The following is a 57,968-nucleotide window of genomic DNA, read 5'->3' on the forward strand; positions in this document are numbered from 1 at the left end:
TATCAACTATATGAATTTATGTGGACTTTGTTTGATGAACTGCTCAAAATGTTACATCATTACGGATCATTTGCATAGTATACACCGGTATGGGACAGTGGGATACGAAGGGACGGATTAGATCAAAACGTTAATTCCTACCCATTCATACATTTGGAATGGATTAACTAAAATAGTTAAATCCTACATGGTTTCATGTTCTGTCAACTAAAACAGTTGAACGACATACTGGATGGTTGTTTATATTTCTGCGTTAGGATGGATAGGGTTTTAACTGAAACGTTTAAATACTGATTATATGTAGTGTCTTGAGCAATGAACTACTAACTGGCACAACATTGTATTTGGAAGGAACTTATATATATAATTGGAGTAGGGATTTAATTAAAACATTTAAATCCTAATTTTATGTCGTGTCATGGCAATAAATCAGTTGAGCGGCACTACATTGGTTTGGATGGGTATTTATATATATAAATTATGGTACCGCGATTTGAGCTTGAGTCTCATAGTCGACAGTTAGGGTGCGTATATGCAGTAGGATGCGTAGTTAGCTATGTTGGTTGAGGTATACCCTGTTAGGCTTAGGTAGTCATGCTCACTCAGGTGCGTATTGCATGTTACCTTCTATTCAGGTTGAGACCCTCAGCATAGTTAGTGAGAGTCCTGTAGTGTGGATATATATTTATCTATTACGCACTATATAGATATAGTTAAGGCGTCTAGGATGTATCTGCGTATCGGGTCTCTGTTTGGATTGTAGTTAGGATAGAACTTGTTCGTGGGCCTGACCCACTATTATTTTTCAGGTAACGGACGGTTCCAGGTCTTAGAACTTGTTCGTGCTGAGCAGAGACGACTACTCATTCTACCGACGATGTAGGAGGTTCTTCATGGTTTAGCAGTAGACTTCTTTTTAGTTGTTCGCTTTCCAGTATTGGCTTTTGATTAGGGGTCCACCAGATGGATTCCCGAGTTGTATTATAGTTGGAAAAGTTGGATATAACAGACTAGTTCTTATTTATAAGCTTTATTCTGAAGTTTTCAATAAAGGATTTTCATTTAGTTTCTTTCCAGCGAATTTTAGTTATTCATGTTTATCTTAATTATATTCTGTGTTCGATTATTGCTAATTGGTTTAATATCCTTGGGTAATCCGGCGTGGGCCTGGCCAACCCGCATATGGGAATCCAGGGGTATCATAATAACGGTATAAATATAAGCTTTAATTAAAACCTAATTCAACCCCAATTATAAGTTGGCGACTACATAAAAATATAAAACCCTAAAACTACATTATATTTTTATAATAAACACTAACCCTAATTTAATCATTAATAATTAAATGAACCCTATATACATATATACCTATTCATATATGTATAACTATCCATGGGTATTAACTGTACCCACCTCCACAAATCCAAGTAATCCATGTGACCCCAAACGGTTGGTCCATTACTATTGTCCTTGTCCATCCTTAAATAAAATTTAAATCAAAATACAATAATTAAACAATTACACGTAGAAATAAAATTAAATTAAGTCAAATAAGTCAAATAAGACAATAACCCAATTAATCAAATAGTTAAATTAAATAACAATTAAACAATTAATTTAAAACACATAAACAATTATAATTAAACACACAACTAGATAATCACATTTAAATGCACATAAAATAAATAATCAATTAAAATGCACATAAAACAAATAATTAAATTCCAATTATATCCTTTTGAGAATTAGGGGTATTACATTCTTCCCCCTTAACAAAAGGAATTCCATCCTCGGAATTCACAAAATTCTGAATTCTTTTATTTTAAATTCATTTCCATTCCATTGTGGACTCTGCCTCTGCTCATGGGCTCCACGGAATTCCAAACCCTCATAGTAACGTTATGGTTCCGATAATTAAAAAACACAAAAACCACACGTAGGTTGTATTTCACAACCACACCTCCTTACCCAATATCTATACCAGGGTACAAATCCACAGTCCTCTAAGTGCCATAGAATATACGCACAAAATACCTATGCATGCAGCGCTTAACAAGTTGGTAACGCTAAACTATAGGCTACTGCCTAAATAGACAAACAAAATCCGTGAAAAGTCAATTGAATATTTAAAACTGACCTTCCTCCAAAAAAACATTGCCTCCAATATGAAAAACATCTCATCCACCATTTCCTAAGAAAAACTCTAATGTACAAGTTCAACTATGTACAAAATCTGACTGCCGCCTTCAAACCGTGCGCAATCCTCTACAAAAGAGAATATTTATCTCTGATGTATCCTGAAATAAAGGCAATGTCTTATTACAACCTTGCTTCTATGGTAAATCAACAAGTGAAAGATCTGCACTACATAATATCCAAAACCTCAACCGTTGGCACACTAACCTCCTTGTGCCAACAATAACACAGATAATAATTGAAAAGCGAAATAATGCTTTCAATTACCCTTGCAAACCTAGGATATATATCCTAAGTGTAATACCCCTCGGATCCGAGACACGAGTTGATCAGGCCCAGGCCCAAACCTGAGGGAATATCAAACAATTAATATTTTAAAAAATGAACACAGATCACAAAATGAAATAAGAATCAATATTAAAAGCTGAAAGAAACTAAAATAAAATCCTTTAAAGATAAATACTTAAATCCCAATAATCCAAAACCTCCGATAGATTAAACAACTCGGGAATCCATTTCTAGTGGACCCCTAATAATAATCTAAACTGTAATAAAAATAACTGATAGAACATCCAGAAATAAGATATGGAGAGAAGTCCTACATCGTTGGTAGAGTGAGTAGAAACCTTTACTCAGCACGAACACGTCTAAGTTTGAAACTATTATGTACTTGAAAAATAGAAGTGGGTCAGGCCCACGCGCAAGTTCTATACTACTACAATCCAAATAGAGGCCCGATACGCATGTACATCCTAAATAATTCCACAATAGCTAATAGTCCGTAAGTATATATATATAATCACACTAAAGGACTCTCACTGGACTACAGGCCGGTCTCAACCTGAATAGAGGTAACATGCTAAAACACACACGAAGTGGGTAAGTGTACCTAAGCCTAAATAGGGTACACCTCCAACCATCGTAGCCAGCTACGCATCCCCATGCATATACGCTCCCTAAACGTTGATCCTGAGACTCAAGCTCATATCGAGGTACCATAACGATATATTTAAAATCCATCATGTATCCTAGTAATACCGCTCAACAGTCGTTGCCATGACACTACAATCAATAGGACTTAACTTTTAGTTAATCCAATTCTCAATCCAGAGTAGGTAGGTTTTGGTATTTTGAAACCAAACCATCCCTAGTATACCACCGTCCCATACCGGTGTATACTATCTAACCATCCAGCAGTTGATAACACAGACACTTAAAGTAAATATCAACTAAGTCCATATTTCCAACAATTGATACTAACAATGATAATGAAAGCATCAAAACAGAATTACAGTATATACATAAACATACTCAATTTATAATGTTTCATAAAATCCGGTATAGTGCTAAATTTAAATCTTAATAGCATTCATCATCCAGCAGTTGATATTTAAGCAATTAAGGTAAATATCAACAAAGTCCATACCTCCAGCAATTGATACTAGCAGTGATAATGTAAGCATCAAAACAAAACCACAATATATACATAAACATGTTTAGTTTAGGTTGTTTCACAAAATCCAGTTAGTACTAAGTTTACAATTTAATATCATTCAACACTAACACACCCTAGACAAGTATAATTCATATACATGCTCATGATATAGGGTGATACAAGTTCCAATTATATTATTCGTCTCAGAAAAATTGCTAACATAACAGATTAAGCAATTTAAATCTTCTAGCTCTAAACAGTGTATTAATTTGTTTAAACCACCTACTGTCCAAGCTACCCAGGTATTTAGTTTATTAACACACCTCCTGGAACCTTAACACAGTCATAAGCCTCATTTAAACCTTCCACATTCGGTCCTAAACTCATCAGAAAATTCCAGAAATCAATCCACTGCATGAAAAACTTACAGAAAACGAAATAAAAAGAAAAATTGGAGCAAGAGCCTGCTCCAACAAGTGTGGAGCCAGCTCCTTTGCCCTTGGAGCCAGCTCCCACACCTTGGGAGTCGCCTCCCATCAAAAGGGAGCCGGCTCTCTCCAAGGGAGAGCCGGCTCTTTCCCTCTCTGCCTCGTCTCTTCTTCTCCAACGTCTTCTACAGCCTTTAACCCTCACTGCTATGGATTCCAGACACTGTAACCACACCCCAGTGTGTTCCCAGTTCATGTTTAAGTTCAGTTTAAATTACATACATACATTTAAATAGAGATTTATGCAAGCAACCATCATGTTTTAACAGTTTTACAAAGCATAAAAACATACTGCTATCTTTCAATGTTTAGCACAACAGAAAACGGTTTTAATTGATTCAGTCAATCCTAGAACTGTTTAAGAATGCAAAGAACACAAAGCCTAAGGGAGAGAATAAGGATAGAACTTGCCTTACACCGACGTCCATCTCAATTCTCCAGCGAATCTTTTATTTGTTCTCTGTTTTCTTCCCAACCGTCTCCAAAATTTCTCTCAACCTTACTGTGTCGTAATTTTATTCTACAACCCTAAGCAGACAACTTAGGTGAATATTTATAGGCCACACTAATCCTAGGCTCTCTTAAACCCTAATTGGATTTACTCGGCCCATAGAGAAATCTAGGTTAATATCAATGTCGATTGTAAACCTAATGTACAACTATATAACAGTCACGTTGAAAACATAATTACATTTAATTAAATCAAGTCCATTTAAACAATTCAATTAAACAGTTAAACCATTAAATTTAAGTAAATTAATTCAATTAAAACAACCAAATAATTAACTATAATTAAATCAATTAAATTACAACAATTAAATAAGTAAATTCAATTAAATCACAACAATAAAAACAATTAACTAATTAACCACAATTAAAACAATAAAATTAACACATATGCATGTCAACAATTAAAAATGCAATTGAAATAATAAAATAAATACCAAGACTATCCTTTCTAAAATTAGGGGTATTACACTAAGCATATCCGCCATAATCAAATATAATGTCTCGACCCAATCTCCGGCCTAGAGATGCGAAGCATAGTTGTTGCTCCAACACCTGCAGAAAATTCCTTTGATATAGCACCTTGTATCCTCCACTCTTAATCCATATGGAATTAAAATTCCAACCAATGTTGGTAATTTCTACTAACCATCCACTCCGAATTATTTCGACTCCCATTTTGATATAGGAAGTGGTTAAAACCGCCAATGATATCCAAGTATCAATTTTCCACCGTGCTAACTAGTGATACCCTTAGAGACCGTTATGTACATGTCCCTATCCGTACCAGCTCACCAAAATGAACCTGGTATGTCGTGATGCAACTCATAACTATTTGACTGTACCGTAAAATTTATAAATTTTACAGCTCAGTCACTTCAACCTTCCTAGCATCATAAAGACCAACTATTCATCCTCCTTCAGTACCCTAAGCACATCTAAGTAAGGTACTACCTCCTCCAAGGTCAGCTCCAATATTCTAAGTTGACCTCCTCAATTACATTGATAATAGCAAGTGTCATTTTTTTTTTACACATGCTAAAACTCAACTAATTTCGCAATAACCACCAAAGGTTCACTTACCATATCAGTTGTTAAGATCATCCTCCTCCCTACTACTTCCACTGAACAAAACTTAATGCAAAATGTGAATCACCACATCTATCCATCTAAGCCATCTCGTGATCCGTGGTATTCGTATGAACTGATATCTTATCAATTCCCAAAATAGACAAAGTGAACCTGATTTTATTTTATCAATCAAGCAATATCCCAACCAGAATCCTGACCCTTGTGTTGAATCAGAAATTTCTCAACTAGGTCCGTGGGAACTACTCTATCATTCCCGCTATAGTATGAGAAATGGCTGCAAGGCTCTAACGACCTCTGATGGTCCATCTGGATTATCTAATAGATATCCGACTTTGAGACAAAATCACTGTGTCTCTCCTCCTGCCTGTCTTCCAAACATCTGCTTCCTTCAGTGAAGCATCATGTTTCTTCCAAGATAAATAAAAACCAAGAGTTGTGAACCTCAGTCCTTATATCCTCCTTCCAACTTGTCTAACGAAAGTATCGTTAGTCTGGTAGCACCAGCTTCTATATTTAGATGTTCAGTCTCACCTTCAAGTCTTTAACATCCTACTTCTCTAACACAAGTGTCTATTAGACTTCCTGTCTAACTTCAAGAGAATATGGAATCTTTCCATCCTCCAAATAGTCAACAAATTTCCTAGCAACAACTATTTGTTACGAACTGTGACCTAAATATATATATATATATATATATATATATATATATATATTGGAGTTAATTGCTTAGTATTACTTTATCAGTTTAAAGGACTGAAATAGGATTTCTAAATCTTATATTGGATGCATAATTTAGTTATACACATGTTAGACTGTATTTATGCTTATTTTAGGATGTGATTGATGAATATTTATACTGTTTTGTCAATTATGTTAGCTGGAGGAGGGTATGCACCGGTATGGGACGATAGCGTACTAGGTATGGATTAGTTCAAACAATAAATCCTATCTAATCTGGACTGAGGTATGGATTAACCATAAAGGTTAAGTCTGACTCATATTGGTGTTAAGTCAGTAAATAACTGAATGATATAACTTGGTTTCCTGGATGGATTGTTTTACATATATATCAGGCCACTAGACTAGATAAGTGATATTTTGTAATATGAGGACACGGACTTTATATATTTATGATATGGCATCATGGTATGAGCTTGAGTCTCAGGACCATAATTAGGGTGCATATATCGCCTAGGATGGATAATTGGATAGAGGTGTTGTTCCCTGGTAGGTTTAGGTACACATGACCACATTATTTGCAATTTGCATGGTATCTCTACTCAGACTGAGTCAGACCTACTGGACTAGTGAGCGTCTTATAGTGTATACTTATACATATATGGACTACTCTAGATATTGTTGAGCTATCTAGGATGTATCTGCGTATTGAGTTTCTGTATGGATCGTAGTAGAATAGGACTTGCATGTGGGCCTGACCCACTTCCTTATTTTTCAGGTGCTCGTCAGTTCCAGGGATAGAGCTTGGTCGTGCAGAGCAGATACAGACATTCATTCCTCTGATTACGTAGGACTACCTTCTATATTTAGCTTTATTTTTCTGTTTCAGTTTAGAATTTAAATAGGGATCCACAAGGATGGATTCTCGAGTTGTAAAATTAATATAGGTTTTGGATTATTGGATTTAAACAATTATATTTTTGAAGATTTTTCAATTAGAATTCTTTTCCACTTTATTATTTATTTCTTAGTATTCTCTTTGTATTCTGTGTTTGTTAAATATTAATTGTTTGATATTTGCAATTCGTTTAAACTGTTTAAACGAAGTGCAAATACCCTGTATAGTCCAAATAGTCCCTAAAAACCAACATTGTTGCAATTTAAGGCGAGAGCAGGCTCTCACAAATTGAGAGCCTGCTCTTTTGAAGTGAGAGCCGGCTCCCCACCTTTGGGAGCCGGCTCTTGGGTGTTGGGAGCCGGCTCTTGCTTTGTGAAAGCTGGCTCCCTCCTTTTGGGAGCCTGCTCTTTCACCCATAAAAGTCGTAGTCCATCTCTACTTTCTCTTCCTCGCCTCCGGCGATTCCCAGAGCCACTATAATGTTTTATTTACTAATTCTAATGTCCATTCAGTGTCCCAGATTATTTTAAAGACATCGACATACATCATTAACCTCAACCCAACAAAGCTCAAAAACATACACAGAAGGATATAACTAAACACTTTCAGAATTTTTCAAACAATTTCATTCAACGAGGCAAAATACAATTTAAACATGCATCATAGATAAGTTTTAGCATTAATTAAACCCTTGGAGTCTACCTAGGCATGCACAGAATACAGGTTTAGGGGAAAGAGTGAGAACAGAGGCTTTCCTTTGGGTTTCGGTTTGAAACCTTCCAACGTCGTCTCTAAATTCCGGCGAATCCCAAGACTTTTCTCCACCTCTATTCACTGTTCTCTCTCCTCTGTTGCCTTTTGGTTCCACCCAAGAGCAACTCCCTTTAAAAATTCCTTGAGCCTCTCTGTTTATCTCTTAAGACCCTCTCTGTTTTGCCCCTCAAACCACTACTACGTGAATGGGGTTTTCTAACCCTATCAGACGTATACAAGAAAACATATATAGACGTCTCCCCCTTCAGTCTAATAATAACGGTATATATATAAGCTTTAATTAAAACCTAATTCAATCCCAATTATAAGTCGGCGACTACATAAAAATATAAAACCCTAAAACTGCATTATATTTTTATAATGAACACTAACCCTAATTTAATCATTAATAATAATTAATAATTAAATGAACCATATATACATATATACCTATTCACCACGGGTATTAACTGTACCCACCTCAATAAATCCAACCCTAGCAGACGTATACAAGAAAACATATATAGACGTCTCCCCCTTCAGTCTGATAATAACGGTATATATATAACCTTTAATTAAAACCTAATTCAACCCCAATTATAAGTCGGCGACTACATAAAAATATAAAACCCTAAAACTACATTATATTTTTATAATAAACATTAACCCCAATTTAATCATTAATAATAATTAATAATTAAATGAACCCTATATACATATATACCTATTCATATATGTATAACTATCCATAGGTATTAACTGTACCAACCTCCACAAATCCAAGTAATCCATGTGACTCCAAACGGTTGGTCCATTACTACTGTCCTTGTCCATCCTTAAATAAAATTTAAATCAAAATACAATAATTAAATAATTACTCATAAAAATAAAATTAAATTAAGTCAAATAAGACAATAACCCAATTAATCAAATAGTTAAATTAAATAACAATTAAACAATTAATTTAAAACACATAAACAATTACAATTAAACACACAGCCAGATAATCACATTTAAATGCACATAAGACAAATAATCAATTAATCAATTAAAATGCAAATAAAACAAATAATTAAATTCCAATTATATCCTTTTGAGAATTAGGGGTATTACAGACATCCCTCTGCTGCAACTTTGCAAGTCTTGTCAAAAACTATCCTAGAAGTTCTTTTTGATCCAACACATTTTTGTGATGTTTTCCCTTTGGCAAAACAGACACGTTTTCCTTTTTCAATAAGTTATATTTCTTCTGTTGCATCTTTTGATTTAATCCATTGTGATATTTGGGGACCTCATATAATTAATTCTCTTTCCGGTGCACATTGTTTCTCGACTATTGTGGGTGATTTTTCACGTTAAACATGGATTCGTCTTATGCGTTTTAAATCCGAAACACAAGATTTGTTAAAATCTTTTTTTCTTTTGTCAAGACAATTTAATCACCAAATAAAAGCGGTATGTACTAACAATGGTGTTGAATTTATTTCTATGCGTCCATTTTTTGATACACATTGCATTCTTTTCTAGCATTCTTGCCCATCAACGCCTCAACAAAATGGCGTTGTTGAGCGGAAGCATCGGCATCTTTTAAATGTTAGTCGTGCATTAAGATTTCAAGCTCATCTTCCATTAAGTTTTTTGGGTCAAAGCTTACAAACAACTAGTTGTTTGATTAATAGATTGCCTACTCTCATTCTTTTTTAAAAAAATCACCTTATGAGATGTTACACAATGTCGTACCTCGCACCCACATATAATCATCTTAAGAGTTTTTGGTTGCTTATGCTATGCTACCAATATCAGGCCATCTCACAAATTTGATCAACTGCACGCAAATATATTTTTGTTGGTATAATACCTCTAATTTTCAAAATATTTAATTTATTTATTTTAATTACATTTTTAACGAATCTCTTTGCACTCACTTCAGTTAGTCCTTTCAAACTCCATCAATTTTAGTTAGTTTTTTTTTTTCCTCTTTATTATTACCATGCACATACATGGTGTCATTGTCTTTGATTAGACTTTTGAGCATGATTTGCTAATTAAAAACTTGAAAATGACAAATTGGATTGATCTAAAATCTGAATTTCAATATAATGTGGCTTTCTTGTGGATGCCACACTCCCCTAAATAAAATAACTGATAAATCTGCAATCCCATTTTTTTATAAAAATATAAAATGATATATATATATATATATATATATATATATATATATATATGATATTTCAACCAATATATATATACACAACACCAAATGCATGTATCTCAACTGGTTTTGAAATTTGTATGTAATAGTGCTGCCAAATGGTCAATGACAAAATGAATCTTGCTATTTTATAATTATTTAGCTGGTAGGTTTGATCCAAAAGAAACAATTCACTGGTTCAGGGTGTTGCATCATCATGCATGATAGTTAAATTTTCCTATTTTCATTATTAAATCCCAGCCATCGATGTGGTAAAAACTTCTATCTTTTGTACTAATCTCTTTGCACACACTTCAGTTAGTCCCTTCAAACTCCATCAATTTTAGTTAGTTTTTTTTTCCTCTTTATTATAACCATACACATACATGCTGTCATTGTCTTTGCTTAGACTTTTGAGCATGATTTGCTAATTATAAACTTGAAAATGACAAATATTGGATTGATCTGAAATACATTATATTAATATAATGTGGCTTTCTTGTGGATGCCACACTCCCTAAGTAAAATAACTGATAAATCTCCGATCCCATTTTTTTATACAAATATAAAATTATATATATATATATATATATGATATTTCAACCAATATATATACAACACCAAATGCATGTATCTGGTTTTGAAATTTGTATGCAGCAGTAGTTTTATCCCTATTTTAAAAAGTATGCAAAAAAACATCCCTAGTATTTTCACATTGTTCAAAAATACACCATCTGACATAAATTAGTATTATAATACATGTTTTACCTTTTTCATTCTTCCTAAAATACCCAAGGAGGTATATATGTTACTAATCTCATAGTATAGAGGTGTTATGCGCACATTACCTTATATATATATTTTTTTTTTTGAAATTTTTTTTTCTATATATATCTCTAAACATTTTTTTTAAAACTTTGAGAATTTGTGAAACAAGGATTTGAATTTTTTGAGATTTTAGTTTTTTTTACTAATTTTTTTTCTTTATTTTATTTTTTTTCGTAACAACACTGTTTAAAAAAAATTTTAAAAAATCCCAATATCAGTGTGCACTGGTTTTCGGTATTCGAAAAAATTTAGTTTGCGCTTTATTTTTGTTTTTTATTTTCTATTTTTATCTTTACTTTTCTTTTATAGTTTTATTTTTATTTTATATTTTTATCTTTACTTATCTATTGCCGACGTCCTCCAATGGTATCATTTTCGGTCATTTTATAAAATTATTTATTTTTATATATTTTATAAAATGGTTCAATGAGGATAATTTAATCAACTTAGAGTTTAAATTTGTCAGATGAACCTATTTACACCAGATTGAAACTCAGTAAGGCCAGGTAATTTAGTCAACTTAAGGTTTAAATTTGTCAAATGACCTATTTGCACCAGATTAAAACTTTAGGGATGTTTTTTGCACGAGAAGGACATCCTTCTTCAATAGTGTCTTTTCGATCATTATACAAAATTATTTATTTGTATATATTTTATAAAATAGTTCAATAAGGGTAATTTAGTTAATTTAGAGGGACCTATTTGCACCAAATTAAAACTTTAAGGGTATTTTTTATACGTGAGGAGTGTGATATGCACTATAAGTAAACTTTAGGAATATTTTATGCACTTGACCCATAATATAATGATACATATTTTGTTTTAATTTATAGAATATTTATCTTTATTCGAGATTGGAAGCTTTCAAAAGGAGATAGGGCATGTGGGACAAGGATCCTCTCCAACGCTGGAGGGGTCCTGCAGTGTATCTCGTGATTGAGATTTAATTAATAAATGAGACCCACTAGTAATGATATAATATTCTCAACCACTGGATACAGTGCAGGACCCCTCCATCGCTGAAAATGATCCTTTTCCAGGATATGTGGCCCTACCATTGTAGGGTAATGGCGACAGCCGATCCCTCTCCTTGGGATTTCAGATTGAATATAAGTGCAAAAAGAAAAGATGAGTAATTTTTTTATATATATTTTAAATGAATATGTGCCATTTTATTATTGTGTCACACCAATTCTGTAGAGGAGGTTTTCTAATGTGTGAAACTAAATATTTTTTTTCAAAATAAAAATGGATAATATGGAAGGAGTGTTTTTTTAAATAAAAAACAAAAAAAATAGTGATACGCTCAGGGATGTAACTCGAGTATATTAGAATTTTGGATAAGTTGAGGGATAATTTGAGCATTACCTCAATCATTTGTACTCATTTGTGAGTTCAATTCGAGCCAATCTTAAACTTAACAATTTTTAAAATTTAGATTGATTGTGTAAAAATGGAATTATTAATGTTTTTAAGATTAAGTGCAAAAATCCTCCTCAGTATATACAAAAATGTGTAATTATCTCCCTTCTGTTCAATAAACTCTCCTACAATTTCGGATGGGTGCAAATAAGGACTTTTGAAGAAATTAAATCACGAATTGACTAATGTACCTTTATAATAAAATAAAATAACAAATAGTATAGGAAAATGTTTTCACGGGGTTGATGAAATTGTCTCCACCTTTTTCCGGACAAAAAAAAAAAAAAATCATTAAAACCTGCCACATCATAAAAAAAATGGACATATTAGTAATTTAAAAAACCTACCCTCCTCCCCCACCATCTCTCAATCACTGCCCATCATCAGAATCAGCCGGCTAGAGCATCACCTCAACCACCGCCCGCCACAGCACCACCAAAAACCAGCCCTTCTCTTGATCCCTGCTCTCTATGTTTACCCGTCACCACAACCACCGGCAGCCACCGATGCGCTCTCTATATATATTTTTGGTTTAATGATGGTAGATTTTGAGTTTTATATATATATATATATAATATTGAGTATAAGGGTTAAATGATTTTGGTAGAGCAAGTGATATGGGTCATCTGAAACTCACGGTACTGTGTGTGGTTAATTTGTGAAATGAATTAATTTTGTAAATGAAGATAGGTCTTGTAGATGAAGACAAATTTATGTAAGTATTATTTGTGAATTCTTGTATAATTCTATCTATGGTTGGTTAATTACATGGTGGGTTTGGCCATTGGACAACATTTAAAAAATGTGAAAGTTTAAGCATTTTTCTTTTTATTTTTATTTTTTTAAATGATAAATTCAATTGTATAAATAGAGCTCAAAAGGGGTAACATACAAGGCCTTTGGCCCAAGCAACTTACATAGAAGCCCATATAAGTAGCCCAAGAGAATGCAAATGTCTGTTCTAGCAGAAGAAACATAATTACAATTCCGGTGAAACCACCCTACATAGAAAGTTTAAGTATAGATTTAAGAAGAATAATTTCTTTTCTAGTGGCCACTGAATATTGAATTGTTACATTGTATATATTTAGTTCCTATAGAATTTGAAATAAGTCCATCAAGTTTTCAGATATATCAATGTATTTGTATCTAATACTTATATGTATACGTGTGTCTGTATAAATATATTTTGTATGTTTGGTCGCCATTCTAAAGCTCACAGGTTGGTGTTGGGTTCATTTTATATATACATATCCAAGAAATTTTGCATTACTTTTCGAGCAATTTGCTAACTATTGGAACTCATAATTTTTGGTAAAAGTAGTGAATTTTTGGCATAAATGATTACCGCCGGAGCCTCGTGAAAATGTTCGATGAGCTATGCGTAGAGACAGAATCTGAGGAGAGAGAAAGGAGAGAAACTAATTTTTTATTTCTTACATCAACACTTACGGTATTTTGAGATTTTTATAAAATATTTGGTCAAAATATGATTAGTGGGCAATTTGCTGAAAAGACGAATAATATAGGAAGTTATATACATTTTTGAATGATTCTTGCACATTTTTTGTATACTGAGGAATTATTTTTGCAGTTAACCCATGTTTTTATAATAACAAATTAGACCCTAATACCACAACATCTTTGTTAAGGCTTAAATTTGAACCTACAACAATTAAAATAAAAAATAATAATTTCAAACCAATCCAAATATCGAGTCGGACTCATGTTGGTGCCGCCGTTGGCTATCAAAATATCACATTTAGGTAAGAGAAATGGATATCTAACAGTTCAAAACAAGGTTCACAATCGTAGTCATGAACATAATATAATATAATCGAACTTGTATAGATACAACGTAACAGAATGGGTCCTTACGGTCATGGAATTTTTTTTTTTTCTAACTGATTCACAATTTTTTATACCATAGTTTAATAGAATTGAATTTTGGGCGAATTTTAGTGGGTTTTATTGAAATTTTGAAGACCATTGATTACAATTAATAAATTCATGAAATTTAAATCGCTATCCTTATAAAAAAAAAAAAATTATAAAAAAAAAAAAAAAAGGCTTAGTAATTATGCTTCAAAATGAGAATGTATTAATTTAATTGAGCGAGATCATGAAAAAAAAAAAAAAAAAAAAATAGTTAATTCAGGCAACTATAAAAGTATAATGTGAAAATGCAAATTTCAAAAATACTATAAAAAATTAAAAATTAAAAATTTTAAAAAGGTTAAAAAAAATGGTGAGTTGATAAATAGAAAAAACTACACTTACATAGAGTTAAGAGACATAAATAATAGAACGATTTATTTTAATAGCTCATTTTTCACTTTTGTTGAAATAAGTAAAATAATTACATATGTATCAATAACTATTATTGAGGTCCAAAATGCCCTCAAAACAATTATTCCAAAATACTAAAACTTATTCCTTTAAATCAAGTACTTTCTTTAAATAATTTTTAATTGAAAATTTTAGAAAAATAAGATTTTTCCTTTAACTTTGAACCGTATTGCTACAACTTTCACACACCCGCGCGCGCGAGAGCTTATACAAATAATAAAAAAGATTCAATATACTAAAAATGGGGCAATCAAATATCAGTTTTTTTTTTTCCTCTTTATTATTACCATACACATACATGGTGTCATTGTCTTTGCTTAGACTTTAGACCATGAATTGCTAATTAAAAACTTGAAATTGATGACAATATTGGATTGATCTGAAATCTGAATAATATAATATAATGTGGCTTTCTTGTGGATGCCACACTCCCCTAAGTAAAATAACTGATAAATCTGCAATCCCATTTTTTATACAAATATAAAATGATATATTTATATATATATATATATATATATATATATATATATATATATATGATATTTCAACCAATATATATACAACACCATATGCATGTATCTCAACTGGTTTTGAAATTTGTATGCAGTAGTGCTGCCATCTGGTCAATGACAAAATGAATCTATGTTATAATTATTTAGCTGGTAGATTTGGGCCAAAAGAAACAATTTATTTAAGAATTCACTGGTGGCCTATTTTCATTATTAAATTCTAGCCATTGATGTGGCAAAATCATCTTTCTTTTGTATAAATTTCATTTGTATATTTTTTTTTACTTGCATTCTGAAAATTAAAATTAAAGTGAACATGAAATATACTTTGCCATAGATTTATTTTAATACTATAAATATAGATCAATTTCTCACATAGAAAAATTGCTAATAACCTCAAAATACTACACTGCCTTCTACCAATTTAAGTTTTACTTGAAATAACACGGACATTAGTATGACGTTAAGTAAAAGTGTTCCCATGGATCATTTTCTAGCTGCACAGAACCACCAATTCCTTATTTGAAAAACCAGACAGAGACTAATAACAACTATATAATATTTAATAAGCTTGAAACTCCAACGTTCACAAGTTATTTATGTATTTGTGTGTGAAAAAAAATAAAATAAAATAAATTATATATATGGCATCAATGCCTAATGATACTCAATGCATGTAGATGTCCGCTGCGCCCCCTTTTTTTAACTTTTAAGAGGTACGGCTATGGTTGGTAGGGTCATAACCTCCTAATCTTCTCGGAAAAGCATATATATATACACACACACGTGATGCCAAAAGGCACCTCAAAATATGTATACATAGTCTCTCTTTTTTTCGATAATTAAAAGTGGAAGAGTTTTCCACCACAAGATATATATATATATATATATATATATATATATATATATTGCCGAATCATGGCTCAAAGAGGTAATTATTCTATGAAAAAAAACTTCCTAGTGAAGGTTAATTCATACTTTTTTTTTGAGGCGTGACTCATGATATATATTTTTATCATACCCGCAATATTGACTTGTAGCAAACGCAATTGAGATAGAATTTTTTTTTTTTTTGGTTAGGTACGTAAGTACTAACACACTCACAAATGCCTATCATGGGGCGCAATTGGAATACAATTTAATTTTTTTTTTTTTTTAATCTTATCAAAAAATACGCTCTCACACTCATTTAAGTAATTAATAATATTTGGGTTCAAAAGAATTGTTACAACTCCATAAATAAATTCATGGTTAAAATTTATGAGAATGATTGTGAAAATGAGAGAATGTATATTATGGAGAAAGCTAATATGCATTTTTTTCTTGTTCTTCTTTCTGATAATTTTTTTACACAATACCATACATTTGTGAATGTGTCAATTTTATTTAATTTTTTACATTATGATATAATACACAATAAAAGAAAATGACAGTCTGTACACTGTACCTTCGAGAACAAAACGGGGCACACCTTCCTAATTAGTGTGTGCACGTGTGAGAAAGCTCATATTGAAGATTAATAAAAAAGCAAAATTAACGTAATCTTGTTTAATTTCAATAACTTTTTTTGGCATCTCCAAAGCTCATAATGAAAATAAAAAATAAAAAAGGGATCAAAGTACGACAAAAAGAAAATTACAGAAATACCCACAAAAAGAAAAAAATAAAATAAAACCCTAACACATGATCACAAATATGTTACCAATAATACAGTCACATTCCAGTAGAACCAACCAATTTGGTTAAGCCAAAAGTGAGACCCATTGCAAGCCAACCCCCAACCAAAACCCTCAATGACGACTTCACCACAGGTGACCCTCCCATCACTGCACCCAACCCTCCAAACCCTAACAGTGCAAAACTCACGTTCCCTACCACCAACCCCAACCTCAGCTTATAGTCCTTCACGAACGCCGCCGCAAGCAGTGGCACCACCGCCCCCACCGCGAACGACAAGGAGGACGCGGCTGCCGCCCGGAGAGGGTCCGGCAAGCCCCTTTTCTTGTCCTCCAAGGCATTTCTACTCATAATATTGTTCTCTCTCTTCATTTGAGCCATTTCTATGTCATACTGCGAGTACACGGACACAAACTCTCCGATGGCCATACTACAAGCTCCGGCCACCAACCCGGCAATCCCGGTGAGGATCATGGTCTTTACATCATCCCGGACCGCCCCAACTCCCATCATAAGTGATGCCGTTGAGAGAAGACCATCGTTGGCGCCCAACACGGCGGCTCTAAGCCACTGTGCTCTTTTAGAGTAGTCAAAAACCTCCACCTCCACCTCCTCCACTCCATGCATGGTTGGGATTGAAAGTTTCATTTCATTTAAGGATGGTTGCGGTTCAGTAGTTTGGTTGGTATTTGCCATGAAAGAAGGAGAAGAAGCAGCAGCTAGGAATCAAAGAGAAGAATATGGGGGTGTGTCTCTGAGAGAGAGAGAGAGAGAGAGAGAGATTGTTTATGTGAAGAAGTGTGGAGGACACACGCCCCCAATATATAGGAGGAGGAGAAGATGGGCATTTGGCAAAGTGTGGCCACAGTATTGTTTCGACTTTCAAGGGATCTGATGCGTTCACACTTGTAAAAAGAAATAAAATAATTAAACTTTATTTTTGAATAGAAAATTGCTTTTCAAATGGGCTGATTTGGTATAAATTAAGATGGCTTGATTTGAATGTAAGTAATATAAACCAATCAAATTATTTATGAATTAAGTATAATTCAAAAAAAAATTGAGTTATTATGAAGATATATATATAGTAATATTATTATAACCTTCTACAAGGATAAATTCATTCGAAATTATTGTCCATCGAGATTGAGCAAGTCTAGGTTATAATATTGCATTCTTTATAGTTTAAAAAAGGAAATTAATGGAAGGTTTCATCGATTTGTACCGCACGCTTCTGAGACAACTGCTGTTTCTATTATTTGGTCATAACTCAAAATTATGATGAATGGATTATCTTCAAAAAAAAAAAATATATTATCTCCCAGTATTTCCAAATATATATCTAACTGATGCAAAAATACCAAATTACCATCTTGTTTGAATTAAGTTGGGTATGAAACCAAAACATTGCAGATACTTATAAAAAAAAATTTTTTTTTTTTTTTTAAATGTGTGACGCATTTTTTTATTATTGGATGAAAAATTGGAGATACTCGCACAGTGAGAATTGAAGAGGATCCAAATTAAACTACTTTTCATAGTAGTAAATAAACTTTTTTATTTTGTCCTCTTCTATTGATTGGTCGATAGCTCCTTTTAGGTGAAAAATTAAGCAATTTGGAAGAGGACCGGTTAAGTCAACTCAGAGGCAAAGCCCAAACTAGGCAGAGCCCAACAGAAGCAATTAGAAAACGACAGGCCCAAAGCTTTAGCCCCTCCAAAATAGCATGCGTCGTCGTTACTATACAGATAATAAGTTGTTTGTCTGTGGAGGAGTGGAACGAAATCATTTTGAATTGAAAAAAAAAAAAATGAATGTGTTTTTCATTCGTTTTATATTGTTATGAACAAAAGTAAGAAAAAGAACATTAATTAATTCTAATATCTTTATTTAATCAAGTGTTCCAGAATAACTGCTTGATTGAACCTCCTGCTTTTAATTTGTTAAAGTAAGCTAATCAAATTTCTGAGGGAAAAGAATAAAAAAAATGTAAGCTAATCAAGCTGTTCATCATGAAACTAAAAACATTGAAATATAATATTAATGAATGTTCAAAGGGAACAAATTTAAACCATACAGAAATCCACTTTTATTGACTTGAAAGTCTCAATAGTTCAAAATCTTCATGTAGCAAAGGAGAAGTACCATACAAGCATTTGGAAGTCTGTAATAAGGAGAAAGAGTCCATGACTGTCTGGTTGAATAACAACATAGCAAACGTGAAGTTACAAATATTTCACCATTACTTCAATGTTGTGAATAACTTGGGCGCCACCTGTGTTACAGTATAGTGGTTTCAGAAGCAAATCCGGAGCCGTAAATCGAATAAATTTGCCAAAATTGCAATTAAGAAAAGGAAAGAAAGACGGCTTACGCATTTGTCAACACAAGACCAATAATCAAAATATTGTCCAGTGCAGTGCTTGTTCCCAGTTGCATCGCCATGGATTCTTTCAATACATGCCTACAGGAAATTAGACATCATTACCCCGGGAATGTAGAGACAACTGGATATCATGAAAACAAAATAAAGGCAATAATCATAGACGACAATTGAATCAAGCTGCACATGAAAATTTCAGGCTTGAATTTTTGCAATTTTTTTAACTATTAAATAGGCAAAAGCTCAAGTTTATTTTTTATCTCGATTGATTAACAAGCCTAGAATAACACTGCATTTGGTTAAATTAGGGTTATGAATAGTCTAAATAGGTACAATGCAATAGTAATGATAATCCTTTTCACTGATTTATATATATTAAATAAACACTTCAGAAGTAATTACACAACTCCATCAAATACAATAAGCCTTGATATCGTACTACTGTGCAAATTCTATTACAAAGGAGGAATCTGCTCAAAACACTTTTTTGCTATGCAACAACTGCTTATATTGGATATCAGTTCCACAATGACTCAAGCAGTGCATGCTATTCAAAAATGTTTTGCACCATATAGCTGGCTTTCAATAAAACTCAGTTTTTTCACCATAAATTCATAAATAGATAGAGGCTTATCAATTATGACAACAGAATACGTTCCAGGGGAAATTTGTCAAGTTGCAATAGCTTATGTCAAATTTAATATCCATAATGGAGAGAGAACTCTTCTATGGTTTGATAATTGGTTCTCCAATGGACCTCTTGCACCTCAAAGCTGAAGCCAATCAATGGGTTAACTCTCCCACACACCAACTTATGATTGTCAGTTCTATTATTCAAGGAAGACACTGGAGTTCTGAGATTGTCTTTTTTCGTTTTACTGACTAGTGTATTGAGCTTGAGTTTCCGTCAGCCATTTCTGATTTATCTCCCTCTTCCCTCCCTCCAATTAACCCCGATAGAGAAGACATTGTTACATAGATAGTATCTCCTTCCTTGTCCTTCTCTGTTTCCACACTTTGGCTTTCCAGAACCCAACTTACCACACTACTGAATAATTCCACCTAGTTCCGAGCAGGCCTTATATCCCTAGACATAATATGATCCTTTGAATTGCTATCATGGTTGTCTACCCACCAAAGACCAAACTGCTAAGGCTTACCCGCATATTCCAAACTCTTGCTCCCTCTGTCTTCAAGCTGCAGAATCTCACACCCTCCTGTTGTTCCAGTGCCATTCTCCTGTGTCATCTGCGAACACTTCCAGCATCTTCATGGTTTCCATATTTAACAAACTAACTGGAGTTCCTTGATCTCTTGGACCTCTCTCAACTGGAGAAGTACATCCCAATCTTTCACAGATCATATGATTGCACTTGCAAGCTGCGTTTATACAATTTAGAAAGGGAGGAATCAAATAGTGTTCAAAATTTCTCCCTCTACTGCAGATTCTCTCATTCATCCTATCACAGATAAGTTGATGCCATCTCATGTCCTTGAGATAAAGGATAGCAAGCTTGCCAGAGATATTACCTCCTCTTGGATGCTTCCCAGCTCCTTTATCCGACACTACACCAGACCTCCAGATTGATGGATTCCCCACTTCCCTTGGCAATTCTTATGGGCTTTGCCTTTTTTGGTTCATCTTTTCTGGATGTTTGGGCCTCCTGGCCAAGTTTTCATATGGATTAAGACCTGATTGTTGCCTCTGTGACATGTTTGTACATTCCTCTCTCATTTATACTATTTATCTTACCTAAAAAAGAAAAAGATTTTGATTTGTTTAAATAAGCTCTGTTAGGTTTAAAAACAAGCTTAAGTTCTGTGTAAAATGAGTACCAGGCTTCATCAGGCGAGTTAGGCCCAAATTCAAATTGCACTAAGCTGAGGTTTAACTAGGGATGGCAATGGGGCGGGGTGGGGATCTCATTCCCCATCCCCATACCCAGTGAATTTTTTCATCCCCATCCCCACCCCCACCCCCATCCCCGTTTAAAATTTCAGCCCCATCCCCATCCTCATACCCGCCCACACCCCACCCTCATAACCGATTAACACACACTATAATTTTTTTTAGCACATAATTTTTCTTATTCTCAAATTCCAAGATTCAACACAACCAAGTTATAATTTTTCTTAAGTGTGTTTATCTATACTTAATCTAATTTAGTAATATATCATAATATATAAAGGTATTTTAGTAAATGTACACCCTAAACGGGGCAAGGCGGGTATCCCCACCCCGTTCAGGGTTTCAAAAATTACCCCCATCCCCATTTAAATCAAAGAGTCCCCAAACCCGCCCTAAACGGGGCGGGCGGGGCGGGGACCCGTCGGGTTTGGGGATTTTGCCATCCCTAGGTTGAACAGTCCAACACTTGGCTAGGCCAATACACACCCATAATAATGATGCAGCCAAACTTTATACTGATGTAACATACCACAGAATCAAAGCAACACAATATTTCAATCCCATGAACACAGAACAAATTCATTCCAGTTTACATATTTTCTAAAGTTTCTGTTAGGTTTAACTGAATATGAACGGCATGCTTCTTATTCTTTAACATTTATATAAACTATTCAGGCATTCTAGGATTCCAATTGACAACCTCGATAGTATATAATAGTATGCCCACCTATTGCACAACAACCTGCATCTTTAAAGCTAAACTGCAATGTAAAACACAATTCACAGGATGCTCAAACAACAACCGATTCCGTCACAAGTGATAACTGAGAACAAACACATTTTTTGACAAGGCACTACAAACATTGTAAGCAAGAATATATATATATGTGTGTGTGTGTGTGTGTGTGTGAGTGAACTTTTGGAAATGCAATAGAAATTTTAGTTGATAGTTTATCAAAAATCACCTTATAGTCGAGTAAAGGTCTCACACACTTCGGCTTGCAAGCCTCTTCAAGATACTTCTTTGTATCAACAGGTTCCTCATCCGCCCTGAATTAAAAAATAATAATAATTAAAATTAAGATACAATACAGCAGTACAAAAAATGTGCTACATTAGAAGTTAATTGTGGATCCATAGTTTATCAGTAGATCATTCAGATAGCTATCAGTAAAGTACCAATTTAACATAATAAGGAAGAAAAAAATGAGATGAACTGTTATTCTATGTATCAATTTATGCACTGCCAAGGTGCAAGTATGTATAAGCGGGATCACATATAGTGATTTGAGTCCAGTTGAAGGTGTATTCAAACTTATATTTTTGACTATTGAATTATATGTTTTAGCGAATGCATAGCCTCAAGATTCTTTGTAGCTCTGTGGGAAAAAGAGAGAGATCCTATTTCGATTTCTTTGTATTACGTGGTGATAGCCAGTGTTAGGGGTAAACTATGTCGAAGGTTTTTTAATAGAGCAGTTGGAGGTTCCATGATGTGCATCCCACATACCATATGTAGATGAGATTTGAAGCTGAGACAAGCAATGTGTCACATTCTTGTTCGTTGCTATGTTTTGAGGCAACATCTATTTCAAGAATGAAACGCATTCACCCAACTGGTGGGGTTAAGGGCAAAGCTAGTTTGGCAAATCCACATTATTGCATTCTTCGTTCAATACAAAGGCAGAGTCGGGGATTCCCTGAAGGAGTAATCCAGAGGAGGTTGTTCATGGTTATAAGATAGTTATCTATGTGTATTAGAGAATTACAACTGAAATTATGTAACCAATTTTCATGATTAAAGATACAAATTAAGGGGAAATCATGAAATCTAAAAATAAAAGAATAAAAAATAGCTTGTTCGGTTCAGTTCTCTGAAATAGTTTTCAATAATCTGAAAACCGAGAACTACAAAAGACTGTTATGTGGATATAGTCCTTTTTCTTTTAACTCAGTTTACAGTTAACTATTTCCAAAAAACCATAAATGAAATAAATTTTTGAACGGCATTCTCTTAATTGGTTCTCTAATAACAAAAAAAAACTGTTTTAGAAAAACTAAACCAAGCAAGTCAAGAGGATTTTAAGATTAAATTGAGATTCTAAAAAAAAATATTTGTTACCCACATAGCGATAAAAGGGAGAACACAAGCAACTAAGTGCAACTGAGCTTGCCGGAGTCACCTGCACACAACGCAGTTTGTCACTATTCAGATGGAACCCAAAAAAAAAAACACACACACACACAATAACAACTACTGAAACAATAATACATTTTGAAGTACAAAAGTTCAAATCTTTGCTGAAAACACGACGATAAGCACACAATAACAAACAATAATGCATTATAAAGATCAAAATTTCAAATCTTTGTCGAAAACATGACGTTCCTAAATATAAATTACACAGTTCAGAATGAAATACCGAAATCCGTGAGTCCTAGATTGAAATCGATAATCGAAAAATTAAAGCACAAAACTTGAAATATTCAATACAATATACATATATATATATATATATATATATATAACCCTAATTTACAGATCCAGGAAATGGGATACATTGAAAGACGGGTTGAGCAATAAAAATGTAAAATTTTAGTAATAATATGATGTTTAGATTATTGAAATAGATTAGAGAAGAGTATTGAGAGTACCTTTGGGGTTTCAGCCGCAGATTGAAGCTACAACAATGTCTCTGAGCAGAAAGGAACTGACTTCTATTAAAAAGCGCGATCCCAGTCTGAGTCAACCTGGCGCTTTTAACTAACATGCGCTAGATACAAGTGGTACGCTCTTGGCATAAATTCAGAAAATAAGTTTTTGAGGTCTCTTATTTAAATTACATTCTTAACTTGAATGATACATATATTATGGGGCTAATACACAAACTTTAAAAAAAAAAATTAGACTCATGAATTAACACGAAAGCACAGTGACGGACCCAGAAAATTTGGTGAGGGGAGGCGAATTTTTAATTTGTGAGTACAAAATTATATGATGGGTTTATTTTTGTAATTTTAGTAGGGTTTTTTTTATAAATTTTAAAAAAAATTAAGTATAAAATGAAAAAAAAAAATCAGTGGGGCAAATTATAATTATAGTGGGGCATCTTCATAAATTATCAAAATTTGAAGTATAAAATGCTAAAAAAAAAAAGAATACAGTGGGGGCGAATTGTAATTTTAGGGGGGGCATTTTCATAAATTTTAAAAATATTAGGGTATAAAATGAAAATATTAAAAATTCAGGGGGGGCATCTGCCCCCTCTAGTCCCCTGCTGGGTCCGTCCCTGCGAAAGCAGAAACTAAAAAAACTTGTTTAATAAATATTGACCGGATCAAACACCTTTCTGATCCAGTGGTATTTCCGCTAAGTCCTAAAGTGAATAATAAGGGTTTGAATCTCCAAAAGAGTAAAATGAGTGTGTGAGTGAGATGTGTGTGAGTTTCTTAATAATGATAAAAAATAAAAAATAATTAAAATAAAAATAAAGATTGACCGAAACTATATAATAACTTTTATTAATAAGTGAGTTTAATTTTATTAATCACATAATAAACTTTTATTAATCACGTGCATTTTCATTAAGTAGGCAATTGATGACTCACCCAATATGAAGTGTATATTCGGTGTGTTTAGGGCCTTTAGGTTGGTTCTGTTGTCCTTGGATTTAGTAGATTTCCATCACTAATGTCTTCTAAAACTATACAGTATATGTTTAAAAACTTCCATTTTAACCATGAAAGTATTCACTATTTTTTTATTTATTTATTTTTTAATATATAAATATATACATATATATAGAATCATAACTTATGAGTGCCTTTTTAAAAAATAATAATAATAATAATACAATTTGAATAACGCTAATTTGATTTTTGTATTTCATCAGTTTAAGGGTTGAAATGTAAAACGAATGCCTTAAGATTGAGATTAATTTTTTGTTTGGTTCATCAGATTTAAGGTAAATTATAGCATTATGAAAATTAAAAAGCACAATACAGTCTTCTCCTTGTGGATAAGACTGCAGTCCTTGACTACCTGTGGATATACTTTTTTTTTTTTTTTTGGAATTTAAAGCAACTAATATTAATAAAAATAAGAATTACAAGCGGGCCAATAGCCAAAACAGCCCAAGGAAAGGGAGACAAGCCCACACAGCAAAGAAAGGCCCAAACAACGATTCAATCTAATAACTGCAATTAACGGCTAATTAGCCATTAATGGCAATTGTAGATTTAATTATCAAATTAGTGATGGTACGTTATATACTCACTTACCAAATCAATAATGATAAGTTAATTTTCATTTCTAATTTAATAATTAAAATAAGACTATCTATTTTCTATTGGCCAAAAATTTCGATTTTTGGGCCTCTTTGATGTTGGACTTGTTGCTTTTGTTGGGCTGATTGCTTATAGCCTTGTCCCTTGAAGCCATGCTTGTGGGCCTTTTTTTTTTTTTTGGTTCGCCTTAATGTGCCATGTTGTAATATATAAATCACACACAATTGCTTAACCATTCCGGAAAATATATATTTATATTTATATTATTATTAAATATGCAAAGAGTTTCAGTATTTTAATATTTATTTTTTAGTATAAAAAAATAATTTTTATAAAAAAAAAATTACCTGAAAATTATTTAAAGAGTTTAATTCAAATTACAAATTACCTAATAAAATTTATAAAAATTAATTTAAAGAGTTTAATTCAAATTACAAATTACCTAATAAAATTCATTTTTCTTATTTCACAATGGTTTTGAGTCATAAAAGATTACATGGAAGTCTCTTATAAAACTATAGACCTAAAGAAATACTAATCACACCTTTCTTGACACTTTGGCTAACTTTTCTTGGCCCTTTGGCAAAGATCAAGTGTAGTAATAAATTTTTTTAGGTCAGCCTTTTGGCTAACTTTTCTCAACCTTTTGGCTAAGATCAAGTGTAGTACTAACTTTTTTTTGTATTATTAAATGTGCAAAAATTTTATAAAAATTAATTTAAGGAGTTTAATTCAAATTACAAATTACCTAATAAAATTCATATTTCCTGTCCCACATTGGTATTTAGTTATAAAGGATTACATGAAAACCTCTTATAAAACTATAGATCTAAAGAAATATTAATCATAAATTTCTCGACCTTTTTTAGAGTTTCAGTATTTATTTATTTATATAAAAAAATATTTATTAATTGATATAAAAAGAGTTTTTATCTATAAAATACATAAACTCTGCCAAAGAGTTTCAGTATTTATTTATTTATATAAAAAAATATTTTTTAATTGATATAAAAATATTTTTTCACAAATATTTCTATAAAACTCTATCACAAATTACCTATTTTATTTTTAATAAAACTTTATCACATTAGACAAAAATATATTTAAAGAGTTTCTATAAAATTCTACACAAATTACCTAATTATCTATTCATTTTGAGTTTTTTTAATAAAATGAAATCTAATTAGACAAGAATTACTAATATAAAAAATTATTTATTAATTGATATAAAAAGAGGTTTTAAAAGAGTTTATATAAAACTCTAACATAAATTGCCTATTTTTCTATTTATTATGAGTTTTTTAATAAAAAGAAATCTAATTAGACAAAAATTATAAATATAAAAAATATTTATTAATTGATATAAAAATAATTTCTATAAAACTCTAAAAATTACCTAATAAAATCATTCAAAATAAAATTTTATTATAACTATTGTGGTTTTGTGGAGTCTGATTAGGTGGAAGATTTTTCGGAAGATTTGATTATATGGAAACTTCAATAGTACTGAATTTTAGTAAAATTCAGTTTCCTAATCTGTTAAGGAAAATTCAGTTTCCTAATTTGTTAGGAAAATTTCAGTTTCCTAATCTGATTTGACTTCCTTATTGGTTTAAGGAAAATCCAGTTTCCTGATCTGATATAATTTCCTTATTGGTTTTGGATTCTACAAAAGGCAAGTTCTTGTAGGACAAGTTTGGGACTCTATAAATAGGGTGAGAAAGTTAGAGAAAAATGTGTGCCAATACAAGAGAAAGAAATTGAGAGGATTGAAAGAGAATTCTCCTTGTAATTCTTCATCTTTTTCATAGTGAATTTGTTCGGTGTGCTCCATGGACGTAGCCCTAAGATTTGGGTGAACCATATATATCGTGTGTTCTTATGTGTGATTTTTTTTATTCTTCGTGATTGCTTGTTTATTCCTTGAACAGTGTTGTTTATTTTGCGTTTCCGCCACAACAACTGGTATCAAATCTGGTTAATTGTGCAGTGCAACTCTAACAACTGGTATCAGAGCCTTTGGTTGAGAACCTAGGGCACAGAAGGTGTTTGACGAAATTCCGAAAGTCTTTCGATCAGATCTGTCCGTTCGAGTGGGAGTAATGGCATCAGAAGATAAGACATCTACATCCATGATCGAGAAGTTCGATGGCACAAACTTCAGTTTCTAGAAGATGCAAATTGAAGACATCTTGTTTCAGAAAAATCTGTATCACCCTTTGGGAGAGAAGCCAGAGGATACAAAGGATGCAGAATGGGAATTACTTTATAGGAATGCTCTTGGCACCGTCAGATTGATGTTGTCAAAGTCAGTTGCCTTCAATATCAAGAATGAGAAGACGACGATGTCTCTCATGGCAGCCCTTTCTAGTATGTATGAACAGCCTTCTCCAGCAAACAAGGTGCACTTGATCAAGAAGTTGTTCAACATGAAGATGGTCGAATGTGGTAAGTTCAACGAACATCTAAATGCATTCAACGAGATAGTTTAACAATTAGAGTCTGTTGATATCGACTTCAAATACGAGGTCCGAGCACTGCTAATTCTAGGGCAGTTACCCGAGAGTTGGTGTGGCACAATTACAGCGATCAGTAGCTCTGCAGGGAAGACTAAGTTGAAGTTTGATGAAGTTGTGAGCATGATTCTGACAGAAGAAATTAGAAAGCAAACAACAGGGGTTTCCACTAGTGGTTCGGCGTTCAATGTTAAAAGCAGAGACAATGGTTCAAACAAGAAGAAAGGCAACAGTAATAAAAACAGAGACAGATCCAAGTCAGGGAATAGAAGGACACAGTCTCAAAATTTCAAGAATTTCATAGATCTCAGTGACGTTGAGTGTTGGAAATGTGGAAAGAAAGGACATTACCGTGTTGATTGCAGACTTCCAAAGAAGGGAACTGAAAGAAAAACTGAAGCAAACTTTGTCTCAGAAGAATCAAATGATGCATTGATATGCTCTTTGGAGAGCAAGGCGGAGTCATGGGTTTTAGATTCTGGCGTATCGTTTCATGGCACCTCAAACAAAGAGCTATTTAATAGCTATGAACCGAGTAACCTTGGTAAGGTGTATCTTGGTGATAATCAGCCTTGCAATGTCGTTGGCAAGGGTGAAGTGCAAATCAAGTTGAATAGGTCAGCTTGGAAGTTAAAGGATGTGAGACACATCCCTGACTTGAGGAAGAATCTGATTTTGGTAGGACAATTGTCAGACGAAGATTTTGTTACAACCTTCAATGGAGACTCGTAGAAAATTTCCAGAGGCGATATGACCATTGCACGTGGTAAGAAATCTGGCACTCTCTACACAACTACCAGTGCTTGTGGGTCTATAGCAGTTGCAGAAAACAAAGAAGATCACAACCTTTGGCACCAGAGACTAGGTCACATGAGTGAAAGGAGGCTCAAGATTATGCACTCAAAGGGGAAACTACCAGGCATACGGGCAATTGATATTGACTTCTGTGAGAGTTGTGTGATAGGTAAGCAGAAGAGGGTCAGTTTCAAGAAGAGTGACAGAGATCTCAGAAAGGAGAAACTTGAGCTAGTTCACACAGATATTTGGGGGCCAACCACTGTTTCATCCATTGGCGGAAAATCCTACTTCGTGACTTTCATTGATGATCACACGAGGAAGGTATGGGTTTATTTTTTGAAGCACAAATCTGAGGTATTTGACGTGTTCAAAAAGTGGAAGATCATGGTGGAGAATGAAACAGGTTTGAAAATCAAAAGGTTGAGATCAGACAATGGTGGTGAGTATAAAGACATTGGGTTCAAGAAGTTCTGTTTTGATAATGGGATCAGATTAGAGAGGATTGTGCAAGGAACCCCACAGCAGAATGGGTGGCAGAACGGATGAACCGAACATTGACAGAAAGAACCAAAAACATGCGCATACATTCGGGTCTACCCAAACAGTTTTGGGCAGAAGCGGTCAATACAGCATCCTACCTAATAAATCGTGGACCATCGGTGCCTTTAGAGTATCGAATACCAGAAGAGGTATGGAGTGGCAAAGAGGTAAATCTTTCATGGTTAAAAGTTTTTGGTTGTATTGCATATGCGCATATTAGTGACCATGCTAGGGGAAAGCTTGACCCCAAGTCACTAAAATGCATCTTCGTTGGGTATGGCGGAGATGAGTTTGGTTATCGACTTTGGGATAATCAAAACAAGAAAATCATTAGAAGTAGAGATGTGATTTTCAACGAGAAGGTGATGTACAAGGATAGAGATGCAACACAGTTAACTAGTCCTGTACAGAGTAAGCCTGAGTTTGTTGAGTTGGATGATGATCCAAAAAGCATTGATGCAAAGCAGACAGATAAGGGTTCTTGGCCAGAACTCACAGAGTATAGTTCACCGCAGATTCCAACTCCTATGCCTGCACCCAAAAGGTCTACGCGACCTCATGTACCGAATAGGAAATATTTGGATTATATGTTGCTCACAGATGATGGTGAGCCTGAATGCTATGATGAAGCATGTCAAGTTGAAGATGCTAGCAAGTGGAAGCTTGCAATGGAAGATGAGATAAAGTCCCTTATCTCTAACAAAACATGGGAACTATCCAAGTTGCCCATGGGGAAGAAAGTTCTTCACAACAAATGGGTGTACATAGTGAAAGAGGAACATGATGGTTCCAAGAGATACAAGGCGAGAATGGTGGTCAAAGGCTTTCAGCAAAAGCAAGGCATTGACTACACAGACATTTTTTCCCCGATTATGAAACTGAGTACTCTTCGCTCAGTTCTTAGCATTGTTGCAGCAGAGGGGTTGCACATTGAGCAGTTAGATGTCAAAACTGCTTTCCTCCATGGTGACCTTAAGGAGGAGATTTACATGCAACAACCGGAGGGTTTCTCAGTCAAAGGGAAATAGAAACTAGTGTGCAAGTTAAAGAAAAGCTTATATGGTTTGAAGCAAGCCCCGAGGCAGTGGTACAAGAAGTTTGATGGTTTTATGAAGCGACATAGCTACAACAAGTGCATTGTTGACCATTGCTGCTTTTTCAAGAAGTTCAAGTCAAGTTTCATTATCCTTCTACTTTATGTTGATGACATGTTAGTGGCAGGTTCCGATTTCGAAGAAATTAGCAAATTGAAGAAGCAGTTGTCTAGTGAATTCGAGATAAAGGATCTTAGTGCAGCGAAACAGATTCTTGGGATGAGGATTAGCAGAGACAAACATAAAGGTATTTTGCAGTTGTCTCAGGCTGAGTATGTTGAACGGGTTCAGAAGAGGTTCAACATGAATAATGCTAAGGCAGTGAGTACTCCCTTAGCTAATCATTTCCGCTTATCTCAAGATTAGTGTCCGAAGACAGAAGATAAGAAAAACTTCATGGCTAAAATTCCATATGCCTCAGCCATTGGAAGTTTGATGTATGTCATGGTGTGCACAAGACCAGACATTGCATATGCAGTGGGAGCAGTAAGCAGGTTCATGAAGGATCCGGGCAAGCTACACTGGGAAGCAGTAAAGTGGATATTGAGATATCTACGGGGTACTACAGACAGATGTTTATGTTTCAGAAGGGGTGAAGTGAAGCTACATGGTTATGTAGATTCAGACTTTGCTGGTGAGGTGGACCACAGAAGAAGTACTACCGGGTATGTGTTCATGGTGGGTACAACTGCAGTTAGTTGGGTTTCGCAAATATAGCGGTTTGTAGCGTTATCTACTACAGAGACAGAGTATGTGGCGATGACAGAGGCCAGCAAGGAGATGATTTGGTTACAAGGTTTGTTAACAGAGTTGGGATTCGAAAAGGTGAAGAATGTTTTGCACAGTGATAGTCATAGTGAGATACATCTGGCAAAGAATTCAGCATTTCATTCAAGGACCAAGCATATAGGACTTCGGTACCACTTTATCAGATCTTTGTTAGTAGATGGGGTGTTAACACTTGAGAAAATACTTGGCACCAAGAATCCGGCTGGCATGTTAACTAAGACAGTGACCATGGAGAAACTGAAGTTGTGCGCAACTTCAGTTGGTCTTCTAGGTTGAAGACAGAAAGAAACGCACAGTCATGTATGGGACATACATGTGAAGAAGATGGAATGGGTTTACAAGTGCTCCAGACTCCAAGTGGGAGATTGTTGTGGTTTTGTGGAGTCTGATTAGGTGGAAGATTTTTAGGAAGATTTAATTATATGGAAATTTCAATAGTACTGAATTTTAGGGAAAATTCAGTTTCCTAATCTGTTAAGGAAAATTCAGTTTCCTAATTTGTTAGGAAAATTTCAGTTTCCTAATCTGATTTGACTTCCTTATTGGTTTAAGGAAAATTCAGTTTCCTGATCTGATTTAATTTCCTTATTGGTTTTGGATTCTACAAAAGGCAAGTTCTTGTAGGACAAGTTTGGGACTCTATAAATAGGGTGAGAAGTTAGAGAAAAATGTGTGCCAATACAAGAGAAAGAAATTGAGAGGATTGAAAGAGAATTCTCCTTGTAATTCTTCATCTTTTTCATAGTGAATTTGTTCGGTGTGCTCCATGGACGTAGCCCTAAGATTTGGGTGAACCATATATATCGTGTGTTCTTGTGTGTGATTTTTTTTATTCTTCGTGATTGCTTGTTTATTCCTTGAACAGTGTTGTTTATTTTGCGTTTCCGCCACAACAACTGGTATCAAATCCGGTTGATTGTGTAGTGCAACTCTAACCATAACAAGTCCTCCATGCTCGCCGCCACAAGCAGCCTCCATGAAACCAACGAACCGGTGACAAATCACGATCTGGTACAGACGGCTCGGATCCACCACCTGCTCGACTCATAACTCAAGAGCAAAATCGTCTTCAATGATAACTCGCTTTCGCTTCTCAGATTTTAGAGTCTCTGATTCGGAACTTCGTTTCTTTGCGCTTGATTTCACTGTCGACATTTTGAATCACGGAAATTATGTATCTAAATTTTAGAGTGAGCTTTTTGCAGATGAAACTCGAAATTTGAAAGAGAGAGAGAAAGAGAGAGGAGGGAAGGAGTAAAGAGAGATTCTATTACCTGGGGACGAGGAATAATCTGTTGATTGATTTTGGGTTTAGAATTGAGATTTTGGGTTTGGGTTTTGGTGACCGCCGTCAGCATCAACGATGCAGCGAAGGAAGAAGACCCAGAACAGAGCTTCAATCGTGGATCCTTTGGACGGCTGAGGATGAGATCGGGACAGTGTAATGTTTAAGGGGTATTTTTGTCCAAAACATAACCTTTTAAACAGATACCAGTTAAAATACCTTTAGATAGTAAGGGAAATTTCTTGCTAAAACAATTCATAAGGAACTCTTGCTAACAGGTGAAACTGGAGGAGGGTATTTTTTGCAATTCATAAATAAAAATAAAAATAATTACAAATCCGTTTAAGAAATATATTTTATTGATACGCCTCAGCGAAAAGTTTAGTAGTGATAGAAGATTATGATTCAATAAATTTTAGAAGCATATTTTTTAGGTGACATGAATTAGGATTTCGGTGACAAAATGAAAAGTCTAGAAATGTACTTATAAGATTGACAATTAATTTATGTATTTTACATATAAAGAAATATAAATATAAGAATCAGAAATTCTGAGCATGATCGTGATGTGATCCCCTCCGCATGGGAGCAGGGACGGACTGTCATCTATAATATACATGTGATAATATTTAAAAGAAATTCCATATATATGATAATTGGTATACATTCCCTATCCTAAATTTTTTAGTTTCTAAATTTATCTCTTTTAATGTTTTCTTTATTTTCATTTTTACTCTTCAAATTTCTTTTATTTCCTTAGTGAAAAAGTAAAAATTTCCTTCCTTAGTCAAAATTGTAACTTTATCCTTTCAAAATTCTCTCATTTTATCTTTCTTTTTTTCTTTTTCTACTTCTTAAAATTTTTCCTTTTTATTGTGTATATTTGAATAAATATTTTCTTTTACCTTTTATATTTTATATTTGTCATATTATGTATATATATTTTATACGGTGCCCAAACTTGAAATTCTTGATCCATCCCTGCATCAGAGGTTTCGTGTGGTTCTAAACATAGAGAGCAATTTTTAGATTAACTATAACGGTTTAGGAAATACACGTAAATTGTCAAGTTATTTAAAATTTGGAGACGTGGATCCCTTGTTTTTGTGAAAGCAAGTGGATGTAATGTTAAAAATGACTTTACATTGACATTTTACATGTTATTCGGATACATTTAATCAGAACACTTGGAATTTCAAAAAGATGCGAAGTACCACAAATATGAAGAATGAGGGATCAGGTGCTAGTAATTAAAAAACATGCAGCGGGGATCAGAACTTTCCTGATATAGATTTGGTAAATATTCCCACATTTGTATCCATAGAAAACAGTTGATTTAAGATCAGATTTACAGCCTGTGATTGACACTTTTACATGTAAAATTCAATCTTAAAAACATAATTTAGTCAACAGAGTGAAAAAATAGTCTTTGCCAACCATGGCCACCCTTTAAACTTTCCCAACCAGAGAATGAATGTCGGAACTGCCAAATCAAAGTCATGAACATATATTAGTATATAAACATAGATTTACACCACAAGGAATCTCACAACCCATTAATACCTTTTCTTCTTAGGCTTCTTCCATCTTTCTCTCACTGCATAGAGAGAGAGAGAAAGAGAGAGATCTAGAGAGAGCGTGTGTTGTTTTTAATTTTGAGCTAGGATCAAGAAATGGGAGCCTGTGCCAGTGTGCCCAAGGCCATGCTAGCCGAAGCCGGCCGTACGGCGCCACCACCGGAGCCGGCAAAGGAAGAAAAGGAGGTGGAGGAAGTGAAGGCAGAAGAACAAAGGAAGCCGGTGGAAGAAAAGAAGGTAGAGGTGGTGGAAGATGGTGCGGTTGATGAGAATGATAAGCGCCAATCTCTTGAGGCTTTGCTCACCGAGGTAATAATTTATATATTAAATTTTCTAAATGCAACGTACATAAAAACACATAAACAAACATGTGCATATACATTATAGGTAAATTCACTTATATTTATATACACAAACATCAAATTTGTGGAATAACATAGTCTTGAGTCTCTTTCACCACTTTTGATCATATTGATATTATTCTTTAGACTTTTCACGGAAACGTGAGGAATTGGGATTTGGCTAATGTCAACTTATTATTACATAAAATTAAGCTTTATTATTTATTTAATTAAATTTTTTTTTTTCAAAGTTGTTATTTATTGACATTAATTGTCATTTATCACAATGTTTTGGAGTCTTGGATGGTATGATCTCCCAAGCCTCCATAGTATTGGTTGAGGATTGAATGGCAAAATGTGTATTTGTGACTCTTATAATATGTATGAAGGAAAAATAATAAGAATAATATGTGTTATAAGTTGAACACTACAGTACCAAAACACTAATACATGACCAAGTCAATACAAATTATAACAAATTACACATTGCATATATGTATGGTTTAATGCAATTAATTAATTAATGAACTATTACTTTTCTTATTGTAGCATCAAATTAAAGAAGTGAAGGAGTCACCAGAATCTGAGAACACCACCACCCAAAAAGAAACCATTCCATCAGAGACATCACAAAAGCCAGAAGAAGAACCAAAGGCCAAGGAAGTGTCCGTTGCAAAAGAGTCACCGGAATCTGACACCACCACCCACGCCGAAACCACCATTAATCCTTTGGACACAGTACAAAAGGCAGAACCACCAAAGGCCGAGACGGTCACCATTGCAAAAGAGTCACCGGAATCTGACACCACCACCCACAAAGAAACCAATATTTCTTCGTCAGAGACGGTACAAAAGGCAGAAGAACCAAAGTTGACCGCCAACTTGGTTCCCATTGCACGAGAGTCACCGGAGTCACCGGTTCTAAAGGCGGAAGAAGAGGAGTTTCCGGTAGCAGATGTGGTTGCAAGGGTCCCGACGATGTATGAACCTGAGACCATTAAAGAGGTGAATAAAGCAGCATAGTTAATGGTATTTATGCTGAGCTGAAATGGGAGGCTATCAATATATGTCGATATTGCTTACACACTAGGAGGGGTCCAGCCTAGCTGTTAATTAGCTAGTGAAAAAGTATTTGACATAAACTCTAGTACTGTACTCAGGATATTTGGTTCTTGTTGATTATTATTATATATTGTTTTAAAAGTTTTTTATTTTATTTTCATATATTGTTTGTTCAATCCATCTTTTCTTGTCATTCAGTAAATGTGACATAATATTACTTAAAAAAAGGAAAATCCAACTACAAGAGAATGTAGGGATACTGTCCAACTCGTTGGGGGAACCATCTCGCCCCACATATATATCATATCATATTATATAGAATCGACACTTCTCAGTTCCACGCCATCATGCGACCTCCTTCAATCCTTCACCATATACTCTCTTCTTTTTCAGCCACATGCCATCATGCGACCTCTCACAGTTGGGTTTTGTCCTTTGGTTCTTCACCATATTCTTACTTTTCTTTTCTGGCCACATATTTCCGATCAATGCTAAGACCCTAGTCTCACACACACACACATTGAAGTAACAAGTTCTCGCAGTTGGGGTTTTGTTTTCACATTTTGATTTGATCGATCATCTAGTTTTTTACTTTGATTCTCTTTCACAGTTTGATTTTGTAGTAATAAAAATTCAAAAAAATTCTCAAATTTAATCGTGGGCGGGGTAGTGGCAAGGCGGGGGCGGCTGCCCGCCCTATTGCCATTCCTAAGAAGTATGGTGCCACATTTAATTAATATTTTACATCCAAAAAAATGAAACCTAAGGCTCTGTTTGGACGTAAAATATTTCTATTTTTTTTTTTCTTTCTATATTTGGTTGTCGTAAAATATTTATAATGAAAAAAAAAAATTAAAATTTAACAAAAATAAATTATCTATTAATTTTCGATAAGTTAATTTACATGTCCTGATGGACCGACAAAGTAAAACTAAAAAAATATTTTATCTAAAAAAAAAAACAAAAGATATTTTTTAAAAAGAATATTTTACATCTAAACAAACGAGAGTAAAAAATTTTTTTTTTTTTCTTCCCCAAATTAGAGTTAAATCCATCATAAACCTTGAGAGAAGTTTTGGAAGGTACGAGGCAATGATTCTCTCTCGATAAGTTATTCACTTATTATAGAAGATTTAATTTTCTCAGGGATTAAAGCAAATAAATACCCCTTTATAAATCTAAAATCATGGAAAAATGCTAGGAGGAGGACCGTGGTTTACATATTAGCTGCAAGTGAATTAAATCTAAAACTTGGGTCCGTTAAATGTAAATAAGTGGTGGAAGTAAAAGAAAATGAGGTAAGTGACGATAACTTAAGTTTTTAATGTCAATTTGGTTTAGTATAAAAATTTTATAAAAAATTTATGTAAAATTAAAATTTTATAATTTGAATAGAATGTAACCTATCATAAAATAAAGAGCAATATTGTAAGTTTACAAAACTTTCTCAATAAACCAAAATTTTCTTGTGTGTTTGGGAAGAAAATTTTATGAAAAAAATAGGTGGTTATGAAAAGTGATTATTCTCAAAATTTTATTTTTCGTAATCTTAAAATATTTTTTAAAAAATTATTTCTTTTCTTTTCTTGTTATTTCTTTCTAACCAATTTTTTTATTTATTTTAAATATAGGGTTAAGTGCAAAAAAACCCCTTGAACTACGTTTGAATTTGCAAATAACCCACTTGAATCATATTTTGTGCATAAAACCCCCTAAACTATCTCATTTTGTTGCAACATACCTTAAGAACTATACTATATTTCATTAAATGACCATAATGCCCCTTCTTCTTGAATTACATTTAATATATTTTTCTTATCTAAATAAATTATGAAAAAATTCATACTCATTTGAGGAGATATTTTTTATTAAATTTACTTAAATTTACCTTTAATTTTTAATTAATTATTTAAATAAAAAATTTAGTTTAGTTTTTTTAAAAAATTAATTAATTTTTTAATTTTTAATGAATATATTACATGAAAAATAAGATATTTTTTTTCAAAAGTATTTTATTAATTTTTCATCAATATATTGTATGAAAAAAATTATATTTTTTACAATAAAATTTTTAAATTGGTTATAATACGTTTTATTATAAATAATAAAGTTTTAATAATAAGTTAATCAATTTAGAAAATGGTAGTTACAAATTTATTTATCTTTTTTTTTTTCATTTTTATGATAATTTGATACTAAAAATAAAACTAAGGTAAATAGTGTAATTAATATTCACATAAGAGAAAAGATAATAAAAATAATTTAATAAGAAATGAAAAGTTTAATGAAAAAGGGTAAAGTAGTCTTTTATGATGAATTTGTCCTTAATTGCAACAATTCAATAGTTCGGGAGGGGGGGTGGGGGGGAGTTTTAATTTGGAAGTGTTGCTTGTAAAAGGATAATAGTTTAGGGGTTTTTATTTTTTATTTTTTATTTTTACACTTAATTCAAAAATATATTAAAATTTAAATAACTAATAAAGTATTAATGATCAAGCTAGGGCAAGTTACAAAGATCCATTCCAATAAACTAAATCGAAGGAAATGGACATGACGTAAGCTTTGTTCAAGCTGCTGTGATATTTTCTTGTTAATATATATATGAGTAATGATAGGGGAACCGAAAAGAAATTCCCAAATTAATACCGAATTTGACGTGATTGGCTATACTTATCAGGTGTTAAATAATTATTTTTTAGAAATTGTTTAAGTAGATAAGGTGGACAAAAACACGTCAAATTCTGGACTTATTCGGGGAAATCATTCGGTAACCTTATCATTTATATATATATATATATAATTGGGTCAACGGACCATAGTGTTTGGAACTAGTGAGTTGGGCTAAAACAAGTCAGGCCATTAAAGTTTATGTAACGGGTGGGCGCTTACCCATTTACCCAAAAGTTTGAACTATTAGGTAGTGCTGCATACCCACCCACTTATACTCAATCACTTTCCCATTCGATTCCGGTATGGGACAAATGACCCTTGTTATATTTTCCCCCACCCAAACCGCAATGCACTCGTTGCAGCTCGGGCCACCTTGCCTATCCGGGGTGCTCACCCGGACGCCTTCCGGGCCGGACGATTGGTGTGTCACCGGATCAAAGACTGGGTCTGGCTCTGATACCAACTGTAACAGGTTGAGCACTTACCTATTTACCCAAAAGCTCGAACTATTTGATAGTGCTGCATACCCGCCCACTTATATCCAATCACTTTTCCATCCAATTCCGATGTGGGACAAATGACCCTTGTTACAGTTTGGTACTACATACAGAAATCACAATTTGACCTGGTAGTATTACATGGATGTATATTGTTAACTGTTCAATAATTGCAATTGTCTCCATTAGATATGGTAATTGGAAGACACACTTACCTTATAGGCACATGTATAGTTTTTCATTTTTATAGAAAAAGAAAAAGAAAGTTGTTATATGAAAATAAAATTGACAAAAATTAGTTTTTGTCAACTCCATTAATGCAGTGTTTGGGAAGAGGTGTGGGAAAAAAGAATAATGAATGAACGAACTTTTTTTGCTTGGTAGAGATGATACAAAGAAATAAATGAGAATATAAATGATGACTCTTCCTTGTTTCTTTATAAATTTTTATCCTCTAAAAATGGACAAAAGAAGTAATATTATAAAAATTTTAAATTACAGTACTATCCTTTATAAATTACCATATAATAATGATAAAAACAATTAAAATTTTCTTTTTCTCCTTCCTTTAACGGACATAGTAAATTATGAATTTATTCTCTTATTTTCTATCCAACCGAATAAAAGAAGGAAGTATACAATCTCTTCATTATGAATATCCCTTCCATTCATTTCATTCATTCTTCTATTCCTTGCATCCAATTTTTTTCTAATTGGCTATTTATACCAAATACTACTAAGTGAGAAGCTCCACCTCCTTATTTATTATATAATTAACCAATTAAAATAGTAGGTATAACAATTCAATACAAATATTCGGTGCATGAATCATTTTCTATTTAATTTTCAAAAAAACAACTGAACTGAATCAAACATGTCCATCTTCTTTTGTTACTTTCAATATCAAGGGCTAATATTCAGTTAAAGAAAGATGCTCCACTATATTTCAATTTTTTGTTTTCAAAAAATTGTTAAACCAAAAAGGGAAAGGAGAGGAGACAAAACATTTGCCAAACAATTTCTTAGTTTTACCAATTGACAAGTATTGCATTATAAGAACATCTCCAGCAGTATGTTAAAAAACCCTTTTTGTGTAAAATATACCCGGCCACATATGATTTGTAAATTTTTTTCATCTCCAGCAGTATGTTAAGATACACTACCACATCACCAATGTGTAAAAGGATTGTGTATTTTACATAGCACTTTTACACTACCATGTAAGCATATTTTCTCTCTTCTCTCCCTTTCCCACTCACGGTTCTCTTTCTTCTCTCTCATTCTTTACGCCTCTTTGTTTCCCACTTTTCTAGAGTGCAATAGAGAATAATCTGTAACTGGCGGCAAGGTAAGAACTACCCAACCATCTTTTATTTATTTATATATTTTTTAATAAACATAATTTGATTCATCACTTTCATTTGATTTTTATCTTCTGCAATCATATTGTAGATTCTAGGTTTTTTTAGATTTTTTATCCTTTTACATTCTATTCTAATGAGATAAATATGTACTAGCCAAAGATTAGATATATATATTAATCACGTAGTTTCTACATACTTGAATCTTATTTTTATTATTTGTTATAAATTTCCGGTGGCAGTGGCGGTGGCGTGAAAGGTTTGCTATTGACGGGATGGGAAAGTGAAATATAGGGGGAAATTATTATTATTTTTCCTAATTGAGGAGGATTGGAACGTGAGATTTAATAGCCAAAAAGTAAACTGAGTAAAGTAGGTTTGTAAAAGTTATGTAAGGCATTGGGTATATGTCACGCCTCTAGACCGTAGTCTGGATTGTGAACACAACACGTAAACAATCACAATCTCAAAATTAATAAATATCCCTATAACCTGTCTCAACTATACATCCACATATCTATTTCCCTTTACAAAAACAATACTGAAAATAAATAGGTAAGACGCAAATATTACAACTTTAAAATTTTAAAGTCTGAAATAACATTTATTAAATGCCTTGGATATTCTAATAAAATAAATATTGAAATCTTAACTCATACACAATATCATGGTATTGCATTTTAATCCACACACAAGCATGGTAAATTAATAGGCTAATTAATTCATGGTTGTATCACATAAGAAACATACTTTCTATCTCACATTTACCACATAACAATATAAACAGTGCTTTATAACATTTAGAAGATCAAGTACAAAACTTCCCATTTCAAGAAATTTTATAACCTATATTCTAATTTTCAAGTAGCAGCCTATGTTTACAGGGTCATAACTTTTTCCACAGTTGGAATCTAAGGCTAAAATTAGTATCATTGAAAATCTTGTTTCGAGCTAGTCAATTTAGACTAAAAAATCGCTCAATTCGGATTTAAATTGAGGAAGTTATGGTCAGTTGAAGTTCAAGTCACTGTGCAAGAAATTCTGCAGATTAAGGCGTGAACCTGGCAGCCTATGTTTACAGGGTCATAAATTTTCCACAGTTGGAATCTAATGTTGATATTGGTATCTTTGGAAAGCTTGTTTCGAGCTAATCAATTTAGACTCAAAAATCGCTCAATTTGGAATTAAAATGAGGAAGTTATGGTCAGTTGAAATTTAGGTCGCTGTGCAAGAAATTCTGCAGATTAAGGCTCGAGCATGAAGAACCCAGATTCGTTTTTCAGCACTATTTTAAGCACAAAACACATAAAATTGATTCCTTAAAGGTAAATGGTGCGAGAGTTAAGTAATCCTACCTCAAAGAAGTTTGAAACTCAACAACAAACACAATCCAAAGCAATCCAAGGATGAATCAAAGCCACCCAAAAGTGTAAAAATTGAAGAACACTTCTTGAATGCAACCACACTTTTTTCCCCTTTTTGAAACCCAAATAGTGAGAAAGTATTTGTAATCTATATACCAGAATGAAGATTAAAATCTCAGGAACATTTTTCATTCACAAGTTTCCACCCACTTCTCATCACAAAGTCCTCAAAATGCCACAAAACCAAAATGTCTATAAAGAAGAACAAAGGAACGAAAATATTGTTCTGCAGATTGTTTTATTTTGTCTAAAACATGTTAATCACAATACAAAAGTCACCATATACACACACAATGAAGCCATGTGTCCCTCCACATGTCAAACATGCACCAAGCCAAAGCATACCCCCATGAAATGACTAAAAGGCCCTTCTCACATTTACCAATTTCCATTTATGCCATGCTTACAACAAAAGACCATAATACCCTCCATGAGATACCAAATGCCAAATATGCTATTTACATCATAAAAGTCTATAATAGCCCTTAAGAAAGAATTAATGACATTTAATTAAATTAGCACACATTTGCAAAATAATCATAATTCTGATAAGAAAAATAAAATGCATGAATGCTTAAATGTTCGAAAAAATGATAAAAATGCAAGTGCTCACAATACAAGGATTTCGTCCCCGAAATTAAATCGTACTTAGGGAAGAAAATAAACTCGGATACACATAACGAACATCCTGTCCCCATTCCCAGGTAGCCTTCTCAACACAAAACCTTCACGAGAGTCACCGTTTTACCCCTTAACACTTTGTCCCGAGTGTCAAGGATCTGAACGGGTCCCTCCTCGTAAGAAACATCCTCATCAATGTCAACATTAACCCAACTCAAAACATGTGATGGATCCGGCTCATACTTCCGTAGCATCGAAACATGAAATACATTATGGACTCTATCTATCTGTGGTGGCAATGCTAATCTGTAAGCAACCTCGCCCACTCGGTCCAAAATCTCAAATGGCCTAATAAAACGAGGCGACAACTTGCCACTATTTCCAAACCGTAGCAATCTTTTTCGTGGAGAAACCTTGAGAAACATGTGGTCTCCCACCTCAAATGATAATGGTCGTCTCCGTCTATCTGCGTAACTTTTCTATCGGCTCTGAGCAGTCAACAACCGCTGCCGAATCAACTTAATCTTTTCTGTAGTTTCCAACACAATGTCTGCCCTAAGGCGGCTGTGTCACCCACCTCAGTCTAACAAACAGGAGAACGACAAGGCTTACCATACAATGCCTCAAAAGGAGCCATCTCAATGCTTGACTGATAGCTATTGTTGTAGGCAAACTCAACAAGAGGTAAGTGGTCCTCCCAACTACCACCAAAATCAAACACACAGGCCCGAAACATATCTTCCAAGATCTGGATAGTACGCTCCAACTGCCGTCCGTCTATGGATGGAATGCCGTACTAAAATGCAACAGTGAACCAAACGCTGCATGAAGCCCTTCCCAGAAATTCGATGTAAACTTGGCATCCCTGTCCGAAACAATGGACAATGGAACCCCATGTAATCTGACGATCCCTTTAACATACAATCTGCCAAGTGCCTTAGCAAAATCTGTCGCCTTAACTGGCAAAAAGTAAGCGGTCTTAGTCAATCTGTCAATATTGACCCAAACTGATTCATTACCCCTCTGTGACCTCGGAAGTCCTGTCACAAAATCCATGGCAATACACTCTCATTTCCACTGTGCTACTAGTAGTGGCTGCAACAAACCTGCAGGTCTCTGGTGCTCTACCTTTAACTGCTGACAGGTAAGACATCTGGCAACAAACTGAGCTACATCGGCCTTCATCCCATTTTACCAATACTGGCGTCCCAAATTATGATACATTTTAGTACTACCTGGATGCACAGTAAAATGAGAAGTGTGAAACTCCCGTAACACATCCTCCCGACAAACCATAGGAACCACAAGCAAACCTCTGAACCGTAAACCACCATCCGTGTGTAAGGTCTAGTCCTTTACTATGTCCTCACCTAAAATCAACTGATGAATGACAGCTAAATCTGAATCCTGTCTCTGTGACTCAATCACCCATGTAACAAGAGTAGGTTGAACCACAAGACTAAACAGAAAAACTGACTCATAATCAACACTGTCATCATAACACTGCAATCCGATCTCTGCCAGATCCTCCAACATCTTCCATTTCCGAATGGCTAACTCAGCCAAAACTCCATGAGATTTCTAGCTTAAGGCATCTGCTACCACATTTGCCTTTCCCGGATGATACTGAAAATCAAAATCATAATCTTCCAAATACTTAACCCATCGCCTCAGTCTGTTATTCAAGTCATTATGAGAGAAAAGGTACTTGAGACTTTTGAGATTCGAGAACACCTCGAATCTCTCACTATACAAATAATGCCTCCAGCTTTTTAAAGTAAAGACAACTGCTGCCAACTCCAAGTCACAAGAGGGATAGTTAAGCTCGTAAATCTTTACTGTCTAGATCCATAAGCAACTACCTTACCACCCTGCATGAACACACAACCCAAACCATCCCGAGAAGCATCACAAAAGACAATGTCACCCAAGCTACGCTCAGGTATCACCAATATTGGAGCTGTAGTCAATCTAGTATTCAATTCCTGAAAAGACAACTCACAAGCTTCAGTCCAATCAAATCTGATCCCTTTATGGGTCATCCGAGTCATAGGGGCGGCTAAGCGAGAAAAGCCTCTCACAAACCTACGGTAATAACCCGCTAGGCCAAGAAAACTCCGAATCTCATACACATTCTTGGGACATTCCCAATTCAAAACTACTTCTATCTTCGAAAGATCAACTGGCACCTCATTACCCGAAACAACATGTCCCAAAAACTTTACCTCTTGTAGCCAAAATTCACACTTTGAATATTTGGCATACAAATGGTGCTCTCTCAGCATCTGTAACACAATCTTCAGATGGATCTCGTGATCCTCTTGAGATCGTGAATACACAAGAATGTTATCCACAAACACTACAACAAAATGGTCCAAATATCTGTGAAAGACACGGTGTATCATATGCATAAATGTTGCTGGTGCATTAGTCAACCCAAAAAGCATCATAATGAATTTATAATGACCATACCGCATACGAAAAACTGTCTTTGGAATATCCTCATCCCAAACTCGTAACTGGTAATAACCAAATCTCAGATCAATCTTAGAAAAACAACTAGATCCCCTTAACTGATCAAATAAATCATCAATTCGCGGTAAATGATATTTGTTCTTGATAGTTGCATGATTCAATTTTCAATAATCGATGCAAAACCTTATAGAACCATCATTTTTCTTTGCAAACAACACTGGCGCGCCCCATGGTGAAACACTAGGCCGAATAAAACCCTTCAGCCTCAAATCATCCAACTGCTTCTTTAATTCCTCCAGTTTTACTGGTGCCATACGATACGGAGCCATAGAAATCGGCGCAGTACCAGGCATCAAGTCAATCACAAACTCAATTTCTTTTCTGGGAGGTAAATCCGGTAAGTCATCCGGAAATACATCCAAGAAGTCACAAACAACTGACGGATAAACTATCCCCATATCGCCATCTTCTTCAGCTAACATGTTAGCTAAGAAGAAATCACAACGGTCCCGACCACGAACACTATAACAAGCTAAAACCAGGGAATCACCTTGATCTCCCACAAACACAAAACAATCTTCCTCCGGTGCACACACTGAAACTCTACCACGGAAGTAATCAATTGTGGCATAAAATGATGATAACTAATCCATCCCAAGAATGATGTCAAACCCTGTCATCCCAAGAAGGATAAGATCAAATACCAAAGTCTGCCCAGCAATAATGGCCCAATCCCGCACCACTCTGCTCACAACTAATGAACCACTGACCGGCGTATCAACACACAACACTCGGTCTAGAAAACCAACCTCCAATCCCGATGCAAGTGCAAATGTGCATGAAATGAATGAATGAGATACACCAAAATCAAACAAAATGCGAGCCCAAGATCCAAAGACTGGAAACATACCCCTCACTACTGACGGTCCCGAAGATGACTCAGGAAGTGCATACACTCTGCCCTGGGATGCCTGAGCCTGTGAACCTCTAGCTTGAACCCCAGACTGCTGACCAGTCCCTGAAGGAGTACCCCTCCCAGCTAGTCTTAATCCCTGTGAAGACATGGCTACCTGTGGTGGTCTAAACCCAGAATATACTGCAGCAGACTGAAATGGTCTCTGTTGTGTACCACGGCCACTACCAGAACCTCTGCCTGAGCCACCAGTCCTCTTTGGACAGTCTCTAACCCTGTGGCCCTGCTGACCACATCCAAAACAAGCTCCATTAGAAAAAGACTGTGGACAATCAGACACATAATGGCCAGACTGCTGACATTCGAAACATATGACCTCACTCCTACTAGCTACTGATGGTACGAAAGTCGAAGGAGTAGGTCGGCCTGACTGCTGTCCTTTAGACCTAGATGAACTCCCTCTCTGCCTCTTGCTAGACTGACCCTCAGCCCCTGAACCACTGGCTCGTCTTTGCTTCCACTGATCCCGAGTCTGATTTTTATCATTCAACTCAGCTTCAACAATTAATGCCCTTTCTACCGCCTCAGGATAAGTCTATAGCCACTGTGATGCCACAAAAGTCCTAATCCGATAATGGAGTCCCTCTACAAACTTATGGACTTTATATGATTCCTTACTTACAATCTCCGGAGCAAAACGAGAAAGAGAAGTGAATCTATTCTCGTAATTTGTCACTGTTATAAAACTGTTCTGGAACAGAGAGATAAACTCTTTGTGCAGCTCCCATTTTTTAGTCGCAAGAAAGAACTTATTGTAAAATAACTCTTTGTAAGCATCCCACGACAATGTCTTCACGTCTATTCTGTTAGATACTGACTTCCACCATAATTTGGCATCCCTAGTAAAGTTGTAGGTAGTCAACAGAATCTTCGCATAATCATTTTCAACTGCCAGAGCATCAATATGATTTTCCACATAGTCAAACCAGTTGTTTGCCAACAACGGATTAGTCCCACCCTCAAACAGTGCAGGCATGAGTCTGACGAATATAGAGATAAGTTTGAGACGTCTTTTTGTCTCATCTTCCCCTGCAGACATCACTGGCGGTGGCAAACCTCCCTATCCCACAAGGTGAGATGCAGAACTCTCCCCTGACCGTCCAACTGCAGGCCCAATCTCTTAGCCTCTCGGTGCCCTGTCCTTCCTATGAGGCGGCATACTACAATGAAATGCAAGTCAAAAACAATGTTACTATCCACAATCCCAAACTGACTCATATGAATAAAAGCCTTTAAACACATAACATGCTTTGTCGTAATCAAATAAACACGTAATTACATATACACATAAGCATGCTTACAAGACAAATAACAGATAAACATGTAAGCACATAAGACAATGCAAACCCCTACACACACAGCTGTAAACAGACCTCTACTCGTCATCCTTAGATTATAGGAACCATGCTCTGATACCAATTCTGTCACGCCCCTAGACCGTAGTCTAGATTGTGAACACAACACGTAAACAATCACAATCTCAAAATTAATAAATATCCCTGTAACCTGTCTCAACCACACATCCACCTATCTATTTCCCTTTACAAAAACAAGACTGAAAATCAATAGGTAAGACGCACATATTACAACTTTAAAGTTTCAAAGTCTGAAATAACATTTATTACATGCCTGGGATATTCTAAGAAATATAATACAAAACAGAGTCTATTATGCGGAATGAAAACATGACAACACCAGCCCCGACTCTGTCTACAGTTGATGAGGAACACCCTCCATACCATCCATGCCATGACCTGAAAAGATGTGAATAATATAGGAATAAGCAACTATAGCTCAGCAGGAATTACTTAAAGCGCATTCCTTAATACCTCCGTGAATCCAAACAAAGAACGGATAAAAGATAAAAGGATCATATAGGCTCAGGAAAACAATATAACATATGAGATAATAAAATGAAGTGTCATGTAATGTCAATGCCAATGCTAATGTCACTGACACCTCTCACTTCCTAAAATCCCATTTTCATCACAAAAAGTTAATATAATCCGCCCAAGGCTGCTCCCCAGTACCACGAGAAGAGAGTTGATCATCTATCCCTGATACAAGGCAACTCCTTGTGATCATTTGGGGCTCTAGTGACACAACTACGCGTAGAGCTACTCCCTACGTCTCCTCTAGATTCCCATTAACTGCACAGACAAGGCAATTCCTTATCCGGTTTTGAAATCATTAATTCAATTCCCTTTTCTTTTCTAAACTAGCGGATACAAGGCACTTCCCTGTTATCCGACTTTCAAAACCATTTAATGAAACATTTACACTTTCCTTTTTATTCCAACATCATCCCCATGCTCATGTGAGATGTATGTATATTTGTATAACATGATGTACTAGTAATAAAATAAATATTGAAATCTCAACGCATACACAATATCATGGTATTTCATTTTAATCAACACACAAGCATGATAAATTAACAGGCTAATTAATCCATGATTGTATAACGTAAGAAACATGCTTTCTATCTCACATTTACCATATAACAACATAAATAGTGCTTTATAACATTTAGAAAATCAAGCACAAAACTTCCCATTTCAAGAAATATCATAACAACCTATATTCTAATTTTCAAGTAGCAGTCTATGTTTATAGGGTTATAACTTTTTCCACAGCTAAAATCTAAGGCTGAAATTGGTATAATTGGAAAGCTTGTTTCGAGCTAGTCAATTTAGACTAAAAAATCGCTCAATTTGGATTTAAAATGAGGAAGTTATGGTCAGTTGAAGTTCAAGTCGCTGTGCAGGAAATTCTGCAGATTAAGGCGCGAATCTGGCAGCCTATGTTTACAGGGTCATAACTTTTTCCACAGTTAGAATCTAAGGCTTAAATTGGTATCATTGGAAAGCTTGTTTCGAGATAGTTAATTTAAACTCCAAAATCGCTCAATTTGGATTTAGAATGTGGAAGTTATGGTCAGTTGAAGTTCAGAACGCTGTGCAGGAAATTCTACAGATTAAGGCTCGAGCATGAAGAACCCAGATTCATTTTTCAGCACTGTTTTCAGCACAAAACACATAGAATTAATTCCTTAAAGGTAAAGGCTGCGAGAGTTAAGTAATCCTACCTCAAAAAAGCTTGAAACTCAACAACAAACACAATTCAAAGCAATCCAAGAATGAATCAAAGCCACCCAAAAGTGTAAAAATTGAAGAACACTTCTTGAATGCAACCACACTCTTTTCCCCTTTTTGAAACCCAAATAGTGAGAAAGTATTTGTAATCTATATACCAGAATGAAGATTAAAATCTCAGGAACATTTTTCATTCACAAGTCTCCACCCACTTCTCATCACAAAGTCCTTAAAATGCCACAAAACCAAAATGTCTATAAAGAAGAACAAAGGAACGAAAATATTGTTCTGCAGATTGTTTTATTTTGTCTAAAACATGTTAATCACAATACAAAAGTCACCATATACACACACAATGAAGCCATGTGTCCCTCCACATGTCAAACATGCACCAAGCCAAAGCATACCCCCATGAAATGACTAAAAGGCCCTTCTCACATTTACCAATTTCCATTTATGCCATGCTTACAACAAAAGACCATAATACCCTCCATGAGATACCAAATGCCAAATATGCTATTTGTATCATAAAAGTCTATAATAGCCCTTAAGAAACAATTAATGACATTTAATTAAATTAGCACACATTTGTAAAATAATCATAATTCCGACAAGAAAAATAAAATGCATGAATGCTAAAATGTTCCGAAAAATGATAAAAATGAAGTGCTCACAGTATAACACGTGGTTGGTTGTTATTGGGAGATACTTTTTTACACAAAAGGTATAAAACAACAGCTGAATTTAAAAATAGTTAGTACAAATTTTTTGTGTAAATCTACTCTAATACATCAGATTTACACAAAAAAAAAAAAAAAATTTAACATACTGGAGATGCTTTAATACGGACAATGCTTAGAAGTTCATACTTATCCTGATGTGGTACAAAATTAGTGAAATAACCTACAATATAAAATAATATTACGAAAAAACTAAAAAGATTTAAGAGGTTATCTAGATTAAATCCTAAATTTTTTAAATAAAATAATATTACAAGATACCAATAAAGCTCTGGATGATTAATAGAAAGAATAACTATAAATGTAATGATTTATTTTCCACCAAAAGAAAAAGAACACAAGAAATAACCAATAACAATCTATCATGCAATCAATAAATCTTCTATCAAATCATATGAACCAGATTTTATGTAATTGAGTGTACTTTGGATAAAAACAATTGATAAGGATATATAAGGATTACACATTAAATCATGAAAGATAAAAGTCAAAACTTCCAATGTTAGCATATTAGGGTTTCAACGGAGTAGTTTGAGAGAAATAAAGAGAGGGAGAGTTAAATAATGATTTGATTTGCATCCATTTGGATTAACCCGATAAATATTCAATTTTTTTTTTCTTTTTATTATTTTCTATTTTAAACACACTTGTCACATTACTTTTGCGCCACATCATAGATAAACATGTACTTCAAATTATGACATATTCAAATTATAATTCAAATTTAAATTGCCGATACCAAATTGGACAGTCCCAAATATAACTTAAATATCAATTACTGATAATATATTAGCATAAATGTCAACTATTGATAATATACGGAGTATTTGAATTTGGAATCAGATAAAGATGGATTTGCCCAAATGACGAAACTTCTATTACCATGCTAAAGCATTACTTAATTAGGTGTACATAGTCAAATTTTGAATAAAATGACACACAAACATGACTAAATTTTTATATTATATTATTTTATTAACTAAATTAAATAATACATTTATGTAATACAGTGTTTGAATGTAAGAATTCTACTCATTCTGAATCAACACTATAAATTAAATTAAATTATGGGATGTCCTTTTTTTTTTTTTAAGGTGGTGTCCAATTTGGACACATATTCTTCTATGTCCAAATAAATCATACAAGGTGTCTCTCCCTTATTTTTGAGGTAACATTTACATTAGTGGGCGTAATGGTGTGTGGACTCAGCCGTATAGTAGCAAAACCGGCCACACTGATTGTTCCGTTATGTGAATCAGACGGAAAAGTCAAAACGCGATTTTGGTAGTTGCCTTGTGGCCGTGTTTGGTGATGTAGGTCCAATCAAAAGTAATACACATACATACATTATTTACATATACTACGTATATATATATATATCGATACACACACACATATAGTATATAGTATGATTCAACAATTAAAATATTATTATGTTGCCTTTTTCTTTTTCTCTGGTTTGTTCAACTAGATTTAAATGTTCTCTTGGAGTCCGGATGAGAGAGAGAAGATAGAGAGAGAGAGAGGGGGAGAGAGAGTGTGATACATCTCTGACCCGCTTTTCTGGGTTCTAAAAGATCTAACAATTTTTCTCTGAATTTATACACACACAGTCACTTGTCTTCGTTGTATTTTTTTTTTTTCCTTCATATCTAAGGTATAGATCTCAGATCTCACTTCACTAACCTTCAATATATACACATTATATATATGTAGTTGCAGTCACATCTTGATTTGCCTTCAAATCGTTAGGTTTTTGTTGGGTGTTAGGTTTTCGTTGCGACATTGTAAAAAATCTTAGCCTTTCAGTTCGATTTTTCTTGAGGTCTCCATCTATGTGTATATATCGAATTTTTTTTCCCAACTTTTGGGTTTTCGCGAGTTTCTAGAGAGAAAATTGGGTCAACTTCTAGGTTTCTCTGATTTCTGAGCTTCGATTTTGTGATATTTTAAAGAAATTCTTTGCGCTTTACATGGTTCTTGCAGAACTTTGAAGAAGTCATGGAGCTTTCATAAGCTTATAGCGTTTAAAAATCAACAGGTTAGTCTTCTCAGACTTTATTTTGTGATTAAATTCCGGGGAAAAAACTTTATTTTGTGATAAAGGCACCGATTTTGTTTATATTTACACCCAAATTATTACTTATTTATACATATGAATATATAATTTTGTTAAAGCATGCTTATAGATCCACTGTTTAAGCTACAATGATGGTGCTGATGCTTCTTTATTTAGCCTGTTTTGTTGACTTGCCATGATGCTAAATCATTACCAACTTAATTTGTGTGTTGTATATGATTATTCCCTTGTTCTTGTGTGTATTTTCAATTATCTAGATTTGGGTTTGTTTCGCCTGTGGGTGCAATTCATTTTTTGGTTAATTTTCTTTAGATTCTAGGCAAGAAAGCTTTTTGCACATGTGCTGAATTTAGTTTCTTTTCACTTTAGCTGAGCCAGAAATGTAAAACTTGCTGTCAAATTTGTATGAAGTATTCCTATGGCAACTAATTTACATTTTGGGTGTTGTTGAGTCCCGTACCGTATGGGAGTTTACTCTAGTATTTCACAAGGACATTCAATTTTTTTAGATCTCAAGATAGTACTGTTTTAGCCTTGGGTCCTAAGATAGTCTTCAATAAATCATATTTTAAGAACCAGTAGGCTCTGGTTATTGTAGGTCTAACAACCTAAAAAAGTTCTTTCTAACAACACTTTGGTGATTTAGGCCACCTTTTCAGGCGCATGTGAAGCTTTCCTTTTTCACCCATCTCTTTTTCTTTTCTCATCTTTGCTTTTCTTTTCTCTTGGTGTCTTTTTCTCTCTTTTCTTTTCTCTTCTTTTTTTCCTAGTTGAAACTCACACACCCACTTTGTCCTATGGCGGCTTGAACCCTCGACCTTCTACTTTGGAAGGCGAGGAAGTACCAATAGGCTATAACTATTTGGCGGTACATTTTTCTCTTTTCATTCCTGTATTTCTTCACTGTTATAAACCTAGTTTACCTTCTGACCTTCTGTTTATTGTTTATTTGCAGTTGTTTTAATATTAAAAGTGGAATGTAATTTATCACACACAGAAGGAAGGAGGAAAAGAACGTGTGTGCGCATTATTCTGGCATCTTACTTGCCATCTGTCAGCTTGGGGGGTTTAAATGTCATTCCGCAGTATAGTTCGTGACGTTAGGGATGGTTTTGGGAGCTTATCCAGGCGGAGTTTTGATGTTAGGCTGCCTGGCCATCACAGGGGGAAATCTCATGGTTCATTTCATGACCTGCATGACCAGCCTTTGGTAATTCAAAACAGTCGTTGGGCAAACCTCCCACCAGAGCTACTTTTTGATGTGATCAAGAGGTTGGAGGAGAGTGAGAGTACATGGCCTGCTCGGAAGCATGTTGTTGCATGTGCTGCTGTTTGTAGTTCATGGAGAAGTATGTGCAAAGAAATTGTTAGAAATCCAGAGTTCTGTGGGAAGCTTACTTTTCCGGTTTCCCTGAAACAGGTAATGATGGATTTAATTTTTTGCTGTGCTAATTTGATAAATTTGTTTGAGATATTGTTATGTCATTTAGTTATAGGATTAACCCAAAATTGCCTATATGGGGATTATATTTTTCCATATGATGGTAGGGACAATAATTTCCTAATTTTTGTTCATATTTGACTTTTCAGCCTGGACCTCGTGATGGAACTATTCAATGCTTCATCAAAAGAGATAAATCTAATCTAACATACCACCTTTACCTGTGTCTTAGCCCTGGTAAGCATCTTGTTGAAGGTTTGGTTATGCCAAAATTGCTACATATTCTTACTCCATGAAAATATTGCTTCATTTTTTAATTTATGTTTTTTTTCCATTACTTTGATCAATTTGGTAAAAAAAAAAGAAGCATTTTGTTGTTTGGTTTTGGTTTATTATATTACCGATTTTCCAGTTTGATTTATATTGAAATTTTGTTTTCAATAGTTCTGATTATTGGTATCATGATGTGTAATGCACACCTGCAGAAATGACACTTACCAGGTTATTACAAGTAATCTAGTTCTGGCATAGGCTAGGTTGCATTTTTTTAATGGAACTGTTGGAGAAATAATCTTGCATAGTTGGAGAAATAATCTTGCATACACTAAAATAATCCCAAGTTTTGTTCTACAGATTTATTTATACGTATAAATGCCAATAGTAAATTGATTAATGTTTTCTTGTAGTTGTTTAATAGTGTTATGTATTTCTCAAATTCTTATTGGGTTGGGCTTTGAGTTGTAGCTGATTAATAGTATTGTGAGTATATGCATTAATGTTAACATATAATATTTATAATTTAAGTTTGGTTAATTAAACAGAAGAAATATGCATGTAAAAGATACTTCCTAGAGTACATTGTACATTTGTTCCATCTTGATGCTGCTCTTATAGCTCTACTAATGGTGATCAACATTGATAAGTTTCCCGTATATGTCTTGGTGGCATTATGCAATTAATTTCAATCTCCTTCTGACAGCCTTCTAAAAAGCACTTTGGTAATGGATTCTTTCAGTTGTCTAGTCTGTGATCCAAACTTTGCCAGTTTTTTAACTTCCGCCGTTTCATGGCATTGAAAACTTCTCGAAGTTTTTATGTTTCAGTAAATTTATTGTCCTCTTTGATATGCTGGAAGTTGTGCATATCAATAATGCAAGAAAATTCTAGGCCTTTATTCCCTGTTGTTGCAGTGATGCCAAGTGGATCATTTTTCTCATGGCTAGGGATGCATAAACTTGTTTAGGTTAAACAACTCTCTGTCATTACCACTTGTTACATCAAGTAAAAGCTGATTCCCTACAGACTCTCTGTTGAGAAAGCCAATTCAGTGTTTATAAGATCCTTAAAAAAATAAAAATATTGTCACGGCCATTCGACGTCTTTTTTTCTTCTATTTACTCAAGAGTTGTGGTAAATTGTAAACAATATATATTCCCCTTTCCTCTTAAATTTTATCCATCCATTCGTGTTCTGTGTCATGAGCTGTGTGGTGGTTGATAAGTCAAACTGGTCCTTTCTGCGTTGGTAGTTTAGTGTTTTTTTTTTTTTTGGCTATAAATAAAACGTGTTTTACTATTTGAAATTTGTCTCTGTTCCTACTAAATGTACCTGTTATGTTGTGATCCCAATCTACAGCTTTGCTAGTTGAAAATGGGAAATTTCTTCTTTCTGCAAAAAGAACTCGACGAACTACTTGTACAGAGTATGTTATCTCAATGGATGCTGAAAATATTTCAAGATCAAGCAGCACGTATATTGGAAAGCTGAGGTAACATAAATAGATCCAAAAGAATCTATATTTTTTCATTTCATTATTTTTTTCCTAATTGAGACTCACACACCCACTGAGCCCCTATGGGAACTTGAATTCTAAACTTTTTACTATGGAAGGAGAAGAAGTACTCCTAGGCTACAGCCCTTGGAATATTTTCATTTCTTTCTTTTATGCACTTTACTTCTTTGGTATCGTTATTGCAAACTACTTTGAGTTCTGGGAATCTCTCTCCTTTCTCCTTGCTTCATCATGAGAAGGTTTACAAACAAAAACGAAAACAAAAAAGTCATGAGAAGGTTTTTACCATACAACAACCAACATACTGCAAGAGTACCCTTTCTGACAAGACAGGACCACTCAGTGGTAAACTCTAAATTTGTCAATAAGAATTGGCTGCTTTCAACAGAGCATTATTATTTAATCGGGTTTTAGTATCACAAGTCGAATGAAAAGTTAGAACTATACACCATAAACAGTGTTCATTCCTCACAAGGAAGTAAACCTGTACTTGATGGGTTTGTCATATTGGGGATTTCAAATTTTAGTGCATGTAAATCGATGTATTTTCAACTCTCTAATTGATTGTGCTTGGATTAATTATTTATTCAATACTTTTTTCTTTTTTTTTTTTTTTTTTTTTTCCGAACAAGATGAGATGTTTCTGTGGGCTGCAAACTGAGATTATTTTTCAATGAATGCCAGATTTCTCATTGATGGTTGAACTTCATTACTTATTTCAGATCAAATTTTCTCGGGACAAAATTTATAATATTCGACACACAACCTCCATATACTTGTGCCCATATCCCTCCACCAGGGCGAACAAGCCGGAGATTCTATTCCAAAAAAGTCTCCCCAAAAGTCCCTACAGGCAGCTACAACATCGCCCAAATCACATATGAGCTAAATGTACTTGGGACACGAGGCCCGCGAAGGATGAACTGCATCATGCACTCAATCCCAGCTTCGGCACTAGATGCAGGTGGCGTGGTACCTGGTCAACCAGAGCTTCTCCCCCGCTCCCTGGAGGACTCGTTCCGGAGCATTTCCTTTTCAAAGTCCCTCGATCACTCTGTTGAGTTTAGCAGCTCGCGATTTTCTGAAATTGCAGGGTCAATCAATGAGGATGAGGATGGCAAGGGAAGACCCTTGGTCCTTAAAAACAAGTCCCCGAGATGGCATGAACAGTTACAATGCTGGTGCCTGAATTTTCGAGGGCGGGTAACTGTTGCATCGGTCAAGAACTTTCAATTGATTGCTTCCGCACAGCCAGCCACTGGTGGACCACCAACTTCTCAGCCGACCCAACCCCCCGAGCATGACAAAATCATACTGCAGTTTGGTAAGGTTGGCAAAGATATGTTTACCATGGATTATCGTTATCCTCTATCTGCATTTCAGGCATTCGCGATCTGCTTGAGCAGCTTTGATACCAAATTGGCGTGTGAATAATAGAAAATACAGTAGGATGGTACTGAAAAAAAGAAGCAGAAAGAGAACAATGAGAATGACTTTCCTTGTTTTCAATTTGTTGTTAAATTGCTTTTCTTTTTGCGTTATTATGATAGGAGTTGGCTTTTAAAGTCATTTATGTTGTTGTAGTAGTACTCATTATAATTGTGGTGTGGTGGTTCGATGACAGAGTCGCACCATTGTAAAAGTCAAACGTTCTTGTTAAGACTTTGTTGTCAAGTTGTCCTTCTATTTGTTTCTTCTAACTTGTTTTACCTCATCAAATGAGGAAACATTGTAATGTGTTTCTTGAAATTACTTCTGAAAAAGCAATTCACTCTCTTTTGGCAACGTACACTCCTGTGGATAGGAGATTAGAGGCCAAAGGTTTCGTGTCAAATTGCACCGTCCTTCGTGTGAGAGACTTGTTGGGTTTGTAATTATATTTCTATTTTTGTATATATATTGTATGTCTTAACCCGAAAGATCAGTGTAATTTATTTATTTTGAATGACCTTATTATAATTATAAAATAATAATAATAATAATAAAGAATCAAGTTCAAAAGAAGTCTTGAGAACTTCAAACGAAGAGAATGTATATAATTTTTTTATTTTTTATTTTTTAGTTGCCTGGCAAGAGAAAAGTCACACGGCAACTACAAGAAACATAACAACGAAACAAAACATAGCTATAGCAAACTAACTGAACAAACCCAACAAAACAGAAAAACAACAAGACCAGCAAAAACAAGACAACCAACAAATTAGTTTGAATCAGTGGCCCTAGGCTGAGCATTCCCAACCAAAAACGCCAATTGCATAGCAAAATACTGCGATGGAGAAGAGTTAGAATAACCAGAATCCCCACTATGCACAACAAGTGGAATGTTACACGCAACACCAAACGAAAATTGATCCGTAAACAAACCATCCTGAGGATGAGCCAATGAAACCTTAGGCTTCTTCCCATCAAGCGTACTAGATCTCGGTGCAGAACCATGTATGAGTGGTCGACGCTTACGGCTGGTCCTCGCCGGGGAAGAACCCTTCCTTTGAGACGATGCCGAAGAGTCAGAAGACCTGCCTTTACGGGACACAGTCAGACCCTTACCTTTTTTACCACCTTTGGAAAGTTGATCCCACCTCTTTAAAGGTAACACCTGCCATTTACCCTATGAAACAGATGGTACACATTGGACTGGTTCCTCAAAATACGCTGAAGCAACAAAGCTCTGAGAGGGGGAACCGTGTACTCCATTATCGGCCTTGCCATGCACATCTATACCCACCTGAGCACACACATGAGACTGCCCAGGACCCACAACTTCTTTATCGCCTACTGGAGAACCACAATTGGAGCATTTGAACATTCACCTTTTCCATCCCTAGCCATTGCCAACGCAATTTCACCCATAGTAGATAACGCCCTGTCCACAACAGAAACATTATCAAAATGAACCCCGCCACGATGCCTATCCTGAGGGAGACCACTAAAGAAACCATCCGAATCCTCACCCTCCACATAGATCCAATTCTTCCCATTACTCACAGCCAAAGATTTAACCCTATTACTTTCGGGATTCCAAATATCCTTCCCCAAATATCCTTCCACACCTAACCAAAACCCATAATCCATCAAATCCGCAGGGAATCAATTAGCACCAATAGCACAAGACTTCCAATTATGCCCAATAAGCCCACAAGCAAAGCACAAAGACGGAAGCTTTTTATAGCGAATTGAACCCAAAAATCCGTATC

The 57,968-nt window shown here is 34.5% G+C and overlaps 3 protein-coding genes across 3 annotated transcripts; 2 read left to right on the forward strand and 1 right to left on the reverse strand.

Annotated features, from left to right (window-relative positions):
* Window positions 1-16,862: 16,862 nt before the first annotated feature.
* On the reverse strand, window positions 16,863-17,798 carry LOC132286244 (vacuolar iron transporter homolog 4-like). The gene has a single exon (XM_059788514.1). It carries the CDS (start codon window positions 17,717-17,719, stop codon window positions 17,060-17,062), a length of 660 nt encoding a protein of 219 aa, XP_059644497.1. The 5' UTR covers window positions 17,720-17,798; the 3' UTR covers window positions 16,863-17,059.
* Window positions 17,799-34,176: 16,378 nt separating this feature from the next.
* LOC132294314 (uncharacterized) lies at window positions 34,177-35,759 on the forward strand. Its single transcript, XM_059792122.1, has 2 exons — window positions 34,177-34,511; window positions 35,093-35,759. Exons 1-2 carry the CDS (start codon window positions 34,299-34,301, stop codon window positions 35,564-35,566), a joined length of 687 nt encoding a protein of 228 aa, XP_059648105.1. The 5' UTR covers window positions 34,177-34,298; the 3' UTR covers window positions 35,567-35,759.
* A 15,106-nt stretch (window positions 35,760-50,865) lies between these two features.
* On the forward strand, window positions 50,866-56,559 carry LOC132294315 (tubby-like F-box protein 8). Its single transcript, XM_059792123.1, has 5 exons — window positions 50,866-51,502; window positions 52,497-52,961; window positions 53,132-53,219; window positions 54,618-54,750; window positions 55,497-56,559. Exons 2-5 carry the CDS (start codon window positions 52,614-52,616, stop codon window positions 56,206-56,208), a joined length of 1,281 nt encoding a protein of 426 aa, XP_059648106.1. The 5' UTR covers window positions 50,866-51,502; window positions 52,497-52,613; the 3' UTR covers window positions 56,209-56,559.
* The last annotated feature ends 1,409 nt before the right edge of the window (window positions 56,560-57,968 follow it).

The sequence above is a fragment of the Cornus florida genome, unplaced genomic scaffold (genome assembly GCF_030987335.1).
Source record: "Cornus florida cultivar Cherokee Brave unplaced genomic scaffold, ASM3098733v1 CherokeeBrave_3.0.0_Hap2_Chr02, whole genome shotgun sequence".
In the NCBI taxonomy this organism is placed as follows: domain Eukaryota; kingdom Viridiplantae; phylum Streptophyta; class Magnoliopsida; order Cornales; family Cornaceae; genus Cornus; species Cornus florida.

Excerpts from the sequence above, each read along its gene's own strand:
- LOC132294315 (XM_059792123.1), top strand. The coding sequence starts at position 52,614 with ATGTCATTCCGCAGTATAGTTCGTGACGTTAGGGATGGTTTTGGGAGC. Across the intron at positions 53,220-54,617 it reads TTACCTGTGTCTTAGCCCTG|CTTTGCTAGTTGAAAATGGG; the intron begins GTAAGCATCTTG and ends CCCAATCTACAG. Across the intron at positions 54,751-55,496 it reads ACGTATATTGGAAAGCTGAG|ATCAAATTTTCTCGGGACAA; the intron begins GTAACATAAATA and ends TACTTATTTCAG.
- LOC132294314 (XM_059792122.1), top strand. The coding sequence starts at position 34,299 with ATGGGAGCCTGTGCCAGTGTGCCCAAGGCCATGCTAGCCGAAGCCGGC. Across the intron at positions 34,512-35,092 it reads TTGAGGCTTTGCTCACCGAG|CATCAAATTAAAGAAGTGAA; the intron begins GTAATAATTTAT and ends TTCTTATTGTAG.
- LOC132286244 (XM_059788514.1), bottom strand. The coding sequence starts at position 17,719 with ATGGCAAATACCAACCAAACTACTGAACCGCAACCATCCTTAAATGAA.